The 71,935-nt window shown below is 36.6% G+C and overlaps 2 protein-coding genes across 5 annotated transcripts; both read right to left on the bottom strand.

Moving 5' to 3' along the window:
• Window positions 1–13,448: 13,448 nt before the first annotated feature.
• mrtfaa (myocardin related transcription factor Aa) lies at window positions 13,449–58,493 on the bottom strand. 4 transcript variants are annotated; one of them, XM_059552469.1, is made up of 16 exons: window positions 58,332–58,493; window positions 44,933–44,998; window positions 33,874–33,929; window positions 33,713–33,788; window positions 32,910–33,071; window positions 29,926–30,095; window positions 28,808–28,921; window positions 28,448–28,698; window positions 27,559–27,727; window positions 27,070–27,453; window positions 24,647–25,189; window positions 23,543–23,722; window positions 23,334–23,450; window positions 22,697–22,846; window positions 14,726–14,783; window positions 13,449–14,641 (listed from the first exon to the last, which is right to left on the bottom strand). In XM_059552469.1, the coding sequence occupies exons 1-16, from the start codon at window positions 58,489–58,491 to the stop codon at window positions 14,109–14,111; spliced, it is 3,189 nt and encodes a 1,062-aa protein (XP_059408452.1). In that variant the 5' UTR covers window positions 58,492–58,493; the 3' UTR covers window positions 13,449–14,108. The 4 variants fall into 4 exon arrangements, with proteins under 4 accessions (XP_059408452.1, XP_059408460.1, XP_059408470.1 ...); XM_059552477.1 differs by having other exon boundaries at window positions 23,543–23,719; XM_059552487.1 differs by having other exon boundaries at window positions 29,935–30,095.
• Window positions 58,494–68,210: 9,717 nt separating this feature from the next.
• Window positions 68,211–70,846, bottom strand: LOC132113836 (GTPase IMAP family member 7-like). The gene is made up of 5 exons (XM_059521896.1): window positions 70,670–70,846; window positions 70,475–70,560; window positions 70,291–70,349; window positions 70,146–70,191; window positions 68,211–69,197 (listed from the first exon to the last, which is right to left on the bottom strand). Exons 2-5 carry the CDS (start codon window positions 70,554–70,556, stop codon window positions 68,329–68,331), a joined length of 1,056 nt encoding a protein of 351 aa, XP_059377879.1. The 5' UTR covers window positions 70,557–70,560; window positions 70,670–70,846; the 3' UTR covers window positions 68,211–68,328.
• Between the last annotated feature and the right edge of the window lie 1,089 nt (window positions 70,847–71,935).

Raw genomic sequence — 71,935 nt, 5'->3', positions numbered from 1 at the left:
TTTAATAGCCTGAGAAATGATTTGGTAGCAAAGATGTAACCGCAAAGCTGTCTATCACAGTTTAATTCGAGAGAAACTCAAGGTACAAAGAGCTTCACTCATTTATTCACATTAGTGGTGCTAGTTAACAGAGGGAGGTGTGACCTCCTGCACTTTTATGCCCATGTTCAGACGGCTGATTTTAAAATGAATCCATCCAAAAATAATTTCTGTGACCCACAAAAGTTTAGGATTGTTACACATTTCACATTCATGATAATCTTCACAAATGAATATGAATTTTGAAGCCTATCACAATCAGCAGTAAAAATCCTAGTGTAGGCTATAAATGAACTGCACCACTGTTGCATGGCTTCACCATTAACCTTCAACAACTCTTTCAGACTTTATTTAAGAAAATAATTACCTGAAAGTTAAAATAGTTTGCAAGAGTGTGTTCCTCTTCAGGAACTTGAGCTGCATTGAATGCTTTGGAGAATGCCTTTGGCGAGACCGACTCTGAATATCATGTGCAGTCTGTCCAATGGAAGGGCATAACGTCATGGGCGAGGTGACGTAACGACCAGGAGGCTATAAAAGCACATGCCACGCAGCGGGCTTCAGCTTCTTGTCTTCGAGCAAGCTCTCTGTGTGTGCATGTCATTCTGTCTTGTCAGTCTTATTTATTGTTGTTTGTCACTATTAGCTCCTTTAAGCAGCTATAGTTTGTCAAAGAGCAAAGCTACGACTAGGCATCTGAAGGGTGAATCCAGACCACATTTCAGATTGTGTGTTCCTCCCTGCTCTCAAACCTAAACATCAGAGACAGGGACCCACACAGTCTTTGCGTGGTCTGCCCGGGATCATTGCGTGGTCTGCCCAGGATCATAGCGCGCTGTGTATGATATCACATGCAGACGCTTCGATCCCGGAGGGCTCTCTCGAGAAGTGAGCCTTCGGCAGCGTTCCTCGCGATACCTGTCCCGCTTTCGCTGAGGCGGAGCGGTGCCTGCATTCGTTGGGTTCGCAGATAGATCTGCTGGAGGGAATGGAGACAGCCACGTCCCTATCTCCTACCTCACCCATCAGATCACTGGGTTCAGAAGCCCGAGCTGCGGTTCTTCCCCCCGAGGATTGTGCTCGATCGATGCTCTGCCTTTCTTTTTCTGAGGAGATTGACACGGAGGGCATTGATTAGCTTGCAGTTGCACAAAAATAAAGTTGCATAAGCACCAGTTTACAACAAACAATATTATGCCTAACATTATACGGGCAGCATTAATGAGCAGTGTGCTTGTGCGCACGTCTGGCGGATGGGTTGGAGATGGTTCCCCCTTCGGGGGCCTCTTACACCAGAGGTCAGTCTCGAGAGCGTTTGTTTGTGCTTCGCAGATTTACGTTCGCCATTCTGACACAAACCTCTCATGAGGGCAGGCTTAACAGCAGCTCACTCTGATTGGCTCCGACATTTTGATACATACAGACGGTTGGTCTGGGAATGCCCCCGGGAACGCCCCGTCACGTGATGTGAATTTAGCCCGTGGAGGAAAACATTGCCTTGGCGCCAATTGAAATACATGGGACAATCATGCCGAAGAATTGCTGTGTCGTTTTCTGTACCTCCAATAAACTAACAAATTATTAATTAAAGTTCTACATCCTTCCTAATAAACATACAGAACCGGAAAGGAGGACAAAATGGCAACAAGCAATAAATTGTGAGGATGATCAAGGGAAGTTGTGGAATCCCAAGACTAAGCATGTGTGTGTGTGTGCAGTCTGCCTTTCATCACAGGCAGGCTACGTTAACATTGTGTTCATTATAACGTTATCAAAACTGTGTAAGGTTGTTTCAGAAAGTGGCATGCATATATAATTAGCCTTATTATTCTACCTGAAGCAAAACTATGTAACATTAGCCTAGTGTCGAACCTAAACTCGCATGAAAACACGTATGCTAAGAGGTGTAGTCTACGTGATACCACTAGAAAAGACCAAGGATTTCCGTATACCCACTTAAAAAAGCGTGAGGATACGTAACAACTTGGTTTTGTGTCTGAACTTTTACACTTTCATTCATAAATTTCAGTCACAAATGGACCTGGCTATATAAAACAGAACATCACGGAATATGGCTATTTTTGAATGAATACATCTACAGTAGGGCTGTAAAATGAATCAAATATCGATATGGACTAGTGTATATGAATATTAAAGTTAAAAGAGACTAGAATTGTTCTACGCGTCTCTGGGAATGAGGGCTCAATATGTGCATTTTTGTCATTCAAATACACTCGATGTTCGCAGTGTTTTCCCCCACGCCGACTCCGCCCCCAACTATGACTAGATGCCGAGTGCGGCTCATTGAAGCGGATGTTGTGTTTTATCACCATACTCCCAGCTCCCCTGCCGGCGCTTGCTTACCTACTCAAACCTGAAGCCAGCTGCATGGCATGTGCTTTTATAGCTTCCTGGTCATTTTGTGGTTGAGTTTGTGTTAAACACAGACCTTATTTCAGGTATTTAACCAAAAACCTATCCAAATAGCGTAAACCAGTCGCCATGCTTCCAAACATACCCAACCAGCATATGCTGCTTTTCCAAAAGGGAACCCACTGACTTCAGGACAATGGAACCTAAAATGCTAACACGATTATGGATTTTTGCCTACAAATATACATCATCCTCTCTGTTAGCAATGATTTAATATTCATGAGCTAACAGTGAAATCCATTATGGTTACTTAAAACTTCCCCTCAACGCTGCCAATAAAATTTAATGTTTCTGCCAGTTGACATCTCTGAGATGGTGTGGTTTTGTTCAGTCTTTCCTCAAGTTAAGCAACTTAATTACGTGCTGAGAGACTCAAAAAACATCATTAGCGCTGAGGAATTTTCAGCCTAAATGAATGATTTAACCTGTCATGAATGATTTCACACCAGCATCAGCACATCAAAACATGGCATCAAACCTCACTGTGTTTCCACTGACAGAGCTCTACCTGCAGATCCCAAAAGATAAAGTCTTTCTAGTGGCGTCAGATGTCTCTCATCCTTGCTTGATGTAGGCGTACTTCTGAACATCTGTCTCTCACTCTGAGCCTGTAGATGGAGAAATACACATGAAATATCTGCAACAAAATACCTGCAGAAAAAAAACAACACCGGCAATAAGCTCTGCCAAAACCAACTATCAACTGTGACAGCTGCCGTTGATGTGCGGCAATAACATTTCTACAGGGCTTTAAAAAAATCTATAACACTTGCAGCACTCCGTTCATTGTCTTCTGTCTTATTTTCACAACATGATGATCTTACGGATTTATGAATGATCTGCTAGTTTTAAAATCGTCCAGGTCTGCATTTATGACATTTGTTTGTTAGCCACTACATTTAACAGTATAATCCAACGTTTCGTATCTCTCTCTCTCAAAACAAAAAAACAAAAAACAAATTCCTGTTTTTATTGGCATCTATGAATAATAGTCTGTGCTGCAAATGTTCAATTTAATGCATCCTTCATAGCCTGGGAAACAATGGACACATTTCAAGGCCACATTTAAGGGAGTCTTTGAATTGGGACAGTCTTTGTTGCTCCGCTGTGATGCATTCAGCCTTTGAATTGGGACGCAGCTTAAGTATTTTTAGAATGTCACATTACTGTAGCTTTGCAAGACATTATCATCAAACTCGAGTCTATTATGAACCTGGGGTAAAAAGGATTATTTGTGCAGCATGCAGTTATTGCTTGTTTTTTCTGATGCAGTAAGGATGATCCCTTGGAAGTTCGCTGCATACAGTATGTATACATTAGACAACAAGGTAGCTCACCAAATTTTGGAACAGATCTGTATTTTATGTATGGTTTGTATACACTATATATACACTACTCTTCAAAATATGGGGATCAGTCATTTTTGTTGTTGTTGAAGAAATCAATACTTTAATTCAGCAAGGACACAATAAATTATCCACATTTTCTATTCCAAATGGTCATTTGAACTTTCTACTGAAAGAGGCTTGATAAAATATTGAAACAGAAAACAGTTATTTAAAATGTATATTTCAAAACATTACTGTTACTGCATTTTTGATGAAATGCAGCTTTGATGAGGATAAGAGAAAACAAAACAAAACAAAACAAAAAAAAACATTCCTACCTATCCAAAATTGTTGAATGGTAGTATAAAAAGGGACTTTAGGTGTTAGTTGTGAAGTGTGTGTTTATGTGATAAATGAACGTCTGAAACAGGGCCCGACTCTCTCACACTGCAGCCAGATGGGACCTAAGCACGCTGAGAGAAAAAGAGATGATGAAATAATCAGGAAGCATTGCCAAAAGAAAAGGAGAAAAACAGGGTGCTGAAAAGATAGCTTTTTTATAGATAAAAAAGGAGACAATAGCGAGATACCCTGTAGAGAGCACACACACTTTTGCATCATAGCCATGTCTTTGCAGAAAGCAGGCCACTTTATTCCTACAAACCCTCTACCCTTTTTGTTACACACAATTATAACATAGAACCAGCTCCAGCTCCATCAATCATTTGTGTGAGAGCGTAAAGAGGGTGGACACATGACACTGAAGATGAATGTTGGACTCACATGGACAAGGGCTCTACACCGTTACAATGGTCAGGGCAAACACATGTGCTTCAGGCAGTATTTCAGCATGTGTTCTAGAACTTTGACCTGTCGACATGGGACACCACAATGAAGACTGTATGGTTACATAGGTGCTTTACTAAATTGTGATGTAAAGTTTACACTAGGAGCATAATGACTAATAGTTCATATTCTAATTCTGTTCTCACTTATTTTGCTCCACAAATGTCAACAGTGATAAATTATATTTCCATAAAAAATATAATACATACAAATTCATGAATAATTAGCACATTTATGAAAATAATGTTAAAATTATTGTATTTAGATCTATATTTTTTAAAGTATACATTCACATAAAAACTATTTCAGTTTATCATGCTTAAAAGAAGAAAATCATGTTTAATTCAGTGTGTTATTTGTCATGTTTAGAATTATTATTTTTTTAACTGACAAACAATTTTTAAAATGTGACATTTTTTCCTAGACCAAATAATTTTTTTCAGTGTAGAGTTTTGTCTAAATTAAGTTGGTTCAAATGATTCAAATACTGATGTGCATATTGTAAGTAAGTGCCATTTATGTTTAACAGTTTACTTTATTTTGCTAAAAATGAACTATAATGTCCTGCACTCACTTGTAAAATAATATTAAAAAATGATATCTGGTGTCTGAAAATTTTTTGGTTTGACTGTATGCACAGCTTGTGCAACCAGCCTTTGGAGAAAGAGATCAGTTGGCACGGTGGATTGTAAGAATGTAAATAAAACTAAAGTAAGAAAGTGAAAATGATTCATCCAACCAAATCATTTGATTCAGTGCACACAGAAATCTATTCAACAATAAGAAATTCTATACCCTCAAAACATAACTTGCACATTCATATGCATCAAAAGCTTTCTTTAGTCTGCAAGCACCCTTAATAAATGACCTTAGGCTTAAAAATCATGAGGAGGTGCCAATGAAATGGGTCACCAGATGGCCCATAACTGCTGAGTAGAAACCGGCATTGCTGATAATGAAGAGAACAAGAACCCTATGTTTCCTTTTGTCCATCAGGTTTTGAGCTGCTCAGCTGAATCACCTTATTGCACTGAATAAATTACATATGATGCTCTATCAACTGAGCAATACAATGACAAGCCCTTCCGTCCGAAAGAGCCATTATTTAATTAATTAATTCATATCGTTAAGAGAGGGGCCGTCTGAGAAAGAGGTTGGGTCAGCAGTCCATTACAGCTGATAGATTTCTGCATCTCGGTAAATTGATTAAACCATGTGATGAATGGACACTGAAACACTCAGCCAGGAGGAAAACACATGGTACAGGAGCAATGATGTCATCAAGGAGGGTGGGGAACATGGGAACAGACTGTTCTGTTAGAATCAGAGAGTCCTGGAAGGCTGCAGTCAAACGGTGCAACAGATGCGCAGTGAATTATTCTCTACAATCGCTCATCCTAAGGTCAAGATACTCTCTAATGGGTTCATCAAGGGGTGAGGTAGGGTTTGCATTTGACGCTGGGGTGTGAATTAGTATTTGGCGGACAGAGGAGGTGCATTACACCGATCTTGCCAGAGGAAAGTTTATTATTTATTATAGGAATTTATTATCATGCACAAGCCATCTAATCTAACCAGCAGCCTGAGAGCGAGGTACATTGAACATGGGTAAAATCAAGTAATTGTTGCAGTTGAGATTGTTTTCACACTTAACCCTCATAAAAATGATGAAATAATAAAATATGTCAATAATAATAATAATAATAACTTGCTGTGGTTGATGACGAGACTGTCCTCTGTCAGTGTGCCACATTTCACAACTTTCTTGCAAGCGATTCTATGGGCTGCCATAGACTCAAGAGCGGAAGAAGAATGCCAATGGATACAATAGGTGCCATCGCATCTTCAGTGCTTGGCCTCTAAATATATAATAGTTTTATTTTATATAGTATAAAATTAGAAAAAATGTTGATTTCACCATGTCTGGTTTAAAAACAAATACACTGCATTGTGAAGCCTCCTGTTGAATAATCAGAAATTAGACTACATTCTTAATAATAAAGGTTTCAAAAGAGTTTTAACAGCAATGCCACAGGAGAACCATTTTTGGTACCCCAAAGAACCTTTCAGGGCACAGTTAAAAGAACCTTTTCCACTGTAAAGGACCATTTTTTTTCTATGAAAATGTTCCATGGATGTTAAAAGATCTTCATGGAGCCATGTATGTATGTATGTATATATATATATATATATATATATATATACATACATACATACATACATACATACACACACACACACACTCACCTAAAGGATTATTAGGAACGCCTGTTCAATTTCTCCTTAATGCAATTATCTAATCAACCAATCACAAGGCAGTTGGCTTCAGTGCATTTAGGAGTGTGGTCCTGGTCAAGACAATCTCCTGAACTCCAAACTGAATGTCAGAATGGGAAAGAAAGGTGATTTAAGCGTGGCATGGTTGTTGTTGCCAGACGGGACGGTGTGAGTATTTCACAATCTGTTCAGTTAATGGGATTTTAACGCACAAACATTTCTAGGGTTTACAAAGAATGGTGTGAAAAGGGAAAAACATCCAGTATGCGGCAGTCCTGTGGGCGAAAATGTCTTGTAGATGCTCGAGGTCAGAGGAGATTGGGCCGACTGATTCAAGCTTGTAGCGGATCTGACCCGAAACAGACAAATTAAAGAGTCGATCAGGACTGTGGTTGAAAAATGAGCCAAATTCCTCAGAAAGGCAACAGGAAGTCATAAACAATTCTGGGCCACAAGTCCCAAGCAAGATAACCAACCAACCAACCCTTTCACAGAACAGCTTTCAACATTAACACCACTAGAACAATTATTGACAATTTCAATTTGGAGAAGAGATTGTCAAATTTGGGGCAAGTAATTGAGATGCAACGCCGGACATCACATGTAAACCCATGAGAGTTATACACAATATCCTTAAACACTTCCCCCACCCAGTAGAACCAGACTGAAATTCCTAAGGGGGGGGGGGGGGGGGGGGGGGGGGGGGGGTTCTTTGAACCTCTGGTCTCCACAGAAATCTGTCTTTGAACCTCTGGTCTCCACAGTCTTTTCTAGATATAAATGGACCAAAATGACTTCTAAATGAATATCAGTCCATCGCTTAACTCCATATTCATTTATATGTAACCCACACATTTCACTATCATGTTTATAATCACTTATTGTGTATGTCTTTTAATAACTATGGGATAGCTTAAGAATTCATAATCATGTTTGGTATGTTTCTGATTGAATCTACTTGCTTGAAACAGTCCTGACCATCAGTTATTTGTCAAATGTATCATATTCTTGTTATAGAAATCATGTCCAAAATTAGACCCTGCAAGAGCGGGAAAATTCGGACCACATGCTTGATAAGATAACATATGATTTATGATACCCCCGAGCCAAGACAATATCTGATTGGTCAAGACAACATTTGAGGTGTAGCCAAAAGGCCAGTTTAAATACTTAGGACACCATAAAATCTTGCTTTTAGTTTTTTAGCTTTGCTTTTGCTATCAGTCATGCCAGCTTTTAGTATGCTTTTAGTTTGCTTTTAGTTTTTAGCTTGTGGGAATGTGTGAATGTGTGCATTTATGTGTTAGATTAGTTTATATGTCTTAGTTTTATCTAATAAAGCCTTATTCATATTGAAAAGAGAAGTATCTTGTGTTTTGTGCTTACAAGTTAATGTCTTAAACTGCCGATCTTGTTACTGTGCTAATTGATAGTGTTTTCACTATACTTTGGATATTAATATCCAGCGCAGATTTGATGTTAAACGGCTCGTTCAGTGAATCGCAGTGCGTCTCAGTGATCAGCCGTGAAACAGTGATTCTGTTCAAATTCCCTTTAAAATCTTAAATGATTCCTTTTGAGCTAAATTTTCCTGTTTCCCTTACAAGCTGATAGAAGAGCAACTTTGACTGAAATAACCACTCTTTACAACCAAGGTATGCAGCAAAGCATTTGTGAAGCCACAACACGCACAACCTTGAGGCGGATGGGCTACAACAGCAGAAGACCCACCAGGTAAAGTGAAAAAGAAAGTGACGTGACATTCAGCCAAGTATGGTGACCCATACTCAGAATTCGTGCTCTGCATTTAACCCATCCAAAGTGCACACACACAGCAGTGAACACACACACACCGTGATCACACACACGGAGCAGTGGGCAGCCATTTATGCTGCAGCAACCGGGGAGCAGTTGGGGGTTCGGTGCCTTGCTCAAGGGCACCTCAGTCGTGGTATTGAGGGTGGAGAGAGCACTGTACATGCAATCCCCCCACCTACAATTCCTGCCGGCCCAAGACTCGAACTCACAACCCTTCGATTGCGAGTCCAACTCTCTAACCATTAGGCCACGACTATTAGGTAACACTCATCTCCACTACAAATAGGAAAAAGAGGCTACAATTTGCACGGGCTCACCAAAATTGGACAGTTGAAGACTGGAAAAATGTTGCCTGGTCTGATGAGTCTCAATTTCTGTTGAGACATTCAGATGGTAGAGTCAGAATATGGTGTAAACAGAATGAGAACATGGATCCATCATGCCTTGTTACCACTGTGCAGGCTGGTGGTGTAATGGTGTGGGGGATGTTTTCTTGGCACACTTTAGGCCCCTTAGTGCCAAATGGGCATTGTTTAAATGCCACGACGTACCTGAGCATTGTTTCGGACCATGTCTATCCCTTTATGACCACCATGTACCCATCCTCTGATGGCTACTTCCAGCAAGACAATGCACCATGTCACAAAGCTCGAATCATTTCAAATTGGTTTCTTGAACATGACAATGAGTTCACTGTACTAAAATGGCCCCCACAGTCACCAGATCTCAACCCAATAGAGCATCTTTGGGATGTGGTGGAACGGGAGCTTCGTGCCCTGGATGTGCATCCCACAAATCTCCATCAACTGCAAGATGCTAACCTATCGATATGGGCCAACATTTCTAAAGAATGCTTTCAGCACCGTGTTGAATCAATGCCACGTAGAATTAAGGCAGTTCTGAAGGAGAAAGGGGGTCAAACACAGTATTAGTATGGTGTTCCAAATAATCCTTTAGGTGAGTGTATAATAAGACTAGTAGTTAATGGTTTATTTCCAAAGGGACTTTCACATTGCGTACAGTAGCTCTAGGAACTAGCCAGCAGGGTGGTTCCTAGAGAACCAAATTCCCCTTTGGGCCGTTTTCCTAGTTGCATTTCACACTGGCAACAGAAACTCAGACAGTGACATCATTCATGGCATTTACTAATGTCAACAACCGGGCAAAGTCCCTTTCAAGGAAAGTCTGTTCACTCAGCTCCCATACTGTATTTGCAATGCCTCTGGGCAGCTCAAAAAAGACCAAAGTCCTATTGAAATGATAGGAAATGGGGGATTTCTGAAATATCAAAAACTACCCGCTCCAGTTGCAATTAAATTGCATATTTCATATAAATCAATAAAATCTGAAATGAACTGCCCCATGAATGTTGTTTCCTATGCTCAAATAGCATTAAAAAAGCTTATTTTTCAGGCTAGACCAGCCAATGTGCATGCACAATTATATTGTGCTTATAACTGTGCATGTGCATTAGCTGGTCTAGCCTCAGGTTTCTATGGGAACCCATATGTTTCCAACCTGATGACTTTCTTTCTTCCAAGTGACCTTAAAAAGAAATGTAAATGCTATAAAAATATTACTGAAAGTCAGGCTGTCAAGCTCCAAAATATATGCCATATATTTGAAGTCTTCAGAAACTATAAAATATCTTTGTGCTGAAATGTAATCATTTGCTTGCTCATTTTTGGATGAACTGTCCCTTTAATGAAGCCCACTATAAATACATTAGTTTAGGGTTATGTACTAGTCAAACATTCTAACCCACTTTTTTTTTAACAAAACTGCCATCTCCCTTCTAGAAAGCACACAGACCATTTATTTTTTTTTTATTTGTAGCATTTAATTTATTTTCCAAAAATAAAAAAAAGTCTTAAAGACATTAACCCCTGAGAGGCCCTGAAGCCCCACAAATGAATACATTCAGCCAACGAAACATTGAGGAGTTTGCTTCTCCAGAGTACAGCAGGTGGAATGGAGATCATGTGGATATGAAGTTCAATTTGGGCCACAAGAAGCACCAGCCAAATTCAAACAGATGGAGAGTGTGAATACTGCGGACAGTAATGCTGTTCCCCCAAATTACGACACACACACACATAAAAAACACAATTAATTCCTGAGCTCATGTACAATAAGCAGAAGTACCGGAAACTGCACAGTAAAGCAATGCATAAAGAAAATAACTGAAATAATATACAAATGTGTTTGAGGGTCTTTGAAATTTGAATGTTCCTTATTGATTAAATGTGATTGTGTCTTGTGTATATCTTCTAATCTTTTACACACTAAAAAGTATACATTCAGATCATCTTACAACCCGAATTCCGGAAAAGTTGGGACGTTTTTTAAATTTTAATAAAATGAAAACTAAAGGAATTTCAAATCACATGAGCCAATATTTTATTCACAATAGAACATAGATAACGTAGCAAATGTTTAAACTGAGAAATTTTACACTTTTATCCACTTAATTAGCTCATTTAAAATTTAATGCCTGCTACAGGTCTCAAAAAAGTTGGCACGGGGGCAACAAATGGCTAAAAAAGCAAGCAGTTTTGAAAAGATTCAGCTGGGAGAACATCTAGTGATTAATTAAGTTAATTGATATCAGGTCTGTAACATGATTAGCTATAAAAGCTTTGTCTTAGAGAAGCAGAGTCTCTCAGAAGTAAAGATGGGCAGAGGCTCTCCAATCTGTGAAAGACTGCGTAAAAAAATTGTGGAAAACTTTAAAAACAATGTTCCTCAACGTCAAATTGCAAAGGCTTTGCAAATCTCATCATCTACAGTGCATAACATCATCAAAAGATTCAGAGAAACTGGAGAAATCTCTGTGCGTAAGGGACGAGGCCGGAGACCTTTATTGGATGCCCGTGGTCTTTGGGCTCTCAGACGACACTGCATCACTCATCGGGATGATTGTGTCAATGACATTACTAAATGGGCCCAGGAATACTTTCAGAAACCACTGTCGGTAAACACAATCCGTCGTGCCATCAGCAGATGCCAACTAAAGCTCTATCATGCAAAAAGGAAGCCATATGTGAACATGGTCCAGAAGCGCCGTCGTGTCCTGTGGGCCAAGGCTCATTTAAAATGGACTATTTCAAAGTGGAATAGTGTTTTATGGTCAGACGAGTCCAAATTTGACATTCTTGTTGGAAATCACGGACGCCGTGTCCTCTGGGCTAAAGAGGAGGGAGACCTTCCAGCATGTTATCAGCGTTCAGTTCAAAAGCCAGCATCTCTGATGGTATGGGGGTGCATAAGTGCATACGGTATGGGCAGCTTGCATGTTTTGGAAGGCTCTGTGAATGCTGAAAGGTATATAAAGGTTTTAGAGCAACATATGCTTCCCTCCAAACAACGTCTATTTCAGGGAAGGCCTTGTTTATTTCAGCAGGACAATGCAAAACCACATACTGCAGCTATAACAACAGCATGGCTTCGTCGTAGAAGAGTCCGGGTGCTAACCTGGCCTGCCTGCAGTCCAGATCTTTCACCTATAGAGAACATTTGGCGCATCATTAAACGAAAAATACGTCAAAGACGACCACGAACTCTTCAGCAGCTGGATATCTATATAAGGCAAGAATGGGACCAAATTCCAACAGCAAAACTCCAGCAACTCATAGCCTCAATGCCCAAACGTCTTCAAACTGTTTTGAAAAGAAAAGGAGATGCTACACCATGGTAAACATGCCCCGTCCCAACTATTTTGAGACCTGTAGCAGAAATCAAAATTGAAGCTCATTTTGTGCATAAAATTGTAAACTTTCTCAGTTTAAACATTTGCTATGTTATCTATGTTCTATTGTGAATAAAATATTGGCTCATGTGATTTGAAAGTCTTTTAGTTTTCATTTTATTAAAATTTAAAAAACGTCCCAACTTTTCCGGAATTCGGGTTGTAGAAACATACATGATCTCTTCTAGGTGCATATTCCTTTATCAAAACTTAGCTTACAGCTTACAGACAGAAGTATTGATAAAATACAGTGCAGTTCATACAGTACGCTGTGTACTGTGATTGGCATATACAACATTTCAGTTCATATACAAATGCAAAATAGTATATACAATGCAAAATGCATAAAAGTATATACAATGCAAAATGCAGATTTATAAACATTTTTGAAAGGTACAGGCATGTTTGATTTTTAAGAACATTACATTAAAACAATGTAATAAAGTAATTTCTCAGTACTCTTCCATGTATATATCATGCACTAGTCAAAATATTTACTGGGTCTAACAAATATGAAGCAGTAATACCTCTTTTAAGCTTGCCAAAATGTGATAAAAATGAATCTCATACTGAGGTCAAGATTGGCAATCTAAACCTAGCAAGGACGAGGAGTAACACACTGCTATTAGTTCGGATTCATTCACTTAACTATCAAGCACTCTGGGAATTGTTTAATCTTGTACTATTAAAATAGCAATTAACTACACAATTAAAACTTCATCCGGGAGCTCTCATCAGGTTGCAATGCTAGGAAATGCTAACAAAAATAAGGTCTGAATGGCTTGTCTTTCCATAATGGGAAAAAAGTAGCATAGTCCAGTTATTGTATTATATTTCAATTAAACATTGAATAGCTTACAGGCTATCTATATAGCCATAAAATAATATTTTGGCACAATGTTGAACATTAGTAGCTGTGGATTCATGTACTGTTGGCTTATGCTATGAACTTTTTAGCAACATTGGCTCAATAATATAAATGGTAAAATCCAGGTGTATGTTTCAAAGCTATTGAGTTATGTATAAGTCTACCAGCTATTTTTGGTAAAGCAGGTAAATTCTGAAAACCTATTCCTGCAGCATAATCAAATTTAAAGGTGAATGAAACTCAAAAGCTGCACTTAGTGAATTGATTTGCTAAAACGGATGCAAAATCAGGGTATATTGCTTGAACGTATGGATATTTCCATAAGCACACAAACATCACAGATACATTTGAAGGACTCCATCATCTGGAACGCATCTCGTTTAAAGGGTCATTAATAAAAGAGCAATTCATGTATTTGAAATGATAAAAACACAAAAATATCTTGTTCTAATATCCAAATGTGAAAATCGAAGTGTTTCAGATGAACAAACCACACCCAGATAAAAACGATATGTAAACGGCTCTTTGACGTGTGTGCTGTCAGGGGTGTGAGCATTTATGCAAGCTAAGGTGAAGGATAAAGTCTGTCAATATGTAACATAATCCAATTTAAGTTAGTATTTTGAAAATCCATACTTGAGTCCAAACGGGAAAAGTCACTGGTGGAAACAAGTATAAACTGTACTATGTGAAGGAAGCTAATCCACAATAGGCCCTTCCCAAAATACTGCAGTCTGCGATATCCCATGAGCTAAAGGCTGGACCAATTCATATCAGAAGTGTCCAAAAAGTCTGTGGAAAATAAGCTAGAGGAGCTGTGTCCATTCATATGTACCATCCCAGGCCCCTCCCCTCCAGTCCCGCCCATTCCGAGCTCCAGCCAATCCATAGAGTCGGGGGCGGAGTCTATCAAATCTAAAGGCGAGTGACTGGAAAAGCTCATGTCACATGTATCCATTGGGGAACGTGGGTGGTCTAGGATACTCGGTGTGCTGAGCATTTGGTTGTGGAGGTCAACAATTAGCGTCGTCGGTCCTCCTGGCTCCACTCCCAGCAAAGGTTTGCCAGTAGTGCTTTCCAGGAAGTCTTCAAGACGCCCACTTCCTGGGTTACAGCTGCTGTGCGTCTTAACTGAAGGAGGCTGAGGTTCTAAAATTAAAGTTTTGAGGGGCATATCAGGAGGACGGGAAAGACTGAGAGAGGAGGAGCTTGAGGAAAGAGGCGTGTTCGGCCGAAGCCTTTCGAGAACAGGATCAGGTGCAGCTTTGAAATTCTCAGAGATTTCTGTAGGATGCAGGAAACAAAGAGTGTGAGTAGCTATACACTTCTCTCATCTAATAAAAATAAAAATCATTAAAAAAAAATCACCTCCACGCTGAATTAGGATGTCAAACAGGTCGTCTACCTGCTGATGGCAGCCATTCTCCTGCAAGAACATCAACATCATTAGACACTAGGATCTCGTTCAATAATCAGATCTGGGATCTGCTCCCCGAAATCCATGAAATGACTCAAATGAAATGGGAAAGCAAACCCAAAATCAGTCCCAAGTGGTGACAAATCATGGATTTCAACTCAACTTAATGGTCAGAAGCATTAATATGAAAAGAAAACCAGTTAATCTTGCAGGGGAACAATAGAAGTTCAACAGAAGACGGAAGAGAGATGGAGGATGAGACGGTACCTGATGACAAAGAGCTATGGGCGAACACAAGGTGGAAGGAGAGAGCAAAGCATTTATTTATATTTATTCTATTTATATCACAGACCTATAAATCCGTACTCCACTAACAGAAATCTGTGCCATATAGCAGTCTAGACACCACTCTTATTAGAATTCCTGCCTCGTATGACATAGATTTTGTTATTACGTTTAAGAAAAGATTCTTGCAGGCCCCAAGACAGTCTTTACATAGAGTACAGACACAAACACAAGCTCTGCTCCAAAACCCTTTTTTGTAACTCTTTTCAGCTTTGCACAGTCAACAGTTCTTAATCTTAGGTGTTTCGGAGATCTCTTTGGCTCGAGGCATGCTTCACATCAGGCAGTGTTTCTTGCGGAGAGCAAACTCCAAATTTGTAAGTGTTTTTGAATGGACTCCAGGTTATTCGTGACTCTGGTTAGCCTCTTGGGAAGACGTTAGACAAGGGAATCGATTGTTTTTCTAGTCTGCACTGTGAATGTTTACAAGATTTGCACGTAAATCACACTACTTTTTTAAAAGTTTGGGGTTGGTAAGTTTTTTTAACCCTTGTGGATTGTTCAAATTCACTACCCTTTCGAGTTGTTCGGGATGAAAACATCCACTCAATTAAACTGCTGTAAAAATTTATCAGATTCATATTTTTTTTCTATTATTTTTTGCATAAATCTGTTAATCAACCTCAGTCCTGATCAAAACTACCAAATGTTTTTAAAAATCCAAGATTTTAACTCTTTAATTGCCAAGTTCATAAATGATGTCACTGATTTGGGGGGAAAAACACACAAAATGACTTATTTTCAATATAAAAGTAATTGTGGCTGGATTTTTTTTTTTACTTTTTATAACAGTCTTGGGCATGTCAAAGATTAGTAGCAGCATTGGCTTTGATGCATTTTTAGTTTTTGTGCAACATTAGATTTAATTTTTTTCTCCCTAATTTGTTGTTGGTGGCTGTTTTTGCCCCATTGACTTCCATTATAACGACATTTTTTGATTGCAAAGCCATGACACCATGTAATCATGCATTTCTTGATTGTTTGTGGTTTTCCCTTTCGGGAAGAGGTAAAATTTGTTAATTTTACAGTTGATCACTAGGTGGGACCATTAACCCTTTAGATAGGCCTGTGCAAAAAAAGGCTTAGTTTCTGGCTTGTATATGGCGTTATATGGAGTATAACAGCAAATTATAGTGTTTGTGTGAGATTCTTGATTGTTGGTGGTTTTCCCTGTTGGGAAGAGGTAACATTTGTTATTTTTACAGTTGATCACTAGGTGGGACCATTAACCATTCAGATAGGCCTGTGCAAAAAAAGCTTAGTTTCTGACTTGTATATGAAGCTATATGGAGTATAACAGCATATTATATTGAGTGTGTATGTGTGTGTGTGTGTGAGAAAGAGAGAGAGAGTGTGTGTGAGAGAGACCTTTGCGCACTTACCTTAATGTATTTCAGAAAATCACAATGTACACCTCAGCTCTTAGAACTACATGGAGTAAACAAAAGTGTATTTATGCACCTGCTGCCTTTTAATGGTGGTGAAAGTATTCGGTTGTTAAATGATGACGTAAGAAGCGCTGTTTCCGGGTCCAGGCCTCAACTTGCTTCACTTGAGAATATGACCTCAGCAGCCGTTTATGAGCACTGTTTATTCATATTGATAATTTAAGTTGAACGCTTTCAAACTTACGATATACACTACAGTCTCCGTGCTCACAGCGTCCCAAACACAAATAATTTATATATATTTTTTTTATATTTATATTTTCATTGTCTGGCTATTTGGTACTTCGGTATGGAGTTAAAGGTTAATATTATAACTTTTTCGCTAGTATTCTATCACATTGTGAGTTTATATTAGCACCTTTTGTTGTTTTCTCGTGGTAACTGATAGAGCGTTTGGACACGGAAGTGCTGCTACGTGACGTCAGACTTAACAAGCGAATGGACTAAACCAAAGCAAAGTACGTGGATTTAAACACATGCATGCCATCGTGCTGGATATTTAATGGTGAGAAGAGCAACACGAGAAAGGGCTTGACTTGTACCAAAGTTTTAGAAATGATTATTTAGCGTGACCCCTCCAGCGAGCTGCAGCTCATTTGAAGTTGGTATTGCATTTTGGTTCATAATACATTATGTTCATAAATTTGATGCGAAGTAGATTTTTTTTACAGGATTTTAAGGTTTTAAACTGGCTTTACCATAAAGAAAAGAGGAGCATTTCACATATAGGCCATCTGTACTTTTCACCATCAAAAGGAAGCAGGTGCATAAACACACTTCTTTTTTTATTGTTTACTCCATGTAGTTCTGAGAGCATGAGGTGCATATTTTGATTTTTTCAGATACTGTACATCAAGGTAAGTGCACAAAGGTCTCTCTCACACCCTCTCTTTCTCTCTCTCTCTCTCTCTCCATCTATCACACACACACACTATAATTTGCTATTATACTCCATATTACTCCATACAAGCCAGAAACTAAGCCTTTTTTTGCCCAGGCCTATCTAAAGGGTTAATGGTCCCACCTAGTGATCAACTGTAAAAAATAACAAATGTTACCTCTTCCCAACAGGGAAAACCACCAACAATCAAGAATCTCACACACACACAAACACTATAATTTGCTGTTATACTCCATATACAAGCCAGAAACCAAGCCTTTTTTTGCACAGCCTATTTAAAGGGTTAATGGTCCCACCTAGTGATCAACTGTAAAAATACATTTTTTTACGTCTTTCCAAAAGTGAAAACCACAAACAATCAAGAATGCATGATTATAAGGTGTCATGGCTTTGCAATCAAAAAAATGTCGTTATAATGGAAGTCAATGGGGCAAAAACAGCCACCAACAACAAATTAGGGAGAAAAAAATTTAAATCTAATGCTGCACAAAAAATAACAATGCATCAAAGCCAATTTTGCTACTAATCTTTGACATGCCCAAGACTGTGATAAAAGGTAAAAAGAAATCCAGTCCACAATCACTTTTTATATTGAAAATATGTAATTTTGTGTGTTTTTTTTCCCAAATCAGTGACATCATTTATGAACTTGGTAATTAAAAAGTTAAAATCTTGGAATTTTTTAAAACATTTGGTAGTTTTGATCAGGACTGAGGTTGATTAATAGATTTATGCAAAAAAAAAATTGAAAAAATATTTATCTGATAGATTTTTACAGCAGTTTAATTTAGGGATGGGCGTTTTCCACAAATATGACATTCAAATATTTGAGCTCACAAAAAACGAATATTCGAATATTCGTTTATTTAAATTAAGTTTAATGAGTCAGACTTTATTTTTCAGCAACATTTGTTTTCGTCATTTTAAACAAGCTTACAATAAGCTTGAACATTACACATCGTGTTTTGTAGCTGAAAACCTTTAACAATGCGTGCAAACAAACAAAAGTACAGATTAAAAGCAAAAAAAAAAAAAAGTGAACAAAGAAAAAACGTAAAGCAGCCTGCAGCAATTAGGCTATTGTACAGAATGTAGCCTACACTTAACTTTTAAACTGTCAGCAAATCTTTTTTGCTTTTTTTTCTATTGTTTCAAATGTTCTTGTTAAGAAATACGGGCATGTAAACATGATTGGGGGAAAGTCGGCTCCTTAGTCTGTTAACAATAAGGCCGGCCGCGGAGAAAACGCGCTCTGACGGCACAGACATTGGCGGGACTCACAAATAACGGTGTGCTAAGCGAATAAGTTTTGTGAAGCGCTTCGCGCTTCTCGTTTCACCACTGAATGGGATCCTCATCTGGTGGAATACATGGCTCCAGCAAGTACTGTTCCCACTCGTCTCGGCTGGACTCTCTGTAATCATCGCTGGAGAACTTTCCAACGAGTGGGCATTGCATCTTCATCGTGGCGACTGCATCCGCACCACTCGCATTAAGGAAAATGTTTTGATAATGTTCAAAAAAGTTTTTTTTTCTTACTTCTCTCATGTTTTCATCGAGAAACCTGAGATGTTTGTGCCGAGGGTCTAGGGCAGACGCGAGAAGAGGAGTTTTCACTGCATTCTCCAAGTTAGCGGTGTTTATTCGTTGCTTGAGAGATGCTGCAACAATGTTCTTGGATCACTTTCTGTGATTCTCCACGGCATATTTGAAGTACTAGAAGACCGCAGTTCTTTTAGGGGGCGTTCACATATCGCGTCTTTTCCAATATGCTCAAGTTCGTTATTTCCAATGTAGGCGCGCGGTATGCGCTCATAATGGAAGCGACGCGGTTGCGATGCGCACGCGGTGCGACGCGGTCCCGTTTTTTTTTCAGGCGCGTCCGAACAGCATCGAGTTAAAAACATCTCAACTTTCAGAATGCCGCAAGCGCACCGCAGGTCATGTGACAAGAACTAAACATTCAGCTTCATCCTTTCCCTTAACAACGTTGAAAGCTCAGCCAAGATGAAGGAACAGCTGATCATAGCTGTATATGGATTGCCATTTTGAAATAAATTTAGTAGCAGAGCTACTGAAAGCGATTTTTTTTGTGTGCTGCAAATCCATTTATCCTTTGCTGAAATTTCCTCGTCTTCATGGAGAGAACGCGTCGCCTCAGGAGCGCTTCTACCCGAGCGCTTTGGAAAGAAGGAGAAAGCGGCGCGCATAGCCTTTTCCACGCCTTATTAGGCGCGATATGTGAATGGCCCCTTAATCATTCATTCATTATTTTTTGCTTGCATACACCTTCAAATATGCCGTGGAGAATCACAGAAAGTGACCAAATTAGGTTTTATTGTGAACTTTTTTTTTTTTTGCGAAATTCGAATATCATTTTTATTTATCGAATAATTACACATCCCTAGTTTAATTTAGTGGATGCTTTCATCCACGAACATCCCGAAAGGGTAGTGAATTTGCCCACAGTGTACCGTTGAGTTTTTGAAAAATTTCAAAGCATTTTCCCAAAATATGGGTCAAAATAAGATTTGTCACCAAAAATCATTCAATTAGCTCAAACACAGAGAAAGTTGTGGCCAAAATAAGACTCAACTTTACCCCCTAGTGGACGAAAACGTCCCCAACAACGCACAAGGGTTAAATGTCTTTGAAAGAAGTCTCTTATGGCGCCGATTTCTTATGGAAAGATGGCGCTGATGTCTTTGGCATGCGGTCTGCAGACCGCCTTGTTGCTATCTCTTGTACCTGCTATGTTTTTATATATGTCTCATTTAGTTTTATATTGTAATGCTATATTGGTCTATGACCGTTTATCACTTTTAAACATCCGTAGCACGGTCACTGCCTGGCCTAACGTTAGGTGCGATGTTTGTGGACCGCGTTTCGAGCTTCCACCCTGTCCATCTCTCCTCCCTGCATACCTTTGCCAGCTCCAGGTCGATCTACCACGCCGGAGACGCCGGAGAAGGCGCGGCAAACGTGGAGGCATCGCTGTACGACTCAGATCGGCCCTCTTGCCGGTTCGCCATCCGCGGCTCGCCTTGCTTCGGCGGGGATCTGAGTTTGCGCGCAGCTTTACTGCTGGCCACTCTTCCCTGGATGGCCCTCTTCGATGGCTGCGCCCTACTATACCCGGATTCCTCTCTGCACCTGCTCGGATTTACAGTCACCCTGGCCGTGGCAAATAATGGACACAGTTGGACCGGGCCTGTTACTTTTAATTAACAAATGCCTGTCAACTGGTTCCTTCCCTAACAGTCTGAAAGTTGCTGTGGTGACGCCATATCTTAAAAAAACTAATCTCGATCCTTCTACTCTTTCTAACTATCTTCCTATTTCTAATCTACCTTTTATTTTGAAGATCCTTGAGAGAGTTGTACTGGTTCAACTACAATCATACTTATCCGCAAATTCTCTCCATGAAACATTTCAATCTGGTTTTAAAGCTCTACACAGTACTGAATCTGCTCTTTTAAGAGTGTCAAGTGATATTTTCACTGAAACTGACTCTGGGAAATCAATGGCCTTAGTCTAATTAGATTTGAGTTCTGCTTTTGACTTAGTTGATCATGAGGTCCTGTTGCGACGTCTGGAGACATCCGTGAGTTTTCGAGGCGTTGTCTTACAGTGGTTCTGCTCTTATCTAAACAATAGATGTTTTAGTGACCGTATTGGTCATCAATCCTCCACTAGTGTACCTCTGAACTGCGGAGTCCCACAGGGATCAATCCTCGGCCCCATATTGTTTATTCTGTATCTGTTACCTCTGGCTTCCATCTTTAATAAATATGAAGTATCCTTCCATTTGTATGCTGACGATACTCAGATTTATTTTCCTTTAAAACATAATGATAAAAATGGTCTACAACCCTTGTTTGCCTGTTTAAGTGATCTTAAACTTTGGCTTTCAAGTAACTTTTTAAACCTAAACGAAAATAAAACCGAAATAATTATCTTCGGGCCCAAGGAAAACTGTGTGTTTGATGTTGAGCGTGGTTCTCTCGCACCGTATGAAACCCACTGCGCAAGAAATTTGGCCTTTCTGTTTGACCACAACTTAAAATTTGAGAAACAGATCAGTGCTGTTGTAAAGTCATGCTTTTTTCAGCTTCGCCAACTCTCTAAAGTGACACCATTTTTAACTCAGAGTAATCTTCAAATAGTGACTCACGCATTCGTAACATCACGACTAGACTACTGTAATTCACTTTACTTTGATCTCAGTCTTCTCTCTCTCGCCTACAGCTAGTGCAAAACGCAGCAGCTAGACTCCTCGCTGGGAAACGCAAGTATGAGTTGATCACCCCTATCTTATTCAAACTCCATTGGCTACCTGTTAAATTCAGATTTGATTTTAAAATTTTACTTTTTGTGTACAAAGCTCTTAACAATTTGGCCCCTCAGTACCTGACTGATCTGCTCTGTCCGTACACTCCTTCTCGTACTTTGAGATCCAGCGATCACTGTCTTCTCATCGTGCCTAGATCCAGGCTTAAAAAACGAGGCGACCGTGCTTTTGCGACTGCAGGCCCAAAACTTTGGAACAGTCTGCCTCTCTATATCAGACTGGCTCCTTCAGTTTCCATCTTCAAATCTTCTTTAAAGACTTTTTTGTTTTCTCTTGCTTTTGATGCTCATTGATTCTGATACGATATGATATGATGTTTCTTTTGTCCTGTACTGCTCTGCATTTTATTCTCTGCTATGTACAGCACTTTGGTCAGCCTTGGTTGTTTTTTAAATGTGCTTTATAAATAAATATTGTATTGTATTGTACTGTATTATGCTCACCAAGGCTACATTTATTTGATCATAAATACAGTAAAGATAGTAAAATGGCAATATAAAAGAACAATTTAAAATGTAATGTATTCCAGTGATGCAAAGCTGAATTTTTGGTCACTCCAGTCTTCAGTGACACATGGTCCTTCAGAAATCATTGTAGTATTCTGATCTGAGACAGTCCTTATTACTATCAATGTTTAAAACACTTGTGCCGGTTATTTCTGGTACCCAAACCTTTGTAGCATTTTGTTAATTATGTGATTAAGCCGAACAGCTGATTTAATGCAAAAATTCTGTTTTTCCAAAGGGTTCACATACTTTTTCCACATTGAAACGTCTCTTCACAACAATGTACATTGCAAGGTACAATAATGTAAATGATGTTTAGCACACCAGGTTTTGGAACAGAATTTTAGCGTGTACACAAACCAAACACTTACGGTATTGTTGTTGGGAGATGAGGGGACGGCTTCAGTGTTGTTCATGGAATCCACTGGAGAGAGGAATGGATGGATATTGGCTGGTGATGAGATGGACGTGCAGCTTGATGCTTTGTAATTGGTCGTCACATTTAGGTCTGGCTTTAGTGCCTGTCAAAGTAAAAACATGCATCTCAATTAGTCCCAATGTTAATGGGCTAACAGCCCATGCCTGCAGCCCTCATTTGAACACCAGTGACAGTGATTAGTCATTAACATTTTAATAAGTGGGTTTAAAAGTCTCATAACCGTGTTCAATGTCTTGTCAGAAATAAGTGATGTTGCTTTATACATATCATTAACTTATATGGAGGAATGAAGGCAATTTTCTGCAAAAAGTCCTTCACTATTATCTATCATAGAGTCTCAATTAACATTAACAGCTTGAAGAATGAATGTGGCTATTGAACCAGAAGTAATACCAGCTAAGACATCTTTTTCTCCTTTCATTATTTGATCAGACTGACAGAATTTGAGACATTTTTGCATAAAATAATACGGTCATGTATGTATTCCACATTCAAATTGTATTCTGTTTCACACACAAAAAAATACAAAAAAGTGTAAAAACACAGCAATAAAGTGTTTTTTTACTAACCTTTTTGATTGGCTGTTTCAAAATGACGGTTTGTATGGGCTGTTCTGATTGGTTGTTTTTGTTAAGGAATTCAGTCACGGATTGGTTGGTAAACATGGTGGGTGTAGACTGCAGTCTCTGAAAACGACATAAACATCAATGATTACATGATAATTGTATAGATTTGACATCTCTAAGCACCAGGGCACAAGTTTAATCTGGTTGCTCACTTTGCCCTGGGAGCGGCGGCCTCTGGCAGATGCCTCTGTGTTTTGATTCGACAGTGTTAGCAGGAACTGGTTGCCATTGCTGTCGGTCACTATGTTGGGGGTGGAGCTTGAGTTCAGTACATCCACTGGGAATGAAGAAACAAGACTTGACTGCTGGTTGGTAAGTGCTTGAGGCAACTGCTGGAAAAATGGAAAAGAAGAAAGGTTAGCGATTTTCCATTACAATAAAAGTTCAACGTCTACTACTGCTGTGCCACAAACATAACCCCAGGAGGCTGTGATGCAGTGCTAGGGTGTCAAGGGAGATGTTCTGATCTGATCATTTTTCTCCTAAAAGTACTCTGAAAATACAGTGACAACCAGGGTTGCCAGGTCTCCAGAACAAATGGTACTGAAAACTGACTAAATCACATCCCAAACTAGGCGACTCGCATTCCTGGGGAAAATGGCATAAAAATTGCAACAAAATCACTCAAAATCATGTTCCGGGTAGTCAAAACCTCCTAAAAAAACAACAACCTGTGGCATCAGTATAAGAGTAGTCCAATTCCACCAGAAAAAGTAAACTCATTGGTGTTTTTAATTTTCTAAAATATTTACATTTACATTTTATTTGTAATTTTGTTACGCATTTGTCATTTGTTAGTTTTTTCTTTTTTTTTTAAGATTTATTTTTGGCATTTTAGTCTTTATTATGACAGGCCAGTGCAGAGAAGACAGTAAGCGAAGTGGGACAGAGACGGGATCGGGAAAGTTTCTTGAGTAGGAACTTGAACTGCCCACAAGGCTACTGGCACCAACTTTTATGATTTATTATTATTTTTTTTTAGTTTTTATTCATTTCCAGTAATTTTAGCGTGTAAAAATTTAGTTGCCAAGGCAGAATTTTTCAACAAGTTTTTCATCTAATATTTTTTATTTAATTAAAAGGAAAATTGTTAGCAGTTTAAACTTTGAGAAACTGGGTCCTTCGTGAAGGGATCATGACTCAAAGCAGGAACCGGTCAGGATTTAGTTTTGGAACAGTTTTTTTTCAATTACTCTAATTAGATGACAGTGTTAACGGTTCATATGATTAATCTCAAAAAAGGAAATTGTACGGACTTGTTTTTGTAGGTTGTGCTGCTGTTTTTGGGTTTTCCTCTTCCTCTGATGTACTTGTTGCTGCAGGTTGTGCTGATTCTGTTGCATTATGAGCTGCTGCTGGTCCTGCTCCAGCTCTACTGCAACCGCCGTCCTGTGCTGCTGCATCGGTCCTGTCTGCAGGAACACCTGTGGCTCTGTCTCCATCTCACTGTCTTCTATCACCTCTATGACCTCCTCTTTAATGGCCGCTCTGATCAGCTCCATAGTGACACCAGGAAGTTCCTCATTCGCTCGGACCGCAGTGCCGACACGTTTGCCCTTCAGCTGCGAGCGCAGAGATTCGACCAGCTGCTGTTTCTGCAGCAGCATGCGTGTGAGCTCCTGAATGCGCTGGTCCTTCTCCTGCAGCATCTGGTCCTTGTCTACAGGGAGCGCTGCAGACTGGGACACCAGACAGCAGGAGGAAGGAGACGTCCGGCTGCCGGGCTCCTCTTTAATGCAGACCGTGGAAGGGAGAGGAGGAGAAGGTTGCAAGGAGAGCTGGGTAAGAGGAGAGGTCACCTGAAAGGGACAGGAATGGCAAAAACATAAATATTAAGAGCTTTTCAGAATTTACTCTAAGTACTAAGTAAATAGCTAGAGTAAATAATTGCATACATGTAATAAATCCTACATTGCATGCATAATCAACAGTCTACACTAGAAGCAGCTGATATACTGATATACCTACATGTAGGTTTGCTTAAACATACAAAAAAGAAATAACTAATTGCTATTAGGGATGTAACGATTAACCGCAAGCCGGTTGAAAATCGATTCAAATATTTGACGTTTCAAATCGGTTGTTAAGCAACTCGCGATTCATTTAGGGGTAGGAGTTTATATGAATGCATGTCTGAAGGGAACTTATGGTCTTTAGAAAAGTTTAGGTGGTATTTTTTTTTTTCATCTTGCCTTTGTAATAATCCATATTAAAGTTCATAACTGCAGCGCTGCTTTGTTTACAGCAGAAACCAAGGAAATGCTTTAAGCGCCACCTGCTGGCAGAGAGTGAATCTGTGTGTCTTTCAGCTCACAAAACTGAAGTACTGGGTTTGCTTAAAATTTCGAAATTATACTATCTAATTTAGATTAAAAACTGCTCATGTTGCATGTATGCAGCATCTTTGTTTGGATCCTGATTAAAATCCAGTGGTTGCCTCTAATTTTAAATGGGAAGAGCACAGACAAAACCTTATTTTGTTTATATGAAGGGATTTATTTTATTTGTGCTACTTATTTATTTGATATGGGGCTCGTTTTCTCCAGAAATGTGCAGTATTTTGTCCAAGCAATAATAAAAGGACACATTTAATTCATACAATTAGATTGTATAATTTGTAATATAATCTATATAATATATAAAATAAAAAACGTGAATTGAATCGTGAGTTAACGAATCATTACATCCCTAATTGCATTTTTTAAATACTATATTATATACAGATTTTTAACCAAATAACCAAATACAAATAACAATCAATTTTAAATTCATATCATACATAGATGTAAAGAATTACTGAATAATATAATTGTATTATTATTATTTGTGTTAATATTATTATTAATATTACAATTAATATTAATTGTATATTAATGTTTTTCTTTAAACATTATTAATAAATTAAATTATGAATTATTAGATCTTCATTTAAAATGAAGTGGAATTTTACTTTTATTTTGCTGAAGTTTAGCCTATTTATCAATTTGAAGTAAACTCCATTTATTTTTATTGATAAAATACTTATTATATTATTATCAATATTTAGACTAACAGATTTTATTTAAAACAAAGATAGCTGAAGTCAAGATTAAATATTATTTTTAAACTACATGTATTTAAATTCTAATATAAATTAATATATTGTTATCAATTTTATAACCACCAGATTTCAACTAATGAAATCTAACGTAACTATTATTTTGATATAATTGATTTCATTAATAATGATTTAAATATTTTTTCAATTTTATTATAATTATGCAACCTGCTGACTTTTTGTGTTTTAAAATATTTAATAAATTATTAGAAATTTTTATTACAGATTTTTAAACAAAACTTCAGCAGGATTTGAATTCCGTTTTACTGTTGCCTAAAGTCTAAACTAATTGTTTAATCATCAATTATCAGACCAAGAGATCTTATTAAAAAAAATGAAGTAGGCAACTGTTTACTGTGCTGAAGTGTAGCCTCAAGCTCACATTGAGTGGTTTGTGGCGAGTGAACACTCAGAGGTGACATGTAGCTCTGACACATGCACCAGCCTCTAGCTGTTGTGGTGCAACACTTCCACAGCAGACACAGGGTAAGCTTATCTGTAAATGCCACTTTTTACACACTTGCACACTTTACCCATTTTTATTCTTTAGACTAGCAGAACAAAAGCATAGGAGACATTTACCATTTCCCCAAAAGCATCCCCATTACAGCTCGCTTCATCTGGGCTCATTCCAGTCGATGAGAGCTCTGAGTGGGCGGGGGAAACCGGAGGGGAGGAGCTTGTGCTTCCAAACTGCATTATCTGAGGCGCTGTCATCTGAGCTCCACCCCTTTCTGCAGAAGCAATGAATGAGAAGGAAGCAACCCCCATACTCCTGTCTGCTGACTGGGAGGAGGAAGAGATTCCTCCCACTACGGGGGCTGCTGGTGTGTTGGTTTTAGGTGTTGCTGGTGTGTAGGTGCCACCGTTCTGCTCGTGAAAATTCTTCAGCCGCTCAATAAGGTCATTTTTGGTGCCTGAGACGGTTAAGCCCCGCACTTTTAACTCCTGCTTCAGCTCTGCCACCTGCAGGAAGTGAAGAGAAAGACAGGATGTGACAGGAGTTCATTATACTCCCAGTCAGTGATCAGTGTTGACATTAAGAGATATTATCATAGCAGGGAATTCAACCTTCAGCTCATCCAGGTTGGGAGGCAGGGGTCCTGATTTAACTCCACCTCCAATCGCAGTGGTCTGCTGATTCTGACCAGTCAGATTAGTGGATGTTGATTGGGGGGGCGTGTCATTTTTGGATGGCGACGGGCAGTTAGCTGAGGCAGGCTGCTGATCAGCAGGAGGCCTAAATAAAGTGTATACACATTTTATTATAATGTTAATTGCATTTAATTTTTTGCATGTCACCTTCACTGGATATTACATGACAGAAAGGTTAAACATTCAACAACATAATATTATGAATTATAAATATAAATTGATATTATAAATATATTTTACTTCTAGGTTGCATTCAATTGATCAAAAGGGACAGTAAAGTCATTTATAAAAGATTACTATTTCACTGTTCTTATGAACTTTATTTATCAAAATAAATATGAAATGGTTTCTACAAAAATTTGAAGCAGCACAGCTGTTTTCAACATTGGCAATAATCAGAAATGTGTCTTGAGCAGCAAATCAGCATATTGGAATGATTTCTGAAGGATCATGTGACACTGAAGACTGGCTGCTCAAAATGTGCATTTTAAAATGTATTAATAGAAAACAGTTATTTAAAACTGTAATAATATTTCACAATATTACTGCTTTAACAATATTTTTGATCAAACGCAGCAAAACAGATTTCATTCATTATTTGTTCAAAAGAAATACAACATTTTTAATAAAAATATACAAGAATACTTAAAATGTAACATAATTGTATAATTCATTATATAAACAATATGCATAGTAATTTGTCATTCTATATGCTATTGTATTGTTTACACACACACACACACACACACACACACACACACACACACACATGTAAACAATACAACAGATCTCTGGCTTATCTTACTTGGGTGGAGCAGGCAGGATGGTGTGGTAGTTGTAGTTTTGCTGCTGTTGGTTGATGATCTGCAGCTGGAGGAAGAGCTGCTGCTGATACAGGAGTTTGGTGTAGGAGGAGTCCAGAAGAGGTGGAGGCTCACGCTCTGGTTTCTGGTCTGGAGGAACATACTGGTGATACTTCAGCTTCTTCACCTTTGGTTTGTTTTCTCTCACCTTCTTAGAGCGCTGAATAGGGCGCTCACTACCCCCTTTACCACCCTAAAAGAGACAAAGACATTAGCATGAAAGAGGATTTATCTTGTGGCATTATGTCACTTGTGCAAAAACTGTATTTCCAGCTGTCCTGGGTGAAATGAGGGACTGTCACCTTTTGTAGTGCAGGAGCTTGCTTGTGGCCTGTTGTTCCATTGGTTAGTTTCTGCTGAGGGGCGGGGCCAGCTGTGTTTGGAAGCGGTGGTGGAGGAGGAGGAGGGGGCGGGACCTAAGAAAATCCAGACAAGCACGTGAACGTGAGGATCTCCATCGTGTTTGTGTGTCTGCATTTAGAAAGCACAGGTGCGTGTGTGTGTGTGTGTGAATGAGACTACAGGACCAAAACATTCAAGTGCGAATGAGTGTGTGTGGCTGTGGAACGAGCTGAATGAGCACTACAAATAATTCAGCGCTCTTGAGAGCTGACGGAGCACAACGAGCTACACCAAAACTTCAAAGAGTGTGTATGTGTGTGTGTGTGTGTGTGTGTGATATTCTGATGATGATAGATTATTAGTTTGCTAACCTTATAGGGGATCTACTTAAACTGCCAAGATTTGTGCAGGTTTAATTAAAAGTTGAGACACTCAATTTACATTCTGCGCATTAAAAGTAAAAAAAAAATTTAGTTAACAAAAATGATACTGACGTCACTAAATTCATTACCTTAGCTGTTAATAATAACTGGTTTAGTTAGTTGAATTTTACATTACCATAAATGATGCATATTTAACAAGAAAGAATGTAGGGTGCAGTGATGCAGAGATTCATCATTCTACTGTATGTATTCATATATTTTAGTTTAAGGTTTATTAATGTTAAGAGCTTTTGATTTTCAATATTTATATTTAGCTTTATTTTCATTTCAGTTTTCATAATTTTAGTACTTAAATTTAAATGAAAATCAGAAGTGTTGCATTGGCAACTATCTGAAATAAGTTAGTTAAATACAAAATATTAATATATAAATCAATAAATAAATAAATCATAAATAATTGATCACATATATTACACTTAGTTAATAAGCTTGATTTCAAATAATGAAACCCTCTAGTGGTTTTCGTGTTAGTTAAGCATGTCAACATTAAATTGTAGCTAAATTCAATACATTTGAAGACTAACCTTTAACAGGGAAGTTAATGTGAATTGAACATTTTACATAAAGTACATTTTTTTTACTTTTAGGTCTAAAAATGATCATTCTTAAAAATGTTTGCAAGTATGCAAACTGACATACGGCACCTGTTTTGGTGTTGTTTCACTGGCCGGTATCTCAGGTGGTAAAGGTAAGTGTCCTTGACCGAGGGGAGAGTCCTGATGAAGGGTCTGCTCGGGGGAGAACGCGTCACTGCTTTCCTCGTCAAACGAAGAGCTCTCCACTTCTACTTTTGGAAACTCCGTCTCTGAGAAACAGAAAGTGAAAAAAGGATGCTTAACATAAAATATTTTCACATTTACTGAAGAAAGTATAAGTGATGTTTACCTATGAAAACCGCACGACCACAAAATATTGATACACAGTTATTCTGAGTGGTTTTTTAGCATGCTACTATGTGATTGCTTACAGACTCAAGTTCTGTTCATTTTACCTTTATTTTTAATTTGCTTGTATTTGCAGGAATTTGATTAGTCAAGTAACAGCCGAGCTCTCCTTAACAAGCTGCATGGATTAAAATATAATTGATCCCCACAGCTCAAACATACTGTATGGGTCTTCTTATACTTCCTTAAATGATAAATTAATTAAATAAATAAATTATATACACACACACACATATATACATATATATATATATATATATATAAACAAATAAATAAATATGAATGAATAAAAAATGTGGTAGAAACAGTAAGTCAGTGATCTTAAATAAGAAAAAAAATAAAGATAAATAAAACACCATGAAAGAAACCTCTGAAACTTTGTAAAACTGAACGTAACTTTTTCAGAAACTATCAAAAATATGCCATTACAAAAGAAGAAAAAAACAATGAAAACGAAAAAAATGAACTCAGTCACACAAATTTAACAGGCTTTTTTAATTTGTGCGACTGACTAGTGTTGGGCGATATGGTCATTTTTTAAATCGTCATATCATCACCCCGTGAGATTGACGATACACAATCTTATCGTGCATGGGTGGAGCAAGAGAGAGACTCTGTTCCGGTGTTTTAAACCGCGCAGGTGCGCGCAAGAGAGAGCCTATGGAATCACCAATATTCGAAAAAATATACTTTCAAACATACTGATAAACTAACGTTAAATATAAAAATACTGTATTTAAAACAGCTAGTTCATATATAGTCGGACGCAACTGTCATATCACGCATCCTGTGGAAGATTTGCCGCATCTGCGCACGGAAGTTATCAGTCAAAATCAGTCAACAGTGAAAATCAATAGTAGATTTCATTTAAAATCCAGCAGTTTAACACTAAAATTAGACATAAATGAACACGTTAAATATAAAGTATTTTTTTTTTTTTTTTAAATATAAAGTATTTAAAACAGGTAAGTTCATATATTTGGAATTGAACTGATGCATCAGTCATACAGCGCTCCGGATCACGCACCTCATGACGAGACCGACGCACCGCCACAGAAACAAGAATGAGATGCATTCTAACATAACTGTGGCTTTAAACTCCATTAGTGAGGGCTCGTTTAATATATCACACATATAAAGGCCGTTCAGAGTACTTGTTAAAGTGCAATGAAATACCTTATATCTGCAGACGATGTATGTCTGTTTGTGGATGGAGATTTTGTAACGGCCGAAACTATGTATTTTGCATGCATCACATTATAATGCGGTGTGCATGAAAATAATAAGGCGGCAGAGCGAACTTATCATCCATAGTGGTTCTCACGTAGTCCTTCTACGTCATCACCACATAGTGTGTTTTATAAGTTAAGTGATCAGTCTTTAAGAGAAGGACTACGTGAGAACCACTATTGATAAGTTCGCTCTGCCGCCGCCTTTTTATTTTGTCTTTACTTTATTTGTAATGCCAAGAAAGAGTTAATCTCTCATGTATGAGAAGAGCGCATTGTCGTGTAGCAGCCATTAAATGTGTGGGACACCAACTCCTCGTTTTCTGTCTCTTTCATTTCATGGATTTAACGAGTTATCCGAGTCAAAGCGGACAACTTCAGCAACTACAGGCTCTAATCCTCCTGTGCTCACGTGCGCACACGGTGTGTGTGTGTGTGTGTGTGTGTGTGTGTATGTGTGTGTGTGTGAAACGCGGTGCTGAAGTGAAATAGCTGGGCAGTTTGATAGCCGAATTATAATAAACAGCCTAATAAATAGTTATTATTATTATAAATCTAATACATTAATATTGTCTTGATCATCGACAGAGAAATCTGCTTATGTCGATATCTTTGACTATCGTCGATACACAATACTATCGTCTATCGGCACAACCCTATGACTGAGTTCATTTTTTTCGTTTTCATTGTTTTTTTCTTCTTTTGTAATGGCATATTTTTGATAGTTTCTGAAAAAGTTATGTTCAGTTTTATAAAGTTTTGTTCATTATTATTGAAACAAATGTAATTCCATATAAACTCCAGTGCATGATATTTATATTTAATTTGAGCGTGTCCTAAGAGCCTGGCGTTATGCCGATAATCATCAATGCTCTAATTAGGATGTTTATGGATTAAAATGGTTTAAGTCGTTCTGTGCAAACGTCTCTCAGCCTTCCTCCCCTGTGCTGCATTGTGTGACGCTGCACAAACTTCACGGTTAATCGACTCATTCCACCACAGAGTGGCGTATTCTCTATGAACACAAGCGTAAATTCCCCTCTTATTAATTTAACCTGGTGTTCGACACGCAGCAATCTCATTACCATAACGCTGCATTAAATGATCACCCCTCTGCACCGCTGCAGGATCGTGGCGGGATATAAATATGAAGATGAATGCACATACACACCGCTAATGAGTACTGGAGAGCTTGTGTATGGATGTAGATTGAGGTTGAAAAAGGGAATGATCCAGAGGAAATGTGAGTGAGAGGAATATAAATGCGAATGTTAGTCCATATTATAAACATTTCAATATAATTTGACATAAAATATATACATAGTGGTTAAAATTAAACTTAAACTGTACTGACTCAAAAGGGAACTACTTCTATTAAACAGCAAACTGTGCAGAAAACTTTACTGTGGTGTGTATAATATCACGTTTGTTGCTTGAATGGAGTACCTATGATGGCTTGTTTGAGGCTGCTGTGCACTGGAAGGATGTTTTTGTGAATGAGCTCCATCGGTCCGGGTCGCTGGGAGATTTTATCGTTCAGATCGTCGGCTAGTCGAGCTCGTTTCAGCAGAAGCTGCTTGGCCTGTAGAGACGGCTCTGCTGACGTCTCTGTTTACAGGAAATACATACATTGAAATACATATCTGCATGATCACATAGTTCATTACATGTACTTCAGTTGAAATAGTACATACCACATTTAAATAAATGCATTTAAAGCACAGGATGCATCTGAAATCGCATACTTCTCTACTATATAGTAGGAGAAAAACACTATGTGAGTAGTATGTCTGAACTCACAGTATTTATTATACAGTAGGTAAAAAGTCCCTGATATTTATGGTGAGATTTTGAAATATGCATACGGTGGACATTTTACTGCTAGGATTTGTGAATGGCAGCGAAGTGACACAACTGACACTGGTAGGTCACGTGACAAAGACAACATAATGAATGTAGTACATCCGGATTACATTCATACTACTCGCATTAATACTATTTATTAGACGGCTCTGTGGAATACTTGATTCTGATTGGTCAGTCGCGACATTCCGAGGAATGTTATCCCTCGATAACAACCGGTAAAAGCTGATAACACAGGCTCATCCGGGTAACTGATATAACTTTTTAAACAGTAGTTAAGTTGTTGCTTATTTCACAGAAGTATCTACTCAGAGAGTATGTGATTTCGGACGCAGCCATAGTCTTCCTATGAGGTGTAGTCAGAGTTTGAACTGCAGGGGTGCTACCTTCAAGAATGTGCATCCTGACCAGCTCTGACTTCTCTGGACGACTGCGGATCTTTCTCTTCAGGTAGTCTTCGGTCTGAGATACAAGAGGAAAGTATGAGAAATAAAGGTTTATTTTGGCTTCACTGGAAAGAGCTGATTAGGATCTGTGAAGTACTTACCCGAGCTCGTTCTAAACTTCGTCTCTGCTCATGAAAGGATGCAGAACTTTTCAGTGCTGGAAAGCAAAAAGAAACGAAGAGATAAGACTATTAAATCCAAAGTTGATGTATAAATGTATAAAGTTTCTTTTAAAGGAGCTGTGAGAACAGAAACATTTTTCGGGTAAATGAGAAAAATCATAAATAGCAAACTCGTTATCTGCGTTGTGCAGATTACAGGAAACATCTTTACTGCAGTGAGGTGCAAATACTTCTCAGCTTTTTTGGGATCAGGTAAAAATGTTATTTTTGTATATATAAAAAAAAAGAAAGATTCAGAGAGAAAAAAGCTTGTTAAAAGACCTTGAGACAGGAACAACACGTTACTCTGCACCTCTTTACCCCTGGCACACATACGCATTTGTACACGCGAAATCTAAAAATAATATCGCAACAGGCACATCCGGGAGACAGTTTAATCCAGCAGGTTCACAGTCTTGAGAATGTGTTTCTGCCCCATATTTAATACACCTTGAAACACATCAGAAACACAGGAGTCTCCGGAGACTGAAAGCAGAGCTCACTGCTGATACAGATACTAGAGATTTATGAACATTTGTGAATGGTGCTTGTCCCGGGAAAAGTCTGGGTGGTCTGCTGGACAGTCTGTAAAATGACCCCTTCTAAATATATATTTAAATAAATTACATTGTGATATAATATATAATAAAGTTAAATAAATAGAAATATAGAGAAATAAATACAAAAACATCATTGTGTGTGTATGTGTTTAAATATATAAGTTCAGTTTATGTATATTTACTTATTTTTAACTTTCAGTTATTATAATATGATGATATATTATATATAAAATATTTATGATTATATTTCATATATTTATCACACACATAACTAATATATATATATATATATATAAATAACATTTTAATTGCTAACATGTCAAATCACTTCCAGTTGTTACAGACTGAAAACATTACACTTTAGAAAAAAAAAGAAAATAATAAATAAACAAAATAAAAGCTAGCTATGATAGCTATGGATATAAATATAGCTTACATCTAGAATTAGAAAATTTGGAACAAATGAGAGGGTTTTTGTTCCTATTTTTCTATTGCATACGGCAAGTTCAGTTTTGTTTTCAACCGTTCCTTTTTCATTAATGTTTTACTAATTACATTTAAAATATTTAAAAAACAATATCAAATCAATTCTGCTACGTACAGTATAGGCTATGTGCTTTTTAAGAATTAAAAAGCCACAAATTCAGAAAAGCAGACAAATATATATCTTAAGAGATAAATGCAATGATAGTACATGGAAAAAAAGCAAGAGGAAGAATATGAGTAGTTGTTTATCAGGAGATTCTAGTCTGTGGGTCAGAGCAGTTCACACACTGCCCACAGCAGCACACAAGCTCCTTTCACATCACTGCATCTACACACAATGCCCTTTAACCCTGACCAGCAAAAACACAAAATGCAGTTATGCGCCTGAAGAGAGAACAAAAAGTGTGTGTGAGAGGGAGAAATGATGAGGTTAGTGTGAAAAACCACTTGATCTGTGTGATGTCTCATCTTCATTTTCAGCTGTAACACCCCATTAAACGACACGTCACCCAACCGCCATCTTGATACTAAGGATTTATTATATCACTGGGGTCAAACATCTGACAGGAAATCTTGAACAGGCCAATTACTAAAGCTGATTATACACTAAATGAGGATCCTATATTCACAATAGCCCTCCACTGTCAAAGACAGCTAATGTTTGTTGTTTATCTACAGATGAGAAATTAACAAGTTTAAAAAGTGAAAATTAGGGCACAGGCGGTTTGCGTTGTAAAACCTCTCATAACTGCATTTGTAGACAGCCGTAGAGGCTTTCTAGCGTATCCAATGATTTTATGTTGTTTTAGCTTATGTAATCAGAACTTGTGCAGAAAGTCCCTGTAACCACATCCCCATCAAGATTCAGGCTCAAATCTTCCAATTTGCTTTCTGAACTGCATGCTGGATATGTGATTCATCGTGCTGATAATGCAAACTTAAGGGTTTCTAAAACAGAAGACGTTTCCTTTGACTAAATCACTTACAAAACAGTGTTATCAGCATCCACGCATACTAACAATGCATGCAAAAATTCATTAACGTTTCCTGAAATAAAACTAAATTGAAAAACAAACTACACTACAATAAATCTCTTATGCAATAAAGGAAAAAATAAATATATATATATATATAATTTTTGTATATAAAAATTTACATTTTAGTTTTTTTGATGCATAATATATTGTCCACATATAATATATTATCATATTTACAATTATTCTATAACATGCCTTAACTAAACAGCCCTGAAAACTTTAACTTTGACAGCACAAAAGTACAGAAACTAAACCAAATCAAAACTAAAACACACACACACACAAAACACGAACCTTAAAGTCAGAGTAAAAATTATGAAACTGAAAATTATGAATTACCCTAATTAAAATGACAAACTGAAAATAATAATAATAATAAATAATAATGAACCCTCAATAGTTGTCAATATTTTACATAGATAATGCTTATACATATTTGGGGCAAAAACAATAGTTGTTCCTACATTTATATTGCATACCACAAGACAAATTTTATTTTAACGCGTTAAAGCGTGATAAATAGGGGTGCAACGGTATGCAGCGGTACGTACCTCGGTTTTAAAGTCACGGTTCGGTTCATTTTTGGTACAGTAAGGGAAAGAAATGCAAACATTAAACTGCAGGTTATTACTATAAACTTTTTTTTAACAATTTGTTTACACTTTTTTAAAATACTTTTTAATAAAATATATATAAAATAAAAAAAGAATAAGAAATAAAATACTGCTGCAAAGTTCTCCACTAAATAAAATACTCTCAGTCTCAAACCAATATCATATAATAAAATATAATGAAAAATATAAATAAATAACTATGATTACAGTGCAGCATTACCAACAGGGCTCTGAACCGGTTCAAGGAACGAAAACGAAAACCGGAAACGAACGAAATTTTGACAGGAACAGAACCAGAAACAGAAACGAAATACAATTTTATAGTTCCGAACAGAATCGAAAATTCTAACCGGTTAATAACGTTATTTTAATATTTGAAATTTGCTGTCAATGAATCATGAATTCCAGAAGTACGTCCTATGCAAATGTGACGCTGAAGTCAGCGAGTGAAATGTCCGCTCAGCTGTGAACTCATGTCACAATGGCAATGCACTGCCCTTAACGAGTTTATCTGAGGATAGTGTGAGATGAATTCAACAGATCACACATCTGCAGCACTTCTGTGAATGGAGAAAACTGAAAAACAAACCCCTATAGGCTTACATAAAAAGGAATATAGGCATATACACTAAATATATTTCACTTAAATCATATTGGACAGATTAACGAAATGAAAGAAAAAGTGTGCTAAATTACGGTTCACTGTGACACGTTCCAAAGTTTTCGGAAAGGAAAACGAAACTGCAGAGAGAAGTTTTCTTTATTTTGCAAAAGCTTTACAGTTTTAATTATTTTGCAAAAGCTGACAGCTTTGAATAATGTCTTGCTTCTATATAATCAACCAGCTTTGGTATGACCATCGCGCTGACACAACATCATTTTGCTTTATTAAAGCCTGTACATTAACAAAATAAAAAAAGAGTTAAAGAAACATATAAAAAGTTAGACTGCTGCATTGTACAACATGTTGCGTTCAGAGTGACCGCGCCTCACTGTGCTGATAAAGCCGATTTTAAGAATGATGTTTTATGTAGATAAAAGTACAAACACTATATAATAAATAATATTTTAGCATCCAGATACGTCGGGAACATGGAAACATTTGGATTCGTGCCGGATGAGAGATGCAGGCATCAGCTTCAGCTTAAATCATTATTTTTTTGGATTGACGTTTATAGCCGTTTATCAGTTGTTTTGTTTTCGAGAGAAACTAATAGCTGTTCTTATAATGTTTGTAAACATTTTGCTTTAGACTGCAGGCATTTTAGCCTTCATTATTTCGTAAAGTAATAGGGCTAATAAAATGCAATGCCGCAACTTCACTTTTCACTTTTTTTCACTTTCAAAACTTTCATCCTTGTTTTTTATTTATTTTTATTTTTTTTTTTACAAATGCAGCAAATATTTTTAAATATCTTAAAAAACTTTGATGTCTTTAAAGTGTTGATAGATTTTTTTTTTTTAGTAGCCTACATTTGGCCAAAATCTAGAAAAGATGACTAACCACAGCTGGTTATTGACTAACGTTAGATCTCTATTTTTTTCTTTTTCTTTTTGAGTAAATAAAACGCTGTACTTTATTATTATTATTACATTACTTTTATTGTGAGAGTGAAATTTAAGGTTAAAATTACTGTTCTATAACTTTAAATAAGATATAAAGGTAATATCGCGAGAACAGAGACCCGCGAGTAGAATCACGGGAGAGAATAGTCTGCACGCAGTTATGAGAGGTAGAGAGAGAGAAATGACGCACACTGTGTAATCAGATGTGGCTAATTCCTAATGTTCACCTCTTCATGTTTAATAAATCAAGAGTTATGATCTGCCGAGATCCCTGTTGGTGTCCTCCTTCCAACAAAGCCAACGAGCTAGCGCACGGTAAGAACTGTAAAGCCTGCCTATATAGAAATGAAGCGCGTTACATTATTATTAGGCAATTTATAGACACATAATATTGTTTTAAAAAAATAACGTTATTAACCGGTATTTTTTCCACCCGAACCGGTTTCGGAACGGTAATAATTCAGAGGAACGCAGGAACAAAAACGTTAAAATATTGATTCTGTTCGGAGTGAACCGATTGAATTTTCTTTTCGTTTTCAAGCCCTGATTACCTATCCCAGCTTGTAGGCCTGCTCATATTTAAAAAAAAAAAAATATATATATATATATATATAAAACTTTTCCAAAGTGTAAAATTCAGCATGAACAGTTTCAGTTTTGAGACCTGCTCAGATTTCGTTATAGTGTTGGCCCGATCGGAATTAAGAGCAAAGGTCTGTTTAAATGACGCCGGGAGCTACGTTTGAATAGAAATCGTTTTTTTCCTAGTTGTAGTGGTGTTCACACTCGCGGGATACCTTTTGAAAACATTAGGCCGGTGACACACTGGCATATTGCACCTGTCAAACATAGTCTATTTTGCCGTCAATACTGTTAATGTTGTCCTTTATCAGTAGGCTTTATATTTATGCTCAACATGAAGTATAGATATTGTTGTCGTGAAGACAAGATCGTCGTCTGTCGGCGGTCTCCCTCTATGTCATCTACAGCAGCAGCAGCGCGCCAGCTCCGCATCAGGCATGATTCTGGTGTGTAAAGACACAGAAAACGCGAGGCAGCCGTCACGCAACTGACACGCAGCAGAAACGCCACACTCACGCCACGCAGCCAGTGTGTCACCGGCCTTAGAATCAGCTGCAGGGCGGGATTTGCGCTGAACGCGGAGACTTCCGCCACTTAATATGTTCCTCTGGAAACACGAAAATGTACCAATGTTCTGCACACAAAATATTGCATTCGGTCATTCGGTACACACGTGCACCGTACCGAAAGCCCTGTACCGAAACGGTTCGGTACGAATACACGTACCGTTACACCCCTAGTGATAAATATTGCGTTAACTTGCCCAGCCCTAATATATATATATATATATATATATATATATATATATATACTAGGCGAGCTATGATGACTTTCACCTTGATATTTTAGTGCGGATGTATACGTAGCCGAATCTGTAGGGAGCGAGAACGAGTCTTTGAACATGTGTGTATGCCTACTATGAAATTACCACATCAAATGTGACGTGCTAACATGGATGCAGCTGAAGCCACCGGGTTTGCTTCAGGGAAATTATTTTTATTTTTTTTAAGAAGCTTCCCAATGGAAACCTCGACAAGACTCACGCCTGTTTCACACATCGTATGCAGTGTGTATTCAGTCCGTGTGTGTTTCGTATGTGGTGCAGAAGCAGCACGGACTCATTGTGCTTTCACACAGGACGCGCTTGCAGTCCGCTACTCGGTATGTAAACGATCCCTGCACTGCTGCAGACGCAACGCTCCTGGAACACACTGACGTTACTTTTATTTTACATTATTTTATTTGGGTAGCACAAATATTATGAATGCCTTCGGCAGAATTCAAATGAGCCATTTTAATCTAGATTAATTCCAAAATTACAGTGAGATTAATCTAGATTTAAAAAAATGTATCTATGCCCACCACTAATATATATTATACTGTATACATATATATATATATATATATATATATATATATATATATATATATATATATATATATATAATTAAAAACTACAACATCCCTGATAAACAAGTTTTTCAATATCAGAAAAAGTCAAACTAAATTTACAATCTGGCCTGGTGGTTCTGATGCTTCAAAGGTCAAAATGTCCTTCTTCTGAAGGCTGTAATGACGGGTTTTAATGGAGGAAACATTAATCTGAGAGTAGATGATGGCAGCTCAGTCAAGGGTGATCAGACAAGGCAGATAAGAGCGTAAGAGTGCATTCAAGTTGACAGGAAATGCAAGCCAGCACAGGAAGTGAAAGGGAGAAGACAGTGAAAGTGGGGCTCAGGAATATTCTGAAAGTGCATTTTCACATTTGCTGGTTGCTCTTCCTTCCCATTGGGATCCATATTTAGATCCAGACAGTTATTGGGTGAGCGCTGTAAAGATCCCCTAGGTTGCCATCTGCTGTCATTGCGGTTTATTTCTATCCTGGACAGAGCCTTTCTAACCAAACGCCTTTCTATATTCTCTCTTCAGATTATCTAGTTTGCTACATTTAATCAAAATGATTTGGGAAGCAAATGGCTAATAGCATGATTATAGCAGGTATAGATGATTATAGCAGGCATCTAACCACTTACTAAATGATATAATGAGAAACATGGCATATATTTAAACATACTGTTTATCACCTGCTCAATGGCTCAAATGAGTGTGTGTGTGCGCGTGTAACCCACCCAAATGAAGAGCATGGCTAGTCATGCACTCACTATGAGTAAGAGTGCATTAAATATCTCCATCTTAGACTAATGTTTTAGCATGCAAATGTGTAATCTAAACATTTAGTCCCTGTAATACACATTGGATTTAAAGCAACTGAAACATATAGATTTACATTTTAATTCTTAAAACTTAATGCCAAAGTGAGCATTTTATGCACCATTCTACAGTCATTCACATTTACATGTATGCATTTAACATTCAAATAAAATTGCACAAATAATAACACGTTTTTTCAAACAAGTTTCCCAAACCTACGTTCTATGATTGGTTAACCCATAATGCCATCTTTCACTTGTCCCAGAAATTAATTTCTCAGGACACATATTTAATTGATACTGGATATGTTGTGCCATTTTATTAATTGAATAAAAAAAAAAAAAAATCAAAGTCAAATCAAAAGAAAGAATTAAAATTAAAGAAATTGATTGAAACAGAAAAGGAGAAAGTTAAAGAAATCAAATGAAAATAAAAGAAATGAAAAATAAAAGAATGAAAGAATATCGAATAAATACAAATATATAAAAGACTCAATAAAAAAGACTGATGTAATCAGAATTTGAGCATAACTGTCCTGTAACCATACACTCAAATCTTTCAGTTTCCAGTTTGCAATGAATCAACATGAGAGATGGATACTACAGAATGCTAAAACTATCATTTATAAAAGATATCTTACAATACAGTAGATCTGTAAGAAACCGCTTCTAAGTATTTTCTCTATGGCTTCACTGTTGCTGGTTGAACAGCGCTGACAGTCAGTCGGTGTGCCAACTGAGATGCTGATATCAGCAGACACTGGGTTCAAACTGGACGATGCTGCAAGATATCATTGGTCCAGTATGAAGCATTACATAAAACTACTTAGAGGTTCCATCACCTTATTTGAACCCTCTGCTTCTGCTTTTCTGGCTTGCATTTCTTTTTCAGATGATTCTAAGAAGAGATCTTACGCAAGATTTCCTTAAAGGGCCAGTCACACAATCAATGTTCATTAGAAATCAAACATAAATTTGTCAGATTTATTAGTACATGTTTTAGTACATGCTTTAAAAAGGGATGCATGTAAATTTATAATCATATCGTGATTTTTGTAGATGAAATTGGCACATAAAGCATTGGAAACAGATTAAACTTCACAACTGTAAAAAAAAAAAAGAAATGCATAGTTTTCGCAAACAATTAAATCTTTGATTAGCTAGTCCAGATCTCTGGAGACAAAACGAGGTGGTTACATAGTATATGCATATTTGAGAGAATGAAATTAGAGAATTTAGGTCTCTACTTAAAAACTTATATTCAGATGCAGATGAATGGTCAGAGCAAAGGTCTGTTTTAAACTCTATAGCTTCGAGCATCACATCAGTCTGATCAACTGGATTACACAACTAGTATTTCTCCACCAGATATCATCAAAAGGTTAAGTCTAATGTTTTGTGTAGGAGTAAAGCTGGAGATCGAAGGATGGCACACAACTGCAGCTTACTGGTTATATTTTTCTACCGTACATGATGAGCGTTGGTAACTTGGAAACAAAGACAGGTCAGATTCTGTTTGCCAATACTTGTTGCACATGGGTAATAACTGCTGTTAATCTCACTGATAAAATAAAATAAATGTGTACAGCTTCTTTGCAACAACTTCTCCAATTTTGTTCACTTAAAAACATGGAAACAATTCTACTACTTTTTATCTTTGATCTTTTAGTTATTCACGTTAATTAAGTTTGTAACATGGAAGGAAACAACTTAAATTAATCATGATCCTATAATACGAAAAACTTCACTGTTGCGTTGTTTTAAACGTGCATCCTGTGTGAGACAACTTTAGTGTTAAAGTCTCAGTTAAGTGTCAGCAATATGCTTAACATAAACGCCTATAGAGACACTAGAATGACGTGACTCAAACTTCTCGCCTGATTAAACTCAACTATACCAAATGTATAACAGAACCATCCTTTTGCACTGAAACAAAAGTGGCTTCAAATTAACCTAGACCCAAACAACATTAACAAAGATGGATGCCACATTTACTGAATTGAAATCAAACTTCCTGCTCATACACCATCTTAGCCATGACCAATAGTAACCTAAAACTTGAGGTGTATCTTGAAGTATTAAATATAATTCGCTAATTCTTGTATAAGACACTTGGTGAGGGAGAACAAGTATAAGATGAAAAGAATAAGAGATCTGTTGAGTAATTTGGGATATGCTACTTTAAAGTTTCGACTTCAAAAAGAGCTTGCTCAACTTACATTGGGATCCGTGTTTGGTTGAGACCTCTGGTTACTCGTTTTACTCCTCATTAAGCACTGAAATCATCACGCAATCTATCTTTTACATTTTAACTAACTTAAATCAAACCATACATCTCCAGCCAACATGAGATGGAAACCCTTTTGTTAAAATCAAGCGTGTAGACACATGATCAAAAAGTGCACCTTTTGTTAATAAAAGTTTCATTTCTTTGTTTAATATAAGCAACGAGTTTGTCTTTATTGATGCGGTTTTAATTAAAATAAATAAATAAGTAAAACAATGAACCACAAACTAAGCATTTGTTTTAAAAGAGGGAAAATAAGGTATTTATTTGGGTTACAATGCAAGATTGGCTATATCTGCCTTATTCATTTTGTCAATAAAAGTTGAATGCTTAATATAGGCCTATACAAATTTGCCACTGTACTATTTTATGGCTGATGTGTTTTAATTAATAGGCTTATAATGAACCACAAACTACGATCGCTTTAAAGAAAGAGGAAATCCGAAGACCATTTATTTATTTGTATTATAGTGTGGGTAAAACATATGTTCCTTATTCATATTGTTAATAAAAGTTAATTAAAAAAAGTTTAATATAAGTGAATTTGCCGTCGTACTGTTTTATTGTAGGCTATAGCCTTTTTTTATTATAATTAAGAATAATAATCACACCACAAACTAAGCTTTCGTTTGAGGTAAGGGGGAAATCCAAAAACATTTTATTTATTTGCCGCAACACGGGTATGTCTTATTCGTTCGGTTAATAAAAGTTTTATGTTTAATATAAAGCTACTTTGTCATTGTAGTGTTGCTGATGTTGTGTGTGTGTGTTTTTTCATTAAGAGTAATACCGAATCAACCTTAAACATTAATTTTGTTCCAAGAACAGGAAAGATCTGACGTTAAAGATCAAAATAAGCGCTGCAGATGTGAGAGTGCGAGATTGGTTGCTGCTGAGGTAAACGGACGCTTTCGATCTTTCTCTGCTGTATCTTTGCAACGGCTGTACAAATGGTTGTTAAATCTTGATGTGGGTATGGCACAGACATGTTACAGGTAATAATATGATCAAAAAGCCATGGCAACAAACTAACTCAGTCAAGTCAGTAAGCTGAAACGACTTTCACAATCAATTTGATTCAATTCATGTTTTACTGTTGCTTATTTTCATTGTAGGCTTAGGCCACTTTTTTTTTTTCCATGAATCTGAATGAATATACAAATTAATACAATTAGTTTGATTCATTTTGATATAATTTTATTTATTTTGAACACCGTACCCCAGTCCCCACGCCAGGGGGTGCTGCAGCGGTAATGTTTAGACACCATCAGAATAGTAATGACCTGACATTTAAGATAATGTTGTAGTTCTGAGATGAATGGGCCAACCTTTCATGCTCAGAGAAAAACCACAACGCAAAGGAAGTTCAACTCGAACTTATGTTTACGAAACCAAATCAGCATCTTACACAGGATGAGAGAGACTAGCTATACCTACTAGGTCTAACCACAAGGCATCTACATTTCACCCAGATTCACATAAAGCTGAAAACCATGAACCAGGTGTAGGAACGGATCTTGTTCAAGGAAGGAAAGTGCCTTCAAAATCAGACCAAAGGACAGAACTGAGATCCTCAAATCTACACACAAACCGAACTGCCTAGTAGTAGCACCAGATTATTAACTAGTACTAGTAAGAGAGTGTGAGTGCTCCTTACGTGGCATGATCCCCTGGTTAACCAGCTCTTCTCGAGTCCGTCTCTGCTGAAGTTTGAGTTGAAGCACTAGAAGAAAACAAGAAATCAAGTCAAAGATGAAGAGATGTAGTCAACTATCAAAGATGAAAATTGGGCAAAATGACTAATTCAACTCCGACTGCACAACAGGTTTACAAATTCTCCTTCTCGGGACATAATTTTGCAATACATTACACAGCTATACATTGATTGGTTGGTTCCAGAAGAGCAAAATCAACTATGCACATCAAATGTGCACAAATACAAAACTATACGTGTAATGAGACATTTCATAGAGTTCAAAGATAAGAGTGCTAGTATGATGCTAACAGATCGCTCTTGTGCGATGAAAACAGAAGCACTTCTGAAAGTTACTGTGAGGAAATTACTTCACTGTAGTTCGTTACTATTTTAATACATCATTATTTGCATATTCGGGAAATAGCGCGCTATAAACATTCTACAGCAAGAAAGAAGACACACAAGTTGATAAAATACCAGATAAGCAGCTCGATCTGTCTCCTTCATCCTCCTCTCGAACAAGCTCTTCTTGACAGCCGGCAGAGAGCTTATCAGTCAGAGAGGAGAGAGTACAAACTACAACATACTTCCACTTCCTGTTTCTGCATTCAATTTAAAACAGAAGTGTGCGAGATGTTTCCACGGCTTACCACAGGAAGAACGACTGTCATTTCTATTAAATGAGCGTTTGAATCTATATAGTGATTAAACCAAGAAACACATATTTAAAAAAAAGATCCTGGCACATCTATAGTGTAAATAGCAGGCAAAGGTTAGACGTTTATACTACTGCAAGCAAACATCTTTACAGATTATCTAGGGTTGGATTGAAACCAAAAAAGGTACAGGTCACAACCAGGTACCAGTAAAGCCACAAAGAGACAGCACACTGCTTACTGGCTTATACTGTATATAAATTAACCTACAATAATATAATTGTCATTATGCAAACAAATATCCATCAAGATCCCCAAAACAGAAAGTCAAGCAACTATCTCTTCCAGTAGAAGAAACACCAACAGTAGTGCAACGGAAAATGCTTGCTGTGTGTCAAAGGCTTTACTGAAACATTTCTGGTGGATACAAATGTAAAGCCTCAGAATCGTATATTAGTATCATCCCACTTCAAACATCTACGAGAATGCGAAACCAAGCCGTTTATGTAACAGACACGCAACTAAACACCACCACAGAGAAAAAAGGGCTCTGTTAGATTAATAACCTGATACAAGGCTAAATCGAGCCATCTCTCGCTGTGGTTTTGGTTCTCGCAGCTGACATTTTGACACATTTGCTCCCCGGTGTCATCATTAACCATGTGGCATAGAGTCAACAAGAACGAATCAAGATGTTAGAGGAATCACAATAAGAGCTGTCAGAACATGCAGAAAAAACGGTCAATCATAGTAACAAATAAACAATTTCGTCAAGAAATGTTACAAAATATGTAATACATGCATGTTACCCTGGACCACAAAGCATAAGGGTCATAAGGGTCAATTTTTTTATTTTTATTAAATGTATACATCATCTGAAAGCTGAATAAAGCAAGCTTGATGTATGGTTTGTTAGGACAATATTTGGCAGAGATACAGCTATTTTAAAATCTGGAATCTGAAGGTACAAAAATAAATAAATAAATCACCTTTAAAGTTCTTAGCATTGCATATAAACAATCAAAAAATATGTTTTGATATATTTACGGTAGGATATTTTCAAAATATTTTCATGGAACATAATCTTTACTTAATTTTCTAATGATCTCTGGAATGAAAGAAAAATCAATAATTTTGTCCCATACAATGTATTGTTGGCTATTGTTATAAATATACCACCAGTGCTACTTATGACTGCTTTTGTGCTCCATGGTCACATATATGATATAAAATATATGTAAAATACATAGGATTGATATAAACACACATAATAATTCTTAATACTCTTGATATCAACAGTATATAAATACATGTCTACAAATTAGGTCTTGCACAAGTATAAGAAAAAGTATAAAATGGCAGTCATTACTATAAAACATGTTGATGGTAATGATATGTACTTGTGACCTCAATTGATAGCATAGTTTGAGATGAAATCTCACAAAAGCATTTTATCCCTCATCTGATAATTATAAAAAGCCAGAAGATGTGTTTTTGAGCATGACTGATGTTCCCGAGGTCTGAACCTGTCAGCACGGTTAAACTTATTAACCGAGCGCGTATAGCACCTGTTCACATGCTGTTTGTGTTGTGGAATAGAGCCAGTGGTGCACCTGTTGCGCTGCTAAGTTGTGATCTGGCTTTAGGTCATCATAACAGCTGATGGGCTGCTGAATTTTGATCTGGTGTGAGGCCACTAAAGGAGGTGGCTGGCAGGAGGTTTGCATTTCAGGAGGACAGCCTCAGCGTTGTAAGTTAACGATCGTTGCACCCACTGTAAGAGAGAATTGAGGCTGATGACTCATAATTGCAGTATTAGTGATCTAAAGTTGGTCCGGGAAAATGTGTGTGTGTGTGTGTGTTTGTGACGTGTGAGTTTTCCTTCAGTGTCAGAGTGAGATACTGCAGCACAAGCTACTGCCAAAACACATCATCCACATTGAAATAGCAAAGTAATGTCATCCTCAGAGACCTGAAGAGTGAGAACAAGAGAGGAAAATAAAGGGATGCGCATCCTAACTAGGCTCCAACTTCTACTCTATTTCTCCAAATAAGATGTTGAAAAAATGCTGCAAGATTCTGCTAAATAATCCATTAAGGCACGTTTAATATTTACCCATGTGTATTAAAATTACCATTTAATGAAGCAATATATTTTTTCTTCTTGAACTGAATAATGCTAAAATAAAAGCAACCACAAAAATGAGTAAACTAGAAATACCAAGGGTTCACACAAAACAAGGGGAGTCCTCCTTTATGCCGCCCGCAGCTGGAATCAGCTTCCAGAAGAGATCAGATGTGCTAAAACACTAGTCACATTTAAATCTAGACTCAAAACCCATCTGTTTAGCTGTGCATTTATTGAATGAGCACTGTGCAATATCCGAACTGATTGCACTGTATTTTACGTATTCACTGTATTTTATGTAAAATAATTTTTACTTTTTAACTGTTTTAAATTCATTTTAAATAAGTCCATTTTTAAATCATTTCCAAAGTTTTCAAATTGCTTGTTTTTATTTTTGTATTATTTTTCTTCATGACTTTACTTTGTTTTATGTAAAGCACTTTGAATTACCATTGTGTACGAAATGTGCTATATAAATAAATTTGCCTTGCCTTAACTCCTTACTTGCTGCTGATTACTAGTAGGTAGTTGTTAAAGTCATAGTTTAGCCACAAATTTTACACAGCCTCATCGAGTTCCAAACCTGTACAAGTTACTTTCTCATGTTGAATACAAAAGAAGATATTTTGAAGAACTAAACAGTTGTTGGTCCCCTTTGACTTCCATAGTAGGGAAAGACATACTTATGGAAGACAACTGTTTGATAACCAGCATTCTTTGAAATATCTTCTGTTGTGTTCAACATACAAAAGAAACTCGTATAGGTTTGGAATGCCATGAGGTTGTGTAAATGATAACACATTTTCATTTTTAGGTGAACTATCCCTTTAAATGTAGGTAAGAGATAGCATCAAGGGATTTAAAATATAATCACGCCAAATAATGCATTAATATGTGTTAAATGCTAGTAATATGCTAACAAGCAACCAGTTAACAGTGAGAATTGGTCTCCAAATTAAAGTGTTACCCATCTGTCAAACGATAAAGATCAATAGTTCAACAATGCCAGGATATAAATTGATCTGATCCTTGTAAATGAGTCGCTTTACTTTGTGTTTGTCTCTACAAATCTGACAGTTAAACTAAGCTCACAATGCACAACTTATGGTTTGTTTGGAATCCCTCCATCTTCCTCTTTAGCTTGTTCTCCAGATGTTTCTATTTGAGTCCTCACAGTCGTACTGTACCTGACACTCAATCTGTGTGGCAGGCTGCTGAGCTGCTGCTGAGTTATTGAGAATATCACTGTAAATTCACCTCACGTCTCAAATTGCGACCTGCAGGACACCTAAATGTGCTGTTCAAGCATGTGTGTGTGTGTGTGTGTGTGTGTGTGTGTGTGCGCATGAGCTGATGCTTCTTCATCCTGGATCGTGGGAATGTCATCGCTCAGGTTCCCTTATCGCCCATGACATACCACGCACAATCACACAAACACGTGCAAACAGCTCAGTGGCTCATGCCTGCTGTTTACAGGTCTCAGCTTATAAAATATTTAATAATACAACATCACTGCTCACATTTGATCTAACTACATCTGATTGCTAATCCACAGCAAGTTTAAACTCTTTCAACACACTTAGTCGATGAGTGCATCTCAAAATTGAATTCCTGTCCTCATTTTCTCACCCTCAAGTTGTTCCAAACCTGTATGAATTTCTTTTCTTCTGCTGAATACAAAAGTGTCCGTCAGCAGATTCGCTGACGGACATCGACATACCGGTAAATACAATATACATTTTAGATTTTAAAATGTATATATATATATATATGTATATATATATATATGTATATATATATATATATATATATATATATATATATATATATATATTTTTTTTTTTTTTTTTTTATATATAAAAAGGTATGTTTATTTGCAACGGTTATGCTAACGGTTATAACTATTTCTGAAAGAAAAAACCAATTATGACAGTAAAACAAAACTCCTTTTGCAGTGCTTTCCTAATGACTACTTAATGGCACACCCCTAGCTTACTAGTGTGCATGTAATAATATATTATTATAATAATAATAAAAGGACACCGTAAAACTCAACACCACTATGCTAAGTTGGTTGCCAGGGTGTTGCCAAGCAGTTGCTATAGTGTTCTAAATGTTCTGTGTGGTAGCTTGCTGGTCCACAGGTTTATGGGATCGTTTTCTCCATTTTTATCATCTATCAGGCCAAGATTGTAAGTCTAAAAGATTAAAACAGTAATAGCACACCCCACAAAGCCACACAATTTGAGATCTCAATAAAATCTGTAACACAAATGGTGCGGGTCGCGCTAATCAAAGTTTAATCGACGTAGGGGTCTGTTCAAACACTCGCTAAAGGCTAGAAGTATGTTTGTTGGTCTGGACGCACTCATGCAACATGACTCCACACCTTCTCTCAGACTCAGACAGGCACACCGCTCACGGTCCAATCGGACGGCTTGTTTACAGATCCAAATGGGGCGGGGTTGGTGTGGAGCCACGAGCTGGTGTCCAGCATCAGGACAGGTTTTTAAAAAAGGTTTCACAAGGTCAAAAATAAGTGCTATAGCGCGCTGAAGTTTCTAACTCCAAACTTCATTCAGCCTTTGTGTCTTTCACATTTTCATGTTTCAGTCATTCACTCAGAACTGCTGATCTCCTAACAAGACTCCGGATGAGAGAAAAAGAGAGTGGAAGACGATGGAAAATAAATTAATAAAAAATAAAGGAGGGAGATATCTGATGAAAAGTAACAGCTACATCAAAATTCCAGAGCCCTGCTGTTGCAGAAGCAACTTCAGTCTCCATGCTATCAGCAGGGAAAGGTGTGTGTGTGTCTCTGTGTGTGACAGCACTACCGCACAACCACAGCTGTTCCTCAAGTCATTCAGTACACACACACACACACACACACATTTGGGCTGAGTAGCGTGTGCTTTATTAAACAAGGCCACTCTGCACTCAATGACCTCTCTCTGCTGACAGAATGACACACACAAACGCACATTCAGAGTCACAGAAGTGTGTTTCTCAATATGAATATATGGCTGAAATTAAAATCTGTGAAATATGACTTCCTTAAAATGTGCAGATTTCTGGCGGCTGCATGGAGAACATCACAATTGTCTGGTGCAGCTATTTAAAGTTGCTGTATTTGTGGTAATGCATCCAAAGTCTGACAGCCACACCTCACCGCTAAGGCGTAAAATCGCTCAGTTCAGCAGGTATTTAAGGAGCCTTTTTTAGCAAACGTGGCACAGACTTATTCCTGTAGCACATTTGGGTTTTACACACTGAAGTGTGAGGGTGTAAAATATCCTGGGAGGAGACAAATCAAGAAAAATGCCTGCATTTTATAGATAAACTTAGCACTTAAGAAAATGTGATAAATCAAGGGTGACAGAAATAACGAACTGCATTTTAATTAATAAAATGTGTGTACATGTATATGTAAACAGTCAACAGTTACAAATGGAGTCTCTCATCAGTGTTGTTACTGTTAACTAAAACAAATAAAAATGTTTTTTGTTAACTGTAATAATGCTGAAACAAAATAACAAATAAGTATTATATGGAAAAAAATGATCTACTGCAGTGAATGGGTGCCGTCAGAATGAGAATCCAAATGAAACCATCACAATAATCCAAAAGTTAATGTTAATAGTCCATCAGTTAATGTCTTATAAATTTAAAAGCGGTGAGTTTGTAAATAAATCCACCATTAAGATGTTTTAAAGTCATCCTTAAGATGTTTTTTGGCTTGTAAGCGGGCTTGATCTGTGCATATTTCTCTCCTGATTCAGGCAAGATAACTGGAGAAAGCAATATTATGGATAGAGGACTTATATTTTAGATTTAGAAATCTAGAAGCAATGGCTTAAAGTCAAAAACGTATTTTAACTCTTTGCTTCACAAGACAGTAATTAATGACTGAAGTGTTCTGAATTATTGTGATGTATTTATCAGCTGTTTGGACTCTCATTCTGACGGCACCCGTTCACTGCAGAGGATCCATTGGTGAGCAAATGATGTAATGACAAATTTCTCCAAATCGGTTCCAAAAAAGAAACAAACTTCTCTATGGCCCTCAGGATGGCCTGAGGGTGAGTGAATTTTTAGCAAATTTTCATTTTTGGGTGAACTATTTCTTTAAAGGAGAAGTTCACTTCCAGAATAAAAAAAAAATTCTGATAATTTACTCACCCCCATGTCATCCAAGGTGTTCATTAGGGCTGTGCGATTTCTAAATTGCTTTATAGCACAATTTTCCGTGGCCCCGACCTTCCGTAATATTTTAACCAATCTAATCAGAATGCAGCACGGCTAAATGGAGCGAAGAAAAGAACAGACTGGACACATGCTTACATAACTCCAGGTTCACACACTTTGTCTGTAATGCGTATTTTTTCAGAGCCCATGTTGATGAATCAGAGCATTCAAACTTCGCACAGGACGCAGTTTGAGCGAGAGGAGACATGTTTTAAGTGCATGCACTCTCTGGGCAAGAGCAGCGGTTTTGTGACAAAGCAAAGGAAATCTGCGTGCGAGTGGAGAGAATGTGCTTTCGCGTTACAATAATGCGCTCTCGCTGCTGCTTCATACACATATACACATACTCTATACGCACTTCAGACGGAGTACGTGTGAACCTGTATAAATGTATAACAAATCTATTTCAACACCCGAGGCACTACTACAATGAGCGCTATGTCCAATACATGTCAAGTCTAGACATTTTGTCACACCTTTACTTAGGCTACGTTCACACTGCAGGGCTTAATGCTCAATTCCGATTTTTTTTTTTAAATTAGATTTTTTTGCAAGGCCGTTCACATTTCCAGTTAAATGCGACCTTTTGTGATCTCCTGTGTGAACGTGAAATGACCCAGAAGTGACCCGCATGCGCAGAGGAGTACTCAACGCTCAACGACGTCACTCGTTGTTTGCGGAAGTAGCTAACGTTAAACATGGATGTCAACAACAGTGTAGTCAACAGCGGAGCTCTTTTTGCAATATTAAAGTTATTTTCCCAATGGAGCCAGCACAATTACAATCTTCTCGTTTTAATAAGAAAATTAAAAAGAAGGAGGAGAGCAAGGTTTTTGGCCATGGCGTTTTGTGGAGCAGTGTTAGCAACGTCGGTACAGAGAAACGTGTGGGTGCAGAGTCGCAGCCAGGAGTGGTGGGATACTGATGTGAGTGGCTTCACTAATACAGAATTCATCAGTTTATCTTCTCGTTCCCACCTACTTCAACGCAGACGTATGACGTTTGTAGCGTATCATTGACGTACAGGTCGGATACATGTGGCCTGGCCGTTCAGATGGAGGTCGCATTTCAAAAGATTGGATACGTATCGGATTCAGGACCACATACCCAAGTGGCCTGGGTCACATTTGAAAAGATCGGAGTCATTCAGACTGTCATGAAAAGATCAGATACAGGTCGCATAGGGGCAAAAAAAATCGGAATTGGGTCGTTTCAGCCTGCAGTGTGAACGTAGCCTTAGTGATTTTTTTGACTTAAGTCTGTTCTAGAGACGTTACAACTTTTTGATAAAGCTCTAATTGGTTTTCTTTTGGAAATATGTTTCAAATTCATACTGAATGCATTTATGACTGTAAAGCATGTCTGTGTGTGTCAAAATCGTGATTAAAATCTAAATCGCTACATTGATCAAAGAAATCATGATTTCTCTGTCCATATCGCATAGCCCTAGTGTTCATGTCTTTCTTCCTTCAATCGCAAAGAAATTAAGATTTTTGAGGAAAACATTCCAGGATTTTGGACTATATTTTGGACACCCGTGGACTATAATGACAGCCCACGGGTGGAAGGTCCAAACTGCAGTTTCAATGCAGCTTCAAAGGCCTTACTTGATCCCAGCCGAGGAATAAGGGTCTTATCTAACGAAACTATCGGTCATTTGCTAAAAAAAATCAAATAAAGAAAATTCTATATACAAAATATAGATATAACTTAAAAAACGTTCTTTCTTTGCCACTGAAGAAAGAATATCTTGGAACATTCTAGAAGTGAACTAATCCTTTAAAGCTAAATAGAAATCTTAAAAAAATCGTCAACATACTGTACACATAGCACATAAAGAACAAATTACTCAATCTTACACAAAAACTACAATTAAAAGGAAAACTATGTGTGTGTATATATATACAGTAATATATATATATATATATATATATATACAGTATATATATATATACAGTATATATATATATATATATATATATGTGTGTGTGTGTGTGTGTGTATTACATTAAGTTTATTTGCAAAAAAAGTTTTCAGTTTTTATTAATTTTCTCATATATCATGTTTTTATGTTTTTATTGTGGTTTACTGTGTTAGTTAGCTGTATTTGTTGTTATTATTATTCTAAAACAACCCAAATGCAGTCTGATATTTATTGTAATGCAGGATAAAAAAAATTTTTTTTTGAGTTTTTATGTCCAACTATAACTAAAATAATAGTCTTTCATGCATCGGAGTTCCACAACAATCACCACAGTTACAACCCTGCAGTGTTGCCAAACAAACATGCAGTTGCCCCCCAAAATTATTCAGACACCAACTAAAATTTACACAAATTAATAGCATTGGATAAGATAACAAATATATAATTCATAATGCATCACTGCTGAAACGATATGATTTAAATATATATATATATTTTTAAATAAGTCTTACAAGTCAAACATATAATAAAGAAATAAGCACCAAACTCTTATACAACATTCTGCAACATTTCCAGTTCCTGTACAGAAAGAGCAAGTGACACTGCAGACAGAGTAGAGAGTGCACATCTGCAGCCAGACCCTTCTCACTAGGGCCGATGCATTAGCCTCAACGAGGCACTTAAAGTCAGGTCGCTCCGGCTGGTTAAAGCATCTGCTAAATGACTACTCACTTGTCAGACTGTGTATAAAGTGTAAGTGATTGCAGGCTGCCCCTATCCTTTTCCAGGAAATTTTTTTTTAATAAACTAATGTGCTGTAAAGCTCCACTGGGTGGCAGTAGACACCCCTCAGAGATAACATGGCTTCTACAACTAGGTTTTTAATCTGAATTTCAGTCTTTCATATTTAGAGCTTGTGGGATGTGAGTGTGGGTGTTTAGAAAGATTAGGAATGCAAAATAACTCTAGAAACCATTATTAGCCAGGGGCTGGTCACCATATGCTAAACACAGTTAATCAGCTTAGCCATGTGCGAGCATGTGCACGTTTGCAGATCAGAACACTAAGCCTATCGTATCAAATCCTAACATTATGTCTATGCCTAATTGTGCATGTTAGTGAAAGTTAATTTATTTGTTCTGATTTTGGTAACCCTTTACAATACGACCCATTACTTAAACAGATAATTCACCCAAAAGTGAAAATTCTGTCATCACTTACTCACCCTCAAGCTGTTTAAGAGTCAAGCTGAACACAAAAGAAGATATTTTGAAGAATGTTAGGAACCAAACAGTTGCTGGTAGCCACTGACTTCCATAATAAGGACAAAAATACTACTGTTCGGTTACCAACATTATTTAAAATGCCTTTTTTGTGTTCAGCAAATGATGACAAATTTTAATGCAACTTTAATGCAACAGCTAACATTAAAACAAGCAATACATTTGTTACAGCATTTATTTATCTTTGTTAATGTTACTTAAAAACACAACTTTATTTTTACAACCCGAATTCCGGAAAAGTTGGGATGTTTTTTAAATTTTAATAAAATGAAAACTAAAGGAATTTCAAATCACATGAGCCAATATTTTATTCAAAATAGAACATAGATAACGTAGCAAATGTTTAAACTGAGAAATTTTACACTTTTATCCACTTAATTAGCTCATTTAAAATGTAATGCCTGCTACAGGTCTCAAAAAAGTTGGCACAGGGGCAACAAATGGCTAAAAAAGCAAGCGTTTTGAAAAGATTCAGCTGGGAGAACATCTAGTGATTAATTAAGTTAATTGATATCAGGTCTGTAACATGATTAGCTATAAAAGCTTTGTCTTAGAGAAGCAGAGTCTCTCAGAAGTAAAGATGGGCAGAGGCTCTCCAATCTGTGAAAGACTGCGTAAAAAAATTGTGGAAAACTTTAAAAACAATGTTCCTCAACGTCAAATTGCAAAGGCTTTGCAAATCTCATCATCTACAGTGCATAACATCATCAAAAGATTCAGAGAAACTGGAGAAATCTCTGTGCGTAAGGGACAAGGCCAGAGACCTTTATTGGATGCCCGTGGTCTTTGGGCTCTCAGACGACACTGCATCACTCATCGGCATGATTGTGTCAATGACATTACTAAATGGGCCCAGGAATACTTTCAGAAACCACTGTCGGTAAACACAATCCGCCGTGCCATCAGCAGATGCCAACTAAAGCTCTATCATGCAAAAAGGAAGCCATATGTGAACATGGTCCAGAAGCGCCGTCGTGTCCTGTGGGCCAAGGCTCATTTAAAATGGACTATTTCAAAGTGGAATAGTGTTTTATGGTCAGACGAGTCCAAATTTGACATTCTTTTTGGAAATCACGGACGCCATGTCCTCCGGGCTAAAGAGGAAGGAGACCTTCCAGCATGTTATCAGCGTTCAGTTCAAAAGCCAGCATCTCTGATGGTATGGGGGTGCATAAGTGCATACGGTATGGGCAGCTTGCATGTTTTGGAAGTCTCTGTGAATGCTGAAAGGTATATAAAGGTTTTAGAGCAACATATGCTTCCCTCCAAACAACGTCTATTTCAGGGAAGGCCTTGTTTATTTCAGCAGGACAATGCAAAACCACATACTGCAGCTATAACAACAGCATGGCTTCGTCGTAGAAGAGTCCGGGTGCTAACCTGGCCTGCCTGCAGTCCAGATCTTTCACCTATAGAGAACATTTGGCGCATCATTAAACGAAAAATACGTCAAAGATGACCACGAACTCTTCAGCAGCTGGATATCTATATAAGGCAAGAATGGGACCAAATTCCAACAGCAAAACTCCAGCAACTCATAGCCTCAATGCCCAGACGTCTTCAAACTGTTTTGAAAAGAAAAGGAGATGCTAGACCATGGTAAACATGCCCCGTCCCAACTAAGGTCCTTTAAATAATATTAAGTAACTTTTGATTCTAATAATGTATTATCAAATGATAAAATTAGTTTTAGCTGAGATTAATAAATGCTTTACGGGTATTTTTCATTGTTAGATCAAGTTAGCTAATGTTAACATATGGAACCGTATTGTAAATTGTTATCATGATTTTTAGCAATTTAAATTTTGTGATAGCCCCAAAAGGCCCAAGATCAGCATCCAATAAGTTCTATATGAAAAAAAAATGCTTGCCAATTGGTTTCTAGGTTTACAAAAGACCAGCAATGAAATAAATTGTCTAGAATGAATCGTATCTCATTTCTTTTACATTTTTGGTTGAAAACTGGCCATCAGAAGCTTACCTAGGATTTCTTAAGTTTTATATCCTCCATAACTCCATGTGGTGACACTGACATACAATGTGTGTGAGAAATTCTTCTCATTAAGCCACCCAGAAAAAAATATGAAAATCAAAATCAGTCCTGACGTTGTTGTGACAGGCGGTGTTTCTCAGAGCGATGGAGACTGACTCATCTCATATACTGTATTTATACAGCGAGTGCCAAAATGACCTGAACTCACTGCCAGAAATACAAAAGAAAAAACAGTTAAATAATTCCAGCATGACTGAAAATTTGAGTACGAGATATATTTATGACAAATAGATTTTCTCGATTCACCTGTTATTGGGAAGTGTGGCAAAAAGTAAATTTCAGACCATCCGCTTAACTTTATAGTATACAGTATATGTAAGTTGCTTGATAAAAATAAACAGAATTTTTACCTAATTTTAAACAAGACATTTTTTAAAAATTTATAGAAACAATAATCAACTCTAAACTGTATTATCACTGTGATTTTACCAGCACCCTGTACCTAGTAACAATCTGGCTAAAAATAAAATCCTAAATGTTTTTTATACTATTGACACATCAGAAAATTCTTTAGAGTTGGTTACTGTAATTCAGAAAATAATGGGACATCTGTCATATTGGTATTGGTTATTATATAAGTAAAGCTTATGAATGCTGTGTTCACAAATGCTGCAAGTCAGAATTATTGAAGATTCTGTCTTAGATTTAATAATAACCGTATTTTCCGGACTATAAGTCGCACTTTTTTTCATAGTTTGGCTGGTCCTGCGACTTATAGTCAGGTGCGACTTATTTATCAAAATTAATTTTTACATGAACCAACAGAAACAAACTAAGAGAAAAGAACCAAGAGAAAACATTGCCGTCTACAGCCGCGAGAGGGCGCTCTATGCTGCTCATTGCTCCTGTAGTCTACACAGAGCAGTATAGATCGCCCTCTCGCGGCTGTAGACGGTAATGTTTTCTCTTGGTTCTTGGTTCTAAATAAATGCGACTTATAGTCCAGTGCGAGTTATATATGTTTTTTCCCTCATCATGATGTATTTTTGGACAGATTCGACTTATACTTAGGTGTGACTTATAGTCCGAAAAATACGGTACATGCAACTGCCATTACAATAAGCTCACCATTCTTCCTCTCATGAATAGGAAGCAAGTTGAGGGTGGGCTGAAGAGACAGTTCTTGCAGCTCATTGGTTACGGCATCACTCTGTGGACTGGAGGCGGAGCCTGTGGTATCAGCAGGGGCAGTGACACTGGGACTTGACTCCTCCCCCATAGTTGCCATAGTCAAAACAGCCCTAAAACAAAAAGAAATAACATTATTAAAATTAATGACAATAGTCACTCATTGTTAACCTACTTAAAGTTAGTATTTAGCATGCTGGTATAGCTTAATAGGGAACAAAGTGTAATTTTTGACAACAAATGTTTCCAGAATATGCACAAGAATATTTTCCAGGAAAATGTAAAACATTGTGAATATGACCTTTAGTAAGGGACATTCTACTCTGAAAGAAAGAGTGTGTGTGTGTGTGTGTGTGTGTGTGGGGTGTAGATTTATGATCTCACTGCAGCAGAAAAAACACAGCGGTAATGCAAACTCTGCTGCAAGCATTTTAAGCAGATGACAAAAACCATCACCATGGTAACATGTTATAACACTTCACATACAGAAAGAGAAACACAAGTAGCATCTCTGCAGTGACAGATTGTGAAGGTATCTGACATAACATCATCCCTACACTGAGTCACACATTCAGTCACGGCCACATCTGCTAATGAGCTTCACCATTTCCAGCAATCAACTTCCATTTCAGAATGTTTGCACTATTTGGAACACATCAATGTTTAAAAAAGATCATTTTAGAATGTCTGCATTCTGCAACATTTAGGCATGGTTTCACAAACAGGGTTTAGACTAAAGCAGGATTAGGCCATAGTTTAATTAGGTCATGGAAGTTTTTTTTTTGTATAAACGTAACTTATAAAAAAACATTACTGGTGTGCATCTAGAGACAAAACAAAAGCACTGGCAAGTTTTAAGATCAATCAGTGCAAGTTTTTTTTTTTTTTAAGTTAAGTTAAACAGCTCAGACTTACATTTTAGTCTGGACTAGGTTCAATCCTTGTCTGTGAAACTGGTGGCTAGAATGTTACAATGTTTAAAAAATAAATAAACTGAAATATGTTTAAATGTAAAGATACATTTAGAATGTCTGCAAGATCTAGGATATTTTAAATGTTCAAAAAATAATTTCAGAATGTTTGCAACATCAAAAACATGTTCATGTTCAAACAAGAAAGCTTTTGAATATCTGCTACAACTATGTTTGAATATTTAGGAAAATGAGCACTATAGAATGACTGAAAAACTAGAACATTTGAACGTTCCAAAAATACATCTAGAGTGTTTGAATTAAAACAATAAATAATAATAATAATAATAATAATATAAGGTTAATTCTACGTGTTCACAATGTATGAGTGTTTGCAACATCCGGGAAGCATAAAAAATATTTAACACACACAACTCACTTCTTTAAAAGGAACTATAATGCAATCATTAAATCACAGATTTCTCTTCATTCAGAGAAATTCAATAAAAATCTCTCAACTTTCTCAGTAAAATGGAGTCTGCTTCCATCAGAACTGATCTCAAGTTACAAAAATCTCCATTCAAAAATAAAAAAAGTTTTGTCAGATCCTATTACCTTGCTTTGAATATCAGGGAAACTGCATGGTTAATTCAGCCATTTACTGGGAAGTCGCAAACGTCAACAAAGAAGCAAACTCAAGCACGGGAGAAATATGAAGCCCAATTAATATTTGACCAATATTTAATGAAGATTTTTCTCAATTTCAGTTTAATTAGGAATTTAAAAAAGACAACTATTTTAATGAGTGAATTCGATTGATTCAGTGGGGATTTTCACTAAGCTCTTGAGAAAAAAAAAGTTGTGATAAAACGAACACTTTGGTACCGAACAAGAGAACTGGTTTTGATAGAAAGACTGTCAAGTGTTTTCAGAAATGCATTTCTCTCTACAGGGTTTGAATAAAGAGCAGATAACAGCTTAGTCATGAGCATAGTGAGTCACACACACACACGTCTTTCTCATCAAGCCATCTGAGCAAAACAGTGCTGCTAGAATCTATTGCCATGGTGATGATGTCACAATTGGGAAAACATGATTGAAAGGCACATTCTGTTTACATCTCAGTTTCTCAGCACCACATTAGCTTCGCAAAGTCATTTATTTCTCCCTAATTTCCTTGTTTTTCTTCTCTTTTGTTTGGTTCACAGAACATTTCTGGATATTAAGTAATACTAAAAATATGAGTGGGAGTATTTTGTGGTAAGTAAAATGTGCAGAGAGCGATGATGAACAGAGGGAAGTGTTGGGAAAAGGGACCGCATGATTCTCACATGTACCAATGTGGACAGAATATTAAAGGGGTCATATGATGCGATTTTAAGTTTCCTTTCTCTTTGGAGTGTTACAAGCTGTTTATGAATAGATAAGATCCCTAAAGTTGCAAAGACTAAAGTCTCAAACCCAAAGAGATTCTTTATTAAAAAAAAAAAGTGTTGTCCACGGCCTTCTAAAACGGCTCGTCCCCCCCTCCCCCCACGTCTACATCACGATGTGGGAAGATTTGCATAACACTTCCCAAATGTTCATGCAAAGAAAGAAAGCGTAACTTTTATGCTCCCATGTCATGGAGACACTGTGTGTTTTGTTGTGAAAGCAAATCTACTTTGTTTGGCCTTCCAATAGAGGACACAACTAGAAATCAGTGGTTATGTTGTATTTACAACACTGTTCCAGAACAGTTCAACCTAAATATTCAGATGTGTGCAGAACTGTTTCCTGGGAGAGTAGCCTACGATGCCGGTGTTCTGACAAATAATGCGGACTCACAGCATTCACAGCTTTGTCACTGATGATTCAAACGCGAGCAGTGTAGAGTAGTGCTTGTCGTTTGTCATTTCTCCAATTGAAAATGCAGACATATTTTTATGTTTACGCTGCGCGATGCAATGCAACGCGTAAAAAGACAGTTTAAGTCATTATAATCAGTTATTATTTCCTCACTGGAAGCAAAAAAAAGCCTCGTTTGTAATGGGTTTTATTGGTTTTTAATCTCATCCCGCTGGGACATGGCATCACAATATAGTAGTATAAGGGGCGTAACATTTCGGTCACAAGCTTGAGGTATTTGGCCAATCAACGCACTAGATAGCTGGCCAATCAGAGCACACCTCGCTTTTCAGACCGATGAGCTTTGAAAAAAATTTATGCGTTTCAGAAAGGCAGGGCATAGAGGAGAAACAATAATGTACAGTATGTGGAAAATAATGTGTTTGTTCATTACACCAAAAAAACAATTTTATGTATTTAAGCAAAGTCATATGACACGTTTAAGCAACAAAAATGGTTTTCAACATCTTAATAATAATAAAACATATATATACATTATATATATATATATATATATATATATATATATATATATATATATATATATATATATATATATATATATATATATATATATATATATATATATAGTACAGACCAAAAGTTTGGAAACATTACTATTTTTAATGTTTTTGAAAGAAGTTTCATCTGCTCATCAAGCCTGCATTTATTTGATCAAAAAAAACAGAAAAAACAGTCATATTGTGAAATATTATTACAACTTAAAATAATAGTTTTCTATTTGAATATACTTAAAAAAATAATTTATTACTGTGATGCAAAGCTGAATTTTCTAATATTCTGATTTATTATGAGTGTTGAAACAGTTCTGCTGTCTAATATATTTGATGAATAAAAGGTTAAAAAGAACTGCATTTATTCAAAACAAAAAAAAAATCTAATAATATATATTCTAATAATATATTTTCTTTACTATCACTTTTTATCAATTTAACACATCCTTGCTGAATAAAAGTATTGATTTTATTTAAAAAAAAAAAGAAAAAAAATTACTGACCCCAAATTACTGACCAGTACTGTATATTGTTATTACAAAATATTTATATTTTACAAACATTCAAAAGCTTCTTTTTTTTTTTATCAAAGTATCCTAAAAAAGTATCACATGTTCTGAAAAATATTAAGGAGCAGAACTGTTTCCAACTTTGATAATGAATCATCATATTAGAATGATTTCTAAAGGAACATGTGATAATGATCCTAGAAATTCAGCTTTGCATCACAGAAATAAATGATGATTTAAAGTATAATAAATTTAAAAACAATTATTTTAAATTGTAATAATATATCAATATTATATTATTATTAACAATATTACATTTTTTTCTGTATTTTTGATCAAATAAATGCAGGCTTGATGAGCAGAAGAAACTTCTTTCAAAAACACAACTTTTGGTCTGTACTAATATATATATATATATATATATATATATATATATATATATATATATATATATATATATATATATATATATATATATATAGTAGTCAGAGTCAATGCCAAACAATGTAATTGTTTTTTTTTTCTTTGAAAAGCAAGACAAAATATATATATAAAAAAAACAAAAAAAAAAAAACACATTTTAGCTATTTAATTTACTCAATGGTGAAAAAAATTGCCAAAATACATGGGGGGGGGGGGGGCACTTGAAAAACTGCATTCGGTATTTGGCCCAGTGATGCATTTTGTTCGGCTTTGGCGTCGGCCAAGAATTTTCATTTCGGTGCATCCCTTATATACACATAAATGCATGTATATTTTTCAGAAAAATATGTTATGTTTGTGTATACAAGTATACACTTAAACATAATATAAATGATGTGAATACAAATATATACATTTAAATACATGTAGATATTTTCAAAATATATACTGTATGTGTGTATATTTATACAGACATAATAAATATACCAAGTACACACATACTTATGTAAACAAAAACTTTTATTTTGGATGTGATTAACCGTTTGACAGCACTAATATGTATATATACACACACATATAACATTCACTCTGACATCCTGATACTTACGCTAATCACAGATGACGACACAGACTTTGCTAAACACTTAGATGAAATGTATATAATTTATTGAGCATTATGGGAAACTGATGCTCCAGTGCTGGGAACATATTACACTTACTGACATCATAAGCGTACATCACTGCTAACTCTAGGCAGACATTACAGTCTTTCCAATACACTGTTTTACTACCTCCCAGTCAACTGATCTTTTAAGTCCAATTAAAGTCACACATTTTGTGGGTTTTGCCTTCTTTTAAGAGTGAGGAATGGGATGAGGGTATGACTTACAGCCAAGCCTACAGCATTAACACCATGGCTCAACATGTGTAGCATTTTAACTCAACTGTTGTTTCCCTCAGGTCTTTCAATTGTGAAACTGTGGGCAGGTTTCTTATTTGGGCTTTCGTGGTCAGTTGGTTTGCTTTTATCTGGGTCAAAATGCAAAACTTTATTCCCTTTGGAAGGAAAGCTCTCTGGTGGTGCAATCAGCTTCAACAGAAGGCAGTTAGATGTTTTTTTTTTCTGTTTACCAAGCTGAACAAGTGAGGCACAGACAAGGCAACAGTTTAAGACTACCTACACACTTCACCCAAAAGATGAGGTCACTGGGTCAGAATATCATGCCGTGTCCCTGGTGCCTCTGCACAGTGGCAGCTGGCTAATCCATGCCAGGTGCGAGCAGGCCAACTTCTTGGTACTCAGCCAAGTGGCACACATTGCCATCTGACTTTCAATAGCACAGTCAAGCAGGCTAATACTGTTATTCTGTCTGAGATGCATCAGATTACAGAAGCAAAATGGCATTTTGTGAATGGCATTTCATATTGACTCTGACTACTAGGCTTTATGGCTACCGATTTTGCAACCATAGTGGACCGTATTTCATTCACACATATGCAATTTACTTAGTATTGTAAAATAGCATGAAGTGATTGTTAAAACAGAGCTTCTGAAAAGTCCAGAGAACATCAGGGCTTTTGGGAATTGCAAATAAACACAAGCAGATTTGTGGGGCTGTAGGTGCCTGTGATTCAGTTACCTGGTTTCTTTCCTGCTTAAAAAAACTCCAACGTAATTCCATGTCAGGTGTGAAGCACCATTACCTTAAAGAAAGTACAATAAGAAAAGAAAAAGAAAAAGATTAGCTAATAAAACAACAGCCATGATATCCATTTACACAAGGGGCACTAAGAAGCATTTCAATTTGTATTTGCAAAATTTTTTTTTTATATTTGTTAGAAACGTTTAAATGTATTTGTTTTATTTTAAGAAATATATATATATATATATTTCTTTCCATGCTAGGTATTCTTTACAATGTACTAAGCTGGAAATTAAATTTCCAAAACATTTGCTGGAAAATGACACATACTTGCACAATGCAAATTATACTGACTGCTTCATAGTTTCCAACATTTTATGAAAATTGTGTTTCTATGATTGTCTAAGAGAAGCCATTTTCTACCTTAGCCAGTAAGATAGCATTGCTGTTGCAAATTCTGATTTGTCAACAAGATCATGTGAAACAAGCTTACAAGGGATAAAAATGCATGTAAAGGATCAATAAATCTAAAATGCTCAGTATCAACCATGCTGTTATTTTAGCATACTTTTAAAGCATTTATTAATATTTTGAATAAGCTTTTATTTTTATTTTTCCATTTTCAGTGTAATTTAATTTAGAATTTTACTATTGTCTGTATGTGCTTTTGACACTAGGTTTTGTTTTTATTATATATTTATATACAGAGTAAATAGTGCAGCCAAATGATTAATCGCATCCAAAATAAAAGTTTTTTGTTTACATATTTGTGTGTATTGTTTATATTTATTACTATATATAAGCACTTTCATAACAGATGCGATATATAATTTGAAAATTATTACATTTATTTACACATATATACTTATATTCATATAATTTATATTCTATATAAATATTTGATTATATCAAATGTATATTATATATAAATATATTATATCAAATTTATATTACATATAAATATATAAACCTAACAGAATTTACTTCAATGTATACATGCATGTGTGTGTATTTATATAGGCTAAACATAATAAATATAGACCGTACACACATATATTACTTCAACTTAAGCTTCTTTATTTCTGTTAGCTGAAAAAGCAACATTTCTAACTTAAAGTTAAGTTCAAGTTATATTTTATGTCAACTTTATTTTAATAACCTACAGATTATTATTTTTTTTTACATTTGAACAACACTGGTATTAACAGGCCTGGAATCTTTGGCCCTTTTTGGTAATCCCTGTATTTTTTCTTTTTAAAACACAAGTTTTTGTCGCACAGAGGAATGTTCTAGGCTCAATGAAAGCTCGATCAACAGCATGCCACAGAAAATAATTTTTACTCATACCCCTCATGGGGCACACAAAGATACCAGAACAGGACTGTTAACATACACAGAAATCCACACAGTAGAAATACGTCAATAAACCATAAGTTTATCCACCTAGAACAGCAGTTCCACCGGACCAGTTAGCAAACAACAAAGCATATTTTTGTGTGGAAGAATTAAGTCATTTTCAAAAGTATAACTTGCACATTTCTGCTGTTGATAAAATCAAACTTGTTTTAAACTTGAAACATTCCTTTGAAACCTGTGCTGCAAGACAATAAGCATGAAAGTGAGAATGACTAAAAGAGCACAGACATAAGAGACACGCAGACAGGAATACAGGAGGACTGTCAGTTTTACACTATTATTTTTAAAGCTAGAATGCAGTTAAATAGTTAAATGCATCTTTATGACCATCGGCTTCATCAGACGAAAAACACACCTTGGTACTGTATGATTACAGTTTTCATACACTGTGATATTCATACTGCTTTTAACCCAAAGGCAAAATAAGACACTTAAAAGACTGTAAATAACATATGTTAAGAGCTGTCATAACATGCCAACCCACCTAATGACAGATGCATGCAATAAAAGAATAAAAACACCATGTCATGATGCATGTTACATAACACTCCCACCTCCACAGCATCAGGACCACAAGCCCCCTCCCGTGCCCACTGTGGCCAAGGTGACCTGTATCCCTTATAACCTTCAGTCAAACGTTTGACAACCCCCCAAAACGTGCTGTCTCACCTAGCAAGTAACTTAACCTGACAAGCAAACTGTGCATGCCATGTGCCTGCTGTTTCCAACTACACAGTACAACCTCCAGCAAGCTTATAATGCAATATTAAACACCGTGAAAGCATTCGAATAAACGACTGCGCATGTACAGCGGCTGCGTATCTTAAAAATAATAAGTTTAACAGTTGTCTTACTTTACAGTGCTTGATCCATCCTGGTCTGCACTCCACTAATCGTTTCCGATATCCAGTAAACTTCAACCGGAAACCCGCCTGTTTTTAGGACTCTGAAGAGCGACATTGCGGACAGCCAATAGGCTCGTTCAGATGACTTCCGCGAACCCCCTAAGCCAATCACTTCGCTGCTCGGTGTTCTTGGTGGTACAAGTGGACCAATTAGAATGCTCAGCGGTTGTGATGGAACGCTCAACGTTGAAATTCTACCACAGGATTAGATAAGTGTGTACTTAATGGTAATTAGCATGTACATTAGTTTTGATAGAGGAAAAAAGAAATGGTTTCAATTTAATTCATATTTAAATACTATACTTTATAGTGCACAATTTTCTCTAATAACACAAAACAATTTTTATTTATTTATTTTTTTAAATTGTTTTTTTTATCAAAAATGGAGGATTCGGCTTTCTGAGTACAATTTATTGCCTAACAACATAATTATTATTATTATTAGTATTAGTAGTAGTACACTAAATAAAGCTCTTTTGTTGGTCTGATTGCTTCCATTGTCCTCATTTGTAAGTCGCTTTGGATAAAAGCGTCTGCTAAATGACTACATGTAAATGTAGTAGTAGTAATGCGTGTAATACGTTTTTTTTTACATTTTTTAAATACATTATTTGGATTTATTTTAAATAAAAAAAATCTTTAATAAATCACTAAATCGTGGGGACATGGAAAGCTAAATTTCCTTTTGAATGAGAGTTTTGAGTTGAAGTACAGCACAAAAAGAGGGATTTAACTGCCTCCTATCGGCCAATTTATGCAATTGTCTGTTTATTTGACCCTATTAAATAATTTGTAAAAAAGGGGTAACACTTTAGTATAGGGTACAATTCTCACTAATAACTAGTTGCTTATTAGCATGCCTATTATTAACATATTGGCTGTTTATTAGTGCTTATAAAGTACATATAATGCATGACATCCATAATCCTACCCAATACCCTAAACTTAACAACTACCTTATAAACTATTAATAAGCAGCAAATTAGGAGTTAATTAAGGCAAAAGTCAAAGTTAATGGTTAGTTAAAAGTGAGAATTGGACCTTAAAATAAAATGTGACCAAAAAAGGTTATTGTCTACTTTTTGTAGCTGTGGTTTTTTTTTACCATCACATTCCTATTCACATTAGTAGGATATGAAATTGCTGTACACTGTGTTTAATTAAATAATTGTACTAAAGCTATTTCTCTTGAGCTTTTTCTTATAGTAAATGTTTCTTAGAGTAAGTGAACTAAAAATGAGTTAAGAAAGTATAATGTCGGGTTTATCTTTTTTTTCTCTTGCTATAATAAGTTGCTGACACACCCTCTTGTTGAAAATATTTTGTCTTGCAGATTAGATTAGCTTAAAACTTCTGATTAGAAAAATAGTCTATTTCAAAGTCCTCTGAGAACACTTTTATTGTTTTACTGTCATTGAAAAAAAATAGGGCAGCATTAAAATCAGCGGACAACAGAATTACAGCTAATTGATTACAGTAGTAAGCTATTCATGTTTTCATAGCATTAGAGATGAATGACAATTGAATCGTTTTATAATTAAGAAAATTCCATAAGAGTATCATGGGAACATAGTGGTATATTGTTAAATGAAACTTCTGTGGTAAGTTAATGAGCTACTTAATTAAAATAGTCACAACAACAATAAACAGCCACAAAGTAAAACCTGAACATAGTTTATCACCATCACTCCAAGACAAAGTTCCTGAACGGCTCATACAATGGTTTGATTAAAGAATGGTCTGTGATTTTGTTACAGATGAGGGGGCTCTGGTAAGACCTGCTTTCAGAGTTATGCGTCTTGATGGATTCTCAGCTAGTCTCCGTGCATAGTCTTCTTCCTCTCTCCAGAGCTCACGCTTTTTCCTCTCTAACTCCTCCTTATCTTCATAATAATTCTCCTCCAGCTCTCTCTCCTTTCGTGCAATCTCTTCCTGCCTCTCCTCCAGAATCTTCTCTTGTTTTTCACATATCCTTCGCTCTGAGTTCGGGTAAAATGACGTTGTGTAGCAGCTTCTGCCATTGATGGCCACCAAGGTATCGATCTTCTCTAGAAGTTTAGTCACTTGCTCAAAGTTTCCCGTGTTCTTGTTATTGAAGAACACAAATCCACCACTGCATGTGCGGATAAAGTCTCTGAGGTCTTTGTCTGAGCTGGCAATCACATCATTTGGCATTTTCCCCTCTAGTCGATCTCCGTGTGTGAACAGAACCACTGTGTAATTCCAAATGTTCTTCCCGAAGATGTTCTGGATTATTTTATGCATGTTCTTGTCCTCATTGGTTAAGTTTCCCACCGGCTGAACCAGCACAAACACGTGTGGTCCTGGTTTATAGAGAGAGACAGATTTCATGATCTCCCTGGTGACATCCTTCTCCGTTCGATTGATCTTATTCAGTCCCGGCGTGTCGATTATGGCCACAGGTCGGCCGTTGATGTTTCCAGATGCTCTTTCACAGAACTGTGTGACTCTGCTCAGCTGCATATCCGTGTTGAAGACATTGCATCTGAGGATGGTGTTTCCGGTGGAGCTTTTTCCAGACCCTCTCGCACCCAGTAACATGATGCGCAGCTCCTCTGCTTCAGCCTCAGCCTCAGCTGGAAAAAGATCATTGCCACAGCATGGTATATGTTGAAATTTTAAACTAGCAGAAGATATTAAGGGATAAATCACCCCCCCCCCCCCCCCCCCAAAAAAAAATTCTCACCATCATGTATTTTGAATTGTTTCTTTTTATATAGTATATATATATATATATATATATATATATTTTTTTTTTTTTTTTTTTTTTTTTTTGAGTGTTTCCCATGGAAGACAGTAAATCAAACAGGTTTGCCTATACTATTGAAGTCAATGGGATATACAGGTTTGGAACTACATGAAGTTATAATTCATGATTTAATGACAAGGATATGATGTGATTTAAGGGATTACAGTTCCCACCACTAGGTCACCTTCTCCAGAATACTGACTGACATCTTCATTGTTCACACTTGTGTAATTCTCATTGTTTGAAAATGTGAATCATGGTCCAAACCGAAGCGAGCAGATTCACTGTCTTTTTTCTACACTAGAAGCATTCTATCATTCTAACCAAAATCCACCAGTCACTAGTGTAGTGATAAGCTAATGACTTTTATATATTGTACTAATACACAAAACTCTCTTACAGTATGCCATTCTTCAATCTTTGGGTTTGCTCAAAAAGAGTTGTGGGAGCTTTTGCCTGTACTGCAGTCCCTATGTAGTTATGCCCAAAAACTGTTTGGAAAAGCACATATGACTTTGAAAAACCCTGTTAGTATCGGTTCTGAGCATTCTTGGTATTCTGATCTGATAAGTTAGGCTCTTTATCTTGTTTTTGTTATCTTGGCATTTTGTGTTTTGTATGTACAGCTCAGATCGGAGTGATTTCATGTGCAGTGGCCATTGTCTGCTTCTCTAGACTCAAACAGCTGAAGCACTAGCAGACAATAGACCCACTGAACCCGCTTACATTGATTTATTTATAATTATTGCCAGTGGTAATTACCATCACACTTAACCATTCAAGGAGGGTGATTTTGGAATCGCTTTTAAGTCTTGAATATCGAAACCAGATAAAGCCAGATCATTATTTAATGATAATAACATACTACTACTAATAAACATAATGAATGAATATAAATCTCACAATTTATTTGACTTACCATACAAAGTTGGTGATTTTGAGTTTGCTCTTACGTTTTCATATAGTTCATCAATTTCAGCTACGGAATATATTAATATTAACTGTTAGGGAAAATTAATGCCTTTTTTATAAAATACTTTTTAGAATGATTTGATTTGAATGAATTGATTCAGACATGATACAGTATATGAATCGGTAACTCACAACCCAGTGAAGAGTCCAGTTCAAAAGCTTCTTTCTCTATTTCAGCCTTCAGACTGTCCCACAGCATCTCTTCTGAAGTCATTGCTCTGTATTATATATATATAATAAAAATAATAAAATAAAATAAAATAAAATAGTACATAAATATTTGACCTCAGTATTTGAGACTCACCTCCCACAAATGAAAGTACTCACAGTTTTCAGAGTTGATATACTTATGATTCTGGATCCACAGACAGAGTGTAGAGTTCTTGAATGTGAGTTCCTTCACCACTGTGAATGACTAAGAATCCTGTTTAACCAGTGTCTTTAAGGGTTGCACAAGTCCAATGAAAAGGCTTCTATCTGTCTTCTAGCAGGCATTTAGATGATAAGAAAAGAACTTAACATATTTCAGATACAAAAACAATTTCAGTAGTTTCAAGCATGAAGACACACTATTGAGTTAAAGGGTTGGTAAGCTAAGGGCTGCTCTCAGTTCTTTAGTATTTCATCCAGTCGGACTCTTCCACTGTTATCTGGCACGTTTCTCAGGTGCTGAGCAAACGTGAGTGGCATGAACTTATATATATTAGAGAAATATATTAGAGAATTTTCAACTGAATTTAAAAAAAAAAGTTTTTTAATTTTTTTTATGAATATTGCTCAAAACTGATTCCTGCTTATTGAAATATAGTTACAGAGTGAAATGGAGACATTTAAAAATGTTCACATAACAAGTTGAATGCCAAACAGTCCTTCTTCTATTTGGAGGTTTTTATATGACTGTGTTAAGTATTTCATCTTGTGGTGTGTCAGGAAGTGATGTGTGACTTGTTTTCAGGAAGTACATACTGAGATAACACCTGTGAGTTTGCAAGTCAAGAAAAAAACAAAAAACCTTCAAACAGTGTTATCTCTGATTGCCATCTGTTGCTATTTTCAAAATGTGTTTTCATTCAAATTCAATTCAAAGCTATGCATGTGTATAATATTTAATAATACTAATCAAACATAAATATCCCTATACGCACAGCCCTAAAAAAAGTATTTAAAAAATGATAATGAATCCATTTTTAGTGTGTGTGACGTACCCGTGTAAGTGTGGGCATGGCCTAATTTCACAGTTTTTTGGTCCTGACAAAAAATGACCCGATAACATTAATTGACTAATCATTTCAGCAGCACATGTGAAAGTGTGAATGAGTGCTAGTCAGGTTAATCACTATCATACTAATTAGATTGTAAGCACAGACTGATGGAGGGAAGAAGCTCTTCCAATTGTTATAGTTAGCAATGTTTACCTCCAAAGAAACACATGCAGCCATCATCGCTTTGCATCAAAATGGCCTCACATCAAAGGAAATTGCTACAAAGAATAGTACACCTGAAAGAACCATTTTCTGGACCATCAAGAATTTCAAGGAGAGAGGTTCGACTGCATTGAAGTCTTCAGGATGTCCCTGAGTGTCCAGCAAGCAT

This window comes from Carassius carassius, chromosome 1, assembly GCF_963082965.1.
Source record: "Carassius carassius chromosome 1, fCarCar2.1, whole genome shotgun sequence".
Classification (NCBI taxonomy): domain Eukaryota; kingdom Metazoa; phylum Chordata; class Actinopteri; order Cypriniformes; family Cyprinidae; genus Carassius; species Carassius carassius.
Note: the sequence above shows the minus strand (reverse complement) of the source record. Positions and strands in the feature narration are given on the sequence as shown.

Bases quoted from the DNA above. Each gene is read 5' to 3' on its own strand.
- LOC132113836 (XM_059521896.1), bottom strand. From the start codon at position 70,556: ATGACTTCAGAAGAGATGCTGTGGGACAGTCTGAAGGCTGAAATAGAG. The intron at 70,350-70,474 runs GTGAGTTACCGA...TATATTCCGTAG, and splicing joins ACTGGACTCTTCACTGGGTT to CTGAAATTGATGAACTATAT. The intron at 69,198-70,145 runs GTTAAGTGTGAT...ATCTTTTTCCAG, and splicing joins AAAATCACCCTCCTTGAATG to CTGAGGCTGAGGCTGAAGCA.
- mrtfaa (XM_059552469.1), bottom strand. From the start codon at position 58,491: ATGGCAACTATGGGGGAGGAGTCAAGTCCCAGTGTCACTGCCCCTGCT. The intron at 28,922-29,925 runs GTCAGTTTGCAT...GGATTTTCTTAG, and splicing joins CACCAAAACAGGTGCCGTAT to GTCCCGCCCCCTCCTCCTCC. The intron at 23,723-24,646 runs GTCCGTACAATT...CCATTTTTCCAG, and splicing joins AGCACAACCTACAAAAACAA to CAGTTGCCTCAAGCACTTAC.